General features: G+C 41.7%; 1 long non-coding RNA gene across 5 annotated transcripts; it reads left to right on the top strand.

Annotated features, from left to right (window-relative positions):
- The first annotated feature begins 45,866 nt into the window (after positions 1-45,866).
- Positions 45,867-64,651, top strand: LOC308651421. 5 transcript variants are annotated; one of them, XR_014022547.1, is made up of 7 exons: positions 45,867-46,276; positions 47,763-47,902; positions 48,006-48,069; positions 49,319-49,486; positions 53,269-53,470; positions 59,300-59,367; positions 60,383-64,651. It is a non-coding gene; the product is annotated as an uncharacterized lncRNA (long non-coding RNA). The 5 variants fall into 5 exon arrangements; XR_014022551.1 differs by adding an exon at positions 57,852-57,930 and having other exon boundaries at positions 48,006-49,486; XR_014022550.1 differs by having other exon boundaries at positions 48,006-49,486.
- Positions 64,652-72,089: the final 7,438 nt, after the last annotated feature.

Here is a 72,089-nt window from a genome sequence, read left to right as displayed (position 1 = left end):
GTTTTGTGGCAACTCCAAGGATGAATCAGAGATGTTTCCTGTCCCGAGAATATGATGGAGTGGAGACACACATATGTGTACACTAGAGAGATAAGGTCAAAGGACACAATGGAAATGAAGCCCCGCACAGATTCCATGGCTCAATTCTCATAACTATGTTTTGAGGCAGATTCTTCCCTTGTCTCTATTTTATACAGAAACAAGTTGAGCACAGAGAAGGGAAATAATTTGTCTATTTCACAAGTAACAAGTGATAAAGGCAAGACCCCACCTGAGCTCAGACTCCAGCATCCACTCCAGGGTGGGGTGGGAGAGGCTGGAGTCCATAAAACAATTGGAAAGCAATTGGGAAGTTGGTACAGAGAGTGGAATTGGGGTTTAATGAAGGATGGGGAAAAAAGAGCAAATCTAAGTCAAGCGGGTGCCCAAGAGCGCCATTATTGATTTCAGTTCCAATTGGAAACAACACAGATATCCACAGAGTCCAGCTTTGGGACAGGAGTCATGTCTGCATTTCATTTCCTCCCTCTGCAAATGAGGACAGTAAGGGAACCTACTGATTGGGGACTTCACCAGGCAGGTGCTTGTTGCAGAGTCTGCACATGGATGCAGTTGGATGTGAGGGGCAGGGGCAGAAGATCCTGTGCTGGACCCTCCAAGTGAAATGGCGCACACAGTAGCACAAGTCCTACCAAGTATTTGAAAATGGAACACTCCTGTCCCCCCAGAATCCATAGGGCATTGGTTCCAGAAGCCCCCGAGGACATTGGTATCTGAGGATGTACATGTTCCTTATGCAAATCATTGTACTATTTGCATATAACCTACACACGTCCTCCTGAATATGCTAAACTACCTTTAAATTATTTATAATACCTCACACAATGTAAATGTTATGTAAATAGTTGTTATACTGTATTCTTTAGAAAATAATGATAGAAAAGTTTATACATGCTCAGTGCAGATACATTTTTTTCACATATTTTTGGTTTGTGTTTGGTTGAATCCATGGATGTAGAACCTGCAGAGACACAAGGCCAACTGTAGGATAAAAGGCTCATGATATCATCCATATTAAAGGAAAAAGCAAGGTAAAATATGATCCAGGATATATGGGCAAAAAAAAATCAGAAAGCAATTTATGGCGAATATTAATGGTAATTTTCCTCTGGCTGATAAAACTGTAAGTGATCGTTGCTTTTTTTGTTCTTTTTCCCCCCAATTTTATTATTATGAAACAGTAGTTTTATAAACCAGATACATCTTCATTTTTTTTTAGGAAAACCAAACCATGGATGTGGTTTAAGTGCAAGCTTATTTTATGGTGCTCACAGGCTTTGCGATTCTATAAGCTGAAGTTATGTGGCCTCCTCAGGTCGAACATTGTATTGGTGCTATTTTCCCAATAGCATGTGCTCATTTCTTGCCTCAGTGTCACATTCTGGAAATTTTCCCAGACATTTTAACCTTTTTCATGGCTAATGTATCTTTTCATTATAATAATAGTACCGGATGATCTGTGATGGTACTACTCTAATTGTTTTGGGATACAACAAACTCTGAAATTAATCAGTATTTTTGTGTTTTTACTACTACTCTGACTTGCCTTTCTTCATCTTTCTCTTTTTCCTTGGACCTCCCTATTCCCTGCAAAGTTGAAATTAAACCAATTAATAACCCCACCACAATGGCCTCAAAGCATTTCAAATGAAAAGCAAAGACAAATATTTCCTCTCTTTCAACCAAAAGCTAGAAATGATCAAGTCCAGCGAGGAAGGCAGGTGGAGAGCTGAGCTGGCAGAAAGCCAGGCCCACGGTACCAACAGTCAGCCATGTTGTGAGGATAAAGGAGAAATTCTCAAAGGAAATTAAAAGTGGCACACACATGATAAGAAAGCAAAACAGCCGTAGACTGAGAGGGAGTGAGTTTTAGTGGTGTAGACAGAAGATCAAGCCAGCCTCCACATCCCTTAAGTCAAAGGGGGAGATCATCCAGGGGGAGACCCTCACTCCCCTCAACTCCAAGAAGGCTGGGAGAGGCAAGGAAACTGCAGATGGAAAGTGTGAAGCCAACCGAGGTTGGTTCATAGGTTTAAAGAAAGAGGAGGCTGACTCCCTGACATCACAGTGCAGGTGAGACAGGGACTGCTGGTGCAGAGGCTGCAGCAGGTTACCCAGGAGGTCCAGCCAGTGACCCAGGAGGTCCCAGCCAGCTACTCAGGAGGTCCCAGCCAGCTACCCAGGAGGTTCAGCCAGTTATCCAGGAGGTCTAGCCAATGACCCAGGAGATCTAGCCAGCTACCCAGGAGGTCCAGCCAGTGACCCAGGAGGTTCAGCCAGCTACCCAGGAGGTCCAGTCAATGACCCAAGAGGTCTAGCCAATGACATAGGAGATCTAGCCAGCTACCCAGGAGGTTCAGCCAGTGACTCAGGAGGTCGAGCCAGTGACCAGAGACCCAGCCAGTTTAACCACGAGGTCTAGCTACCCAGGAGATCCAGCCAGCTATACAGGAGGTTCAGCTAGTGACCCAGGAGGTCTAGCCAATGACCCAGGAGATCTAGCTAGTTACTCAGGAGATCCAGCCAGCTACCCAGGAGATCCAACCTATTACCCAGAGACCCAGCCAGTTACTTAGGAGGTCCAGCCAGCGACTGAGGATGTCTAACTGGCTATCCAGGAAGTCCAGCCAGCTACCTAGGATGTCCAGCCAGTGACCCAGGAGGTCCAGCCAGTGACCCACGAGATCCTGCCAAAACAGTTGATAAGGTGGCTTCAGTGAACTCCTGATTTGCATGCTGTTGAGCCGCCAGCCTTTCATTGGATGAAGGTGGCATGTAGGACTTCCATAGCTGGAGAGGAGAAGTTGGAATCTGGCTTCAAAACCTCAAAGAGCACCAGCTGACTCTGTTGGGGTGCCTGCAACTGGTGACTTAAAGTTGGAGTCAAGGATCAGTTACCATTCCAAAAATCCCAGGGTTCTTAGAAAGTCTCCCGATTCTACTCTTCTTGTGTGCCGTGAAAGGAACAAGAAAGCCCAGTAATAGCACATCTACGTATAACATGATTTATTGAATATGTTAAGCCCACCCTTGAGAACTACTGGGCAAAAATATTCCTTCCTTGGATTGTGAGTTCAAAGCCAGCCTCAGCAACAGCAAGGCGTTAAGTAACTCAGTGAGACCCTGTCTCTAAATAAAATACAAAATAGGCTGGGGATGTGGCTCAGTGGTTGAATGCTCCTGACTTCAATCCCCTTTACCAAAAAAAAAAAAAAAAAATTCATTCCAAAATATTACTGCTTGTTTACAATGCACCTGGTCACCAAAGAACTCTGATGGAGATGTACAATAAGATTAATGTGGTTTTCATTTCTGATTACATAATATCTACTCTGCAGCTCAAGGGTCAAGGAGTAATTTTAACTTTTAAGTCTTATTACTTAGGAAATACATTTCATAAAGGAACAATTGCCATAGATAGTGATTCCCCTGATGGAGGTGGGAAAAGCCAGTTGAAAACCTCCCACAAAGGATTTACCACTCCAGATGCCATTCATGATTTGTGAAAGGAGGTCAAAATGTCACCGTTTTAGCAGGAGTTTGGAAGAGGTTGATTGCAACCCTCATGGACGACTTTGAGGTGTTTAGGACTTGAGTGGAAGAAGCAACTGGTGGAAATAGTAAGAGAATTAGAACTGGAGGTGGAGCCTGAAGGTGTGACTCAACTACTACCATCACGTGGTTAAACTTTAATGGACGAGGAGCTGATTCTTGTGATGATCAATGAAAGCAGTTTCTTGGAAGGGAAGATTCTCCAGGTGAAGTTGCTGCGAATGCTACCGATGTGATGAAAAAAGAATTTAGAATGTTACATAAGCTCAGTAGACACAGCCATACAGGGTTTGTAAGGACTTCCTCTGATTTTTCAAAGCTATCTACTGTGGGTGAAATGCTATCAAACAGCATTGAAGCTACAGAGAAATCTTTCATGTTACATCACGTGTGATTGTTGCTTTATTTTAAGAAATTTCCCACAGCTGCTCCTACTTTAGTAACCACCCCCTGACCACTCAGCAGCTGTCGACATGGACGAAAGAACCTCTAACCAGCAGAGAAGATTATCACCTTCTGAAAGCTCCAATGATCTTTAGCATTGTTTAGCAATAAGGTATTTTTTCCATGTTTTTTATTGGCATGTCATAGTTGTACATAATAGTGGGATTTATTGTTACGTATTCATACACGTACATATTATAACAGTCTAATTTGGCCGATACCCTTCCCCAGCTACTGATCTCCCTTTAGTTTTTATGAGACTGTCCCTGACCCCAGCTTTTCTTTTCCCTTTTCCTTTCCAACTTCCACACATGACAGAAAACATATGCCCCTTAGCCTTCTGAGTTTGACTTTTCACTTAACAGAGAATCTTCTCAAGTTCCATTCATTTTCCTGCAAATGACACAATTTCATTCTTCTTTATGGCTCAATAAAGCTCCACTGTGTGTATATATACCACATTGTATCCATTCATCCATTCACAGATGCCTAGGCTGGTCCCACACTTTGGCTATTGTGAATTGTAGCAATAAAGCTTTCTAAGTTAGGGTTTGTACATTTTTAAAGACAGAATGCTTTTGCACACTCAACAGACTACAGTATAGTACAAACATAACTTTTATATGCACTGGGAAACGGAAAAATTTGTGTGACTAACTTTATCATGATATTCACTTTATTGCAGTGCTTTGGAACCAGCCCCTGATATCTGCGGGGTATGTTTGTGTATCCCACTGTACTCTCACTATGGTTTCTAGCAGGAGTAAGAATTAATTCATAATATAATTGGGGTGCAAGAGCTAGAAGAAATATTACAGTGGTTCTAGCTCGAACTAGCAGTCCTTAGGAATGGAAACTGAGGTGCAGAGAGATTGAGTCATGTGCCCAGATCCCTTGGTGCTGACTGGGGAATGGTGACATTGGAATCCTGGCTCAGGGTCCTGGCTCCTGGCCTGGTGACATTCCCGTCTCCCAGCTCCTCAGGCTGGAGTAAACTCCGGTGTTTATGGTTTTTGTTTGCTCTCACCAATATACTCTCGGGTTATAAGATCCCTGGGTTTTCTAAAGATTCTGTTGAAAAGTGTCTCTTTCTCAACATTTTAATTTGCATAAATATGTATACATATGAATCCTAATCCATGGCTGGGCTCTGAAGGCAGAAGCTTCTTGTCAACAATATTTAAATACCTTCAAGCAATTTCCACTTTCCCTTCAGAAAACAGCAATGCACCAGAAAACTTTTTTGTGGTCTTCTGTGATTCTGATACTCATTAGCTATAACAATTTTCTTTCGAGGGCACTGGAAGGGTTGGCTCTTCATCACAATTTTCAGCACTTTGCCTGGAAGGGCTTTAATAATTATGATGCCAGAATAGTCTCCCCTAGTTCAGTCCATGGCAAAAATCCTCCTGGAGACCATATGTAAGCCTTGAGGAAGGACTCCTGTTCCATCCAATAGGAATGATTTTTGTGATATATAAAATATCACTTTTATTTCATGGAACTCAGAAGACCCCAAGTGGGAAGACATTGCTGTCTTCATTGGTGGACTCCCTGGGACCTCACAGATCATGACCAGCCATGACTTTCCCTCTGGGTCTATGCTGTGATGGTTCTCTTCCCAGGAAATCTGCCCCAAGTTGGAGACACATTATACAGGCAACCCAGGACTTTGCTAACATGCTTTCTTCTGGATCATTGACTGTCTACAAATCTATAGGAATGGCTTCAGAAGAGAGGGCAAGTAAATCAGGTTTCCAATGTCACCCTTTCTCTGTGGGCACCAAGGATCTGCACAGATGAATCAACGTCTCTTGATCTTAGGTTCCTCTTGTATAAAGTGCTGGTTTGAAATAGAACTCCTGTAATATTTCTTCAACCTCCTGCATCCCAATTCTATGAATCAGCTAATTCTTACTCTTGTTAGAAACCATAGTGAGAATACAGTGGGGTACACAGGGCCCTGCAAGCAGCTTAGTAAGAGGTACCTGATCTGTCTTCTAAAGGACTTGCACTGAGTTTGGAAGTTGAAGCTCACATAACCAATCTATAATATAATATATAATATATCTTTATATATTTAATGTCTTAATAAAATGTATCTTTCAAGATTTACTTTATTATTTTCAGACTTTGTGGATAGAACCTACCTTTACAATCTTATATGACCTAGTAGAGACTCTCATTCATGACTTAAAGCACAATACAGTGGCATCACTTCCCTTTTTAGTGGCTAATTCAATTATTCACTTGCCTACCGAGAACCATGGAAGTTAGTTCAGTGAAGATAAAAAAAAAATGGAGGAATCAGACATAAAACATCATTCAGGATTTTCCAGGAAACCTCAACCTTCTGTATGTATATGTGTGTGTGTGTATATATATATATATATATATACACACACACACACACACACACACACACACATGTATGACTGTTACATAAAACATTTTGGGGGCAAGTAAAATTAATTAAGGGAAGCTATTCTAAGTCCCCCTCAACTTTTGTTGTTAGCATGTAAATGTGGACTTACTTGATGAATACCATATATAGGAAGATTGTGACTCCATTCTTCTAGGAGTTGAAAAAGGTAGTTTCATAGGAGCCCTGCAGGCATGGCTTGGGGCTGGAGATGAAGCCCCTGTGTTGTCATACTTTAAAAACTGCACATTATTGACAGGGAATGTAGAGCACTCCTATAATGTGCATTTCAGATGAACATCAGAAAGGTTTTTGAGTGTTGGTATGTCTCATGCAATATTTGGAACATACTTATACCAAAGCATAGTTTATTATTGATCTGAAATTTCAGTGTAGCTGGGTATCTTGACAACCCAAACCAATGACTGTATTACATGAGCAAAAAATTAAGCAATCACATACCAGGAAATTAGTTTAGGCAATGTCTTACTCAGAGGCAAGTCATCTGAGCCACCCCACTTGCAAGAGGTGACTTCTGCTCCTTCTTGCTTCACTGCTGAGTCACTAACAGGCCCCATAGCTTTGCAGGATTAGGGGTGGTGTATGTGTGTGAGTGTGTGTGAAATGTGTGTATGTTTGTGTGTGCACCCATGTCTAAAGGCAGGAAGGATGGAACATGAAAAAGGAAGGCAGGGCTCAGATTCCAGGATTATTCTTAGTCAAGTGGGAGAACAAAAAGACCACGATGATGACTGTCTGCATTTCATCCGAACAATTAAGCTCACGACACTGGTTGATTGGCTGATTGATGGGATCATTCACTCATTCAATGATCATTGAGAATTAGGCTCTATACAGTGGTGGAGAAGTACACTGCATAGGGTGCCTCTGTGGAGAAAGTGCCTGGTATACTGAGCAGGTTGAAGCAGTAGAGGGTGGCTGGTTAGGGACGTGGCATTGAGCAGAGAACTAGTGGGTGAGGACAGTGAGAAGCAGGGAGTTCTGCAGCTCTCCTAAAACACCACTAATGAAAAAAATTATTCTCATGAACAAAATATCAAATTTTGACATAAAGGCCCAGTGCTGTGCTAAACCATATTGGAGCCCGAGGCAAAAAAAAAAAAAAAAAAAAAAGGGATTTCTCTTGTCTTTTAAAATTTTGATAGTTTGTCTGTCATGGGCTTTTGCACATTTTTTTTAACATATTGCATTAAAATGTTGTTCACCTGATGGTTGGAATTTTGTGCTGGATGTGTTGCCTCAGTCCCCCTCACCCAAATGTACCTCCTGCAAAACAGAGTCCCATATGTCCCATATGTCACCTTTGGGGGCACCCTGTCCTTTTAAGAACACTTCCCCTTCCCTATTTTTTAGTGGCAGCAGTGAGTGGATTGTGGGGTGGAGGCAGCAGCAGAGGTGTCATGTGTATGGGGCTAGGACACAGCAGACAGAAAGCACAGGGATGCTCATTCATTAATTCACGCAGGTGTTCATTCATGTTTTCAAGTGTTTCCTGGTGCAAGGCATTGATCAGTCAGGATCTGGTTCAGGGTCCAGTCAAAAGGTCTTCGTGCTTGGTATCATCATTTTCCCTTTCAGAGGTGGAGGGTCTGGACTCCACCACCTTTCTCAGCCACTGTGCAATGACAGACAAATGCCCTCACAGCTTTCTGCCCTCCTGTCTTCCTTCCCTTTCAGGCCTTGGTGGGCAGAAGCAGAAGAACCACACACCCACTAGGTTGCTGCTCTCCCTGGTCAGAGCACTGCTTTCCTGACACCCTGGGGACATCCTTCTGTCCTGGCTTCCAAGAGGGCTCCAGGAGGCAGCCTGCAGCCGGCACCCTGGTAGAGGTCACAGGTAGCTGAGTGGAATCAGGACTGAGATGCAGTGAGAGTTATACGCTCTGCATCAGTGGGGCTGGGAGCAGGCTCCTGGGGACCAGAGTCAGTGGCATGCTCTCACACTACTGAAAGCCAGATAAGGTGCCTTGTGTGTATGCAGGAGCCTGCAGTTGCTTAGCACCTTAACAAGGAGAAACAAAGCCTTAAACCCAGGGCCTGGCTTCCTGCTGAAGTAGGGAAGTGAGAGAGGAAAATGGGAGACAGGATCAAGTGTGGAGTTCAGGGCTGGATTGCCCCAGAAAGAGCTGGGCTTGTTCCAAGCCCCAAATTTGAAAGGGGGATGGAAAGAAGGCTCTCTCCCTCCTGAGACTGGGGAACACATGTTCTCTGATTCAAAGGGCAGAGCTGAAGCACACAGCTCATGTGTTATTCATGAGCCATCCTACTTCTAGGTTTGAGGGACAGTTATTTATAGCATATAATCCTTTTTACAAAATGACACTACCTAGGCTGCAGGCTGAATTACATTTAAGGCAAGTGTCCTGAACCGGGTGGAAATCCTATTGATGATTCAGAACATATATAATGTGTGCTTGAAAATGAGTATGTATAACTCGTATTTTTGTCACATGTCTTCACAATAGAACGGGTTTTCGACAGCCAGCCCCAGTGGTGAGCTATGTCTGAGAATGGAATGGCATGGCGTCTATTCATATCTATTTTAAAACAGCAGGAAAAAAGCCCTCAAGACTTATCCTCACACCAGGCAGCGGTTGCAGGATGCAAACCGCCTGGGGAGGGTCCATTGTCTTGGCAGTGTTCCATCTTGAATGTCTTCACGTTTCCCAGTTCTTGTGTCCAGTAGACAACCTGTTCACAATTAATGACACACCAGGTATGTTTGGGTCAGCCAGGACAAATTGCTTCCCACGATGCACAGCCTCCTCCCTCCCATACAAAATTATTCATTCAAACATGACATTCATTCAGAAGGGACCAAAGTTAGGACACAGCAGGTGAAGAGCTTGAGTCAGGGCTGGCAGAAGACCCAGGGGCTAGTGGTAGGGGCAGAGCTGAGATCCAATCAGTCCACTCTCATCCAAAGAGACAACCCAGAGCAGTGGGCAGAAGTGGGCACCGGGGACGGTGGTGGTGGTGGGGTTAAAAAGTGGATTCTGTGTCTAGAATACACATAACACTGGTTTGTTTTGTTTTGTTTAACACTAGAGAGGGCCATCTTTTCCTTGTAGACAGCCTCTTCTCAGGGAGGGTAGTAATATTCCACTTTTAAAATAGAAAATGACCATCAAACCATTATCATTTTATTTAGAGAATTAAGGAGAAGTGGATCAATCCAGCCAATATCTATAACCTTAGCACAGGTTAGAATGAATGCCTCGACCCAGGATTTCTAACATTAATACTTTGAGAAAAAGGAGCAGCCAGGTGTGCCTCTCAGGTGTCTGGCAAGAGGCATTCAGGCCTTCTGAACTCCCTTAGCTTGCAGTAGCAGCCTGTCTACACCAGAGCAGGTGTAGGGGTGAAAGAAGCTTTCTTTTCACCCTTCAAAGTTTTGATCATCTAAGTCTATAAAATAAACAGAATGGACAGACTAACAGGAGAAAAGGCCTATACGTTTGTTAAGTCACAGGAGTCTGAAACTCAAAAAAAGGTCAGATGACTGAAGCTCAAGTACCTTCTTTGTTGTGGAGAGTGAATGCCGGTGGGCAATTTTAGAGGAAGAGTAAATGTGTTTTAGGGAAGATAATGAGCCTGGAACAGACGGGAAAAGTTTGCCTGGGCTCTGGGTATGGTGTCAAAAAAACTGTCCCCACACCCCCACTTTGAGTTAATCTTCTAAAGGATCTGGTAGGTAGAGAAACTTCATGCACTTTGGGAGGGAAAGCAGGGGGAGAGGTGGGGTGGGTGGGGTGGTTAGGAGAAGGTCAGAGAGACCTTGCTCCCCCTTTAGTTTAAGCATTTGACATGTCGGGGTGTCCTGCTGTGGGGTGTCATTTTCTGAGAGACAACATAAGCATCGAGATGAGAAGTTAGCCTGAGTTGGCTCTGGACTCTGGTCTCCAGCATAATCACAGACCTCTTAGGAAGCTCCTGTTGCAGAGAAAGAGACTCAAGGGCACACGCTGCTTTAGCCTAAAGGCAAATCTTGGTCTTAGCTTAGAAAGATTGCTTACAAATGAATTTCCTGCTCAGCCCATTCATGGTTTTCCTCCCAGAAGCAGCTTCAGTAGGAGCGTCTAGCCCTTTTGGATCATCTATCATTTCCGTCTCTGGGTACATCTTCACCTGGGGGCCTTCAGCAACCCAAGTGGGTGTGTAGTCACTGCCTGTAGTCCATGCACAGGATGGACAATATAGCCCCCAAAGGACATGTGGCGCTGAGCACAGTGGCTCTAGCAGTGACGGTTCACATGGACCTAGAACTTGTCTGCTGGCCCTGCACGGGGGCTGAGTGGGAAGTGAGGACTGGCAGGTAATTAGAGTTCCTCCTTGGAGCAAAGCAGACACAATAATTAAAAAATGGAGCTGGCCCCAGGAACAACCAGAGAGGGCATCATTTCTGTGTCTGGTCATCTTGAGGTCCCCATGTTCCTCTTCCATCTCTAATCTTTTGTCTCAAGAGAGCTCTTTCATTTTTTTCCCTTCCTTTTATTTTTTCTTGGGGGGAGGGCAGGGTGAAGGGAAAATGGATTCACTATATAGACCTTGTATTGTATAGTGATATGTTGAAAACATAGTTAAGCTTCATTCTTTTTTCCACTTCAGAAAATGAGAAAGAACTCTTGGAAGTGTTCAATCTTAGGAGGCTGTGAGATTGGTCCTTGTGTAGGTTGCAGGGAAGGGGTGAATGTGTGTCTGGGTCAGGCTGTAATGCAACCCTATGTCCAGAGGACCTGCAGGAGATGAGAGACGTCATTAATCACCTCTCAGTTATAGTTGACTTATATAAAAAACTAGGGTGTAAGGAGAGGAATATTAAATTTAAGACATGTCCCGGCCTCATACCCAGTCATGGTGGGTACTGTGAACAACCAGGGAGATCTGGGAAATAGGAAAGGAGGAATGACTCCCAGTTTGCTTTATCTGGGACCAGGATTCAGGGACAGGCTCATTGAGATCAAGTGTCCTTTGGGGGTTTTGAAGTCTAGAAGTCCTGAGGGTTTATTTTCCTTTCTGATCTGCACATTTGCATCAAGATGTTAACCTGACATAATCTAATATTCGGTAGTGCTTAAAATCTGGCAAAACCTGAGAACACAGCCAACCCCGTGCTGTTTGTTGGTGTTCCAGGTGCGATCGGGCGAGGAGAGAACGGTCACTAGGTGGCGCCATCTTCCTCGGAATGGAAACCGCGGCTCCCTGCTATTGCACCGATGGATTTAACTGGAATGAAATTTTCTAGATTTCAAGGAAACCATCCTTTCTAATAATAATGAGATGGTAATTAGTAGGGGAAATGGCATAAAATTATTTCACCATTTAGGAAAACCATGATTCTAAACTACAGAAAAACGTCTTCTTAAAAGTTCATTCGGCAGGCGTGTGACAATTTCTGGGCTTCTGTTCCTGCTTTGCTTGGTGGCCATGCTTAATGAGAACTTCTCCTTCTTCCCTGACTAGCTTTGACCCTGGTTCTGACACGCCTGTGGTCAGAGGGCCACAGTCTTGTCTGCTGTACACACTCCACCGACTGTCCCAGGCTTGCACACCGTTTGCACAGGGTCAATAAGGAAATCCTACACGGAGCGGAAGGAAAGCTCAGAGGTCCAGTCATAGAGCATGACAGGCAGGCGATCTGGGAACACTTGGCAGGTGTGGGAGGGAGGCTGGACATCCCTCAGTCACTTCTCATACAACCTACCTCTATTTTATTGATGAGGCTTCGAGTAATTGTGGAACTTTTCAAAGCCAAGTTCAAAGTGGGTTTCAAAATGTAGGACTGTTTGGCTCTCAGACCCTTGTTCTTTGCGTCATACTAGAAGTTCCCTGTGTTTGCCCTTCAGTGATTATTAGAGATGCAGAAAGGACTGGTGGGCAGGAATAAGAAGGGCTATTTCTTAGGATACCCCCCAAAACAATGGAGAAAAGAAAAAAGACCAGAGGTCTCTTCAGGACTCAGCGCCAGGGCTGCAGAGGAGGGCGGAATCCACACTGAGGATGGAATGAGACTACTGAGACTTTGCCAAGTAGGATGTTTTCTGGAACAATCAGGATAAAATAAAAATGAGTTTGGGACAAATGGCAGTGCAATGACAGGAAAGTGGAGGCTTCTCTCACCAGCAGGGGAGTAAAAATAGATGGGGGCTGGGCTTCCCTCTGCTATTGTTTCCAAGTTCCGCCTCCTGAAGCTTTGTATCACTTCCTACACCAGACTCCGCCTCCCGCTCCTTCTGCTTCTGCCTATGCCCTTCTCCCCAAGCAGAAATGATTGTTTAGAGCAGACCAGGACAGGGACCCACCTTTTCAGTTACCAGCTGCAATTGAGCTGCTTCCAATCAGTCCAAAGTTAGAGACACCTAATCCTGGGCTGGGAGAATTGCTAGCAGAGGTTGCTCATGCAATTTGCTAAGTAATTTCCAATTAAGGACCATTAGAAATAGCTGTCGCCTGACTTTCACGTTGTGGAATCCACAGTGACTCGGCACAATAAGTGGGGATTTTTTTTTCTGCAGCTTTAATTTGTAATTTGGCACTTGCTACAGAGTCACCATATTACTAGGAATTGCAGCCCAGCATCATCAAAGGAAGCATTATTTTGTGTTTAGTAGAGCACTAAATTGGTGATAGATAGTTGTGATTCTGGTAGTGAATCCCAGTTACCATGGCAATGATATTATGCCATATTAGGTTATCCTGGGTGTTTCTGGGAGCAACCAGGTCTCCGTAAAGTCACCATTCACTTTGGAGAACCTAATAGCCCACGATTATGCACACTGAATCAAATCAGGCACATTAGGGCTATGGTACTGAGGATGCATCTGACTCTTATTATGCCAATTTGCTGCATGTTCATGAAGCATTTGCATTAAAGTAAAATAGACAGTGAACTGCAAAAACTGCTGCACGTATATTCTACGAATTTGTCTATTCACGTTATAAGTACTTGTAAGAGCTCCAAGTTCCGTGTACTTAGCCACGGACCTCAGGAAGCTGCATGTGAGTCTTGGCATGCAGGCACACATGTGTGCAGACACACACACACTCCAGTATGTGCACACACACATGCACATGCATACACAGATTTCTGTCAGAAAGAGATTTACAATGAGCAGCCCTTACTCTGTAAGCTATGTCTGCATGCATATCAGAAAAAGAAATGCAGCAGCACACTGGCTGTCTCCAAAGGGTTTAAAGGGCTAACAGGCTGCCACCTAATCAAGGACTTTCTCCTCCACAGGGCTCTGTTTCTGTTGATTCATTTACTCATCCTGGCTTCCTTTGAAAATGATGGAGGCTTAGACTGAAGGGTACTTGAAACATATATGTATGCATGTATGTGGTGTGTGCATTTATGTAGGTATGCTGTGTGTGTTTGCGTACCTATGCATGTATATATGTATGTGGTGTGTGTGTGTAGGTATGGTGAGTGTAAATCTCTGAATGCATGCGTGTGGTGTGTATGTGCGAACACGTGTGGTTCAGGCTGTGAACATGTATATCTGTGTTACACCATATGTGAATATCTGAGCTGTGTGTGTTATAGATGAAATGGAGAGATAGGAGGAAGAGATAGGCAACAGAGAGAGGGTAGGAGGAGGCGATGAGACAAGGAGAGGGGCTGACTGGGTGTGTATCACAGTGACACCAAGAAGACCCACGCGTCCCTTGTCAAATTCCATCACATGCTCTGAATCCCATTTTTTGCACCAAATAGCTCAGAAATGTTTCCTGGCTGACTTCCCATCAGTTGCAGCTTCACTGAGCAGAAAGAACTCCCAGGACATTGAATTTTGAATGGATTGGACAAGGCTGGTTTTTGACAATGAGTCTCCAGTCGTAGTCTTGTTGGGAAAGCATCCCAGGTGACCTTTCCAACCAGCTCTGGGCTCCCTCTGTGGGGCTTTCTGCAGGGCCTTCTGCCAGGGCCAGTCTGATAATTATCTCCTGGAAGCCTTCAGTAAATACCATCACCTACAGAAGCCAAAGGAAGTAAGCTTTTTTTTCTCTTAGCCAACTTTAAACATCAGTGACCCATGGAACATGATGGTCTTTGGAGCATACAGCACGTAGCAGACAGCACTCTCTGGTAGTTTAACAAGTATGTATTTTCTGTTATAAACAGTCGAAGCTAGAAACAGGGTAACAGATTTTGTGACTTCACAGATATTCATTGACCTCCACACCCTGACACCATTAAGTGAATCAATCAAAATATAAATGATTTTTATCCACAGTAGCTGCCTAGCCTCAAGAAGCTGAAAGCATATCTAAACTGCTTACAGGTGACAGTGTTTCATAATGAGAACTGGCATCTTGTACAGTTAATAAACTAAGGGGGGAATATGAAAAAATGAAAGCTGAAGAGATGAAATAATTTCCTGTGATGGTAGAATACTATGCCTAGGGATGATATTTCGAGTGAAAATAGAGCACGGCATCTCAGGTATGGACAGCACTCAACGCCAAACATTCCGACACTCAGACTCATCAAACTGTAGCCTTCATGTCTGTCTCACTGTTCCCCAGGAAGCCAGCCGCCTTGTGTGGGCTCCCTGTGCTGGCTCTAGTTTGCTGCTGGTCCCACAATTTTTCACCTTTTTCCAACTAAGACATTTTCTGGAGAGTGATAAATTTTGATCCCTCTAACTTTGTGGTATTCTTTCTTGCAGATCAAAAATGTTCAAGCCAGGAGGTAGCTGGAAGCTCCTCTAGGCCCTCCATTTGGAGAAAGCAGAGGAGGTGAGGTTCCTTGGGGATCATACGTCTCCCTAGGACTCAGGTCTCGTGCTTCCTAAGCTTAATGTTTTAGGGAGAGAATTAGAGATGCCCTAGGATTTACAAAATCCTCCTCAAATAATGCTTATGGACACAGCTCCTGGTTAATCCTCTTTCTTTGTCTAATTAGGTTTTATATTCAAACACATTTGTTATTCCTTTCTTTTAAGTCCATAAATTAAAGCTGTACCCTCTCTTTATTTGGGTGAGGTCATCACCTGCACGGAACTTGATGTAAGTGAGATGATCATTGGCTTCATCCTGCCATTCAGACATGGTACTTCGCCATTACTGACAATTTTGCCATTACTGCAGGGCACAAGTTCTTTGTTTATTTTAGCAAATTTTCTTAATAGCCTTAATCTGCTGTCAAGTCGATAATGTGTTCCTCGACTTTCATGATAAATAAAATCATTTATTGAAAGAAGCCTGATGAAGTGTTGTTCTCTAAGTACTTAGGGACTAGAATTATTTTTAACCTTTCTATCTTGTGTGTTGAGATGCCCAGAACTGAGTTATCTTCTACCCCTGGGGTTTCAAAGCTTTTATATTAGCAGACCTAGTTCTTATATGCTCTCCTCTTGAAAAGACAGACTTTTAACTTCAGACATATTGGGTGCTACAGAACTAACCTCAGATGTACCAAGAGGTGACAAATTTCCCGTGGCCAACTGTGATAGGCGCCGGAAGTCTGTTTGCAAATATGTTTCTGTCCTTGTCTCAGGAGCCAGACATTCCCATTGGCTGGTTCATTCCTTTGAACCCAAACTGTCAGTCTTCAAAAGCACCATGGCAGACGTGAATTCTTCAATACCAGTAGCCCACTGGGTCAGGGATTAGGCTCCTTTGCTCTCTAAGGAGGTCAGAGGAAGTCTATGGCTTAGAGGTCAGAGTAAGGAACTTCCTGTCTGTCAATGTGTGACTTGAAAACCAAGGAAAAGCCCAGCACATCAAACCAAGGAGCCCTAAGTCATGTGAAAAGATGGCTCTAAATCAAAAGGCATTGGTGAAGGTGTGTGGGACAGAGGTCACCACAGGTACAAGGATTCAAAGCCAAGGAGAAGCAGAGGCTGTGAGCAGCTGGGTGATTGCTTGAAAGGTCTGCTGCTGTGGTGCCCCAGGTGGTCAGCCTCCCTGACTCTGATGCGGTAGGATAGGGAGGGTAAGGACTGGTCCAGGACCCACAGTCTCAGGAGGGACTTGGAGACATCACCAATCCAGGTAAGGCCTTAGGTGGGTGGGAGGAGGGGGAGTCCCGGCCACCAGAGCTGGCTTTATGCTTTTTCACTAGGTCCCATCCCGTCACTGTGTACGGGATGCATCCAATGAGCATAGGCGAATCCAGGAGCAACTGCATAGGACGTCCCAGAAGCCTGGTACCTGAGTCCTGCCTCTCGGAAGTGATCTCTGACAAGATGCTGATGGCACCAGGTAAAGGCAGCTGAGCGCTCACAGCCTCTCTGTCGATGGGCTCTGACAGCTTCTAGCTTAATGGGTGCACACCAAGGGCATGACAGTTTCTCAGGCTGATTGACTTTCTTATATTCTTATTGCTAAATTATTATTCCAATTAATGTTTGTCAATATTTCAGCCTCAGTTGACTGGCATCCAGCAGTTCCTGAGCCCACAGAGTCTATGATCATGCTGGAGTTCTGGTCTATTGATGGATGCTTATTAGTAAGAAGTCATTTCTCCCTAGAAAGCAAATGCCAGAAGGGGACAGCCATTTTATTTGTGCTATAGAAACTTATCTGAAATCAAGTGAAGAGATTAAAAGTCAGATTTTTGTAAAAAGTTGAGAATAGGCAGCCTCTTAAAAAAAATGTACTGAACATATGCCAGGCCCAGAGAGGAGGAGGGCATGGTGCTGTCCATCTGGCATGGACAGAGGAGCAGTGCTCCCTTCTGTGCAGAAGGCTCTCCCCTCAGGGGAGGAGGGCCCTGGCCTTGCAATGCCAGCACAGAGGAGGGAGGAGAGACCTAAGTGTTGTCAGGACAATGGGCTTAAGATGCAGAGAGACTCATTCACTATTTCTTTCCTTCCCTCCCTCCCTCTTTCTTTCCTGTCTTACCTCCTTGTGCTGGGCCTGAAGATCAAGGCTTCAGGGTGCTCAATACTTACTCTCCATAGAGATACAACTTGAACCCAGTTTTCTTATTTTAAATGCAATGATTAATTCAACAACTATACAAAGGTCTCTGCTTTATCAGCCACGTCTCACAAGGAGAGCAAACCCCAGACAACACGGGGCAATTTTTAACCTTAGCAATGTAAAAGGTAGCTTCCTAGTTCATTGTAATGTCAAGCACACTCAATACGTCAAGTGAGAAGTGAGATTACTGAAGTCTGGATGAGAAACATAAGCAGAAAATGTCATTTTTGCCCCTAGACTTGGGGACCACCCAGAATATGTGTTTCTGACCATAGTTTTTTTCTGACAGAAGAAGACTGAGAAAACTGGAAGGAGCTGAGAGATGGTATAGTTTAAAGAATGAGCCGCTCTTGTTCATAAAGTTTGCAGAAGACAGAAACTGTCTTACGCGCTTTGAAGAGACCCCATTTACTTCACTGTATGTGATCACTCAACACTGAGGTCAAGCTCTGAGGCTAGGGATCCAGGAAGCTAAAACCATCGATTTTTCTGGTGTCAGTTCTCAGTGAACCAAGTGTGAAAACATAAGACTGTGGTCCTCTGTGTGGTTTGCACAGCCACGTATAGTGCAGAGCATATCAGAGTGTGTTCCCCCAATCATGAGAATGAAGAGCAAGAGCACAGAAATCCACAGTTTAGAAAAGCACTCTTGGGGTCATGTCTTTGTTCCACTATGAAATCTGTGTTGGCACTGGTGTGGCTGTACATGATCTGGCAGATAGTGACATGAGAGTGGGTGATCCTTTCTACAATGGAAAACATTCTTATCCTCAAAGCCGAGGCCACAGGTTCCATCCCCATCTCATCTCTCAGGGGTCTTTATAATGACTGTGTCATGAGTAGAAAAGTGCCTCCTGCAGTGTTTGATGCCTGGGAATGGGTGGAAGAATCCAGAACAGAAATGACGCACCTCCATACTCCGTGACTTCTGAAGTAAAGCAGGGTCTAACTTCTGAACTTCATGTAGAGGAGACAAGGCTGTACCAAGGCAGTCACAGTGGAAATGAGGTGACTCAAACCTGGCAGGGTAGAGACAGGAGCCCTGCAGACACCCCGTCCCTGAGGACGAGTCTGACCTGAACTGCAGGGCCCAGGCTCAGCACTTCTTGGTTTGAAATAGTAGTTTCCTACACTAGGTCTCTCCAGGGCTTCTGGTCAGCCACAGACAGACTCAGTAAATGTTCATTCCATCTTCTTCTTCTCTTTGCATTTCCTGTCCCCTCCCCATCTGAACTGAGTGTTCCTGGTCCCCTCTAGAGTAGGCTGGCCCTCCCTGTGCCTTATTGCTGGTGCACAGCCCACTGTGGCTGCTGTTGCCGCCAATTGTACCTATCATCTCTCTCCCGATCACTGTTGTTGTCTTGAACTGTGATTTTCAAATGGAGGGTCAGGACACATTAGGCTCATGAAATCACTTTAGGGGTTCTCTGTGTGCTCTGAAGAAGAAAGAGGGAGAGAAGCAAGAGAAGGAAAAAAGGGAGAGAAGAATAAGTTTGGAAGGAAGGGAGGGAGGAAGAAATAGAAGAATTGGAATAGAAATATTTAAGTGCAATCCACAAGATAAAGGATAGTCTTATGAACTTTTATTTAGTTGTGTGTATGAGTGTATTTCCTGGATCATCATACAAAATTTAATCTAAGAGGGCTTGCTAGCTATTAATGCAATACAATGCATTTCAAGCAATATGCATGAGCTTCAACAGCTGGATATTTTCCCCTGAAAATAAGAAGGAATTAAATCACAAATTGCATAAAAACCTATGCAAAATATATAAAGATTTGTATTATTTGAGTCACTTTAACAATACCAAACAAATTTTTTTCTATCAACTAAGTTCCTTCCTTTCATTTCTATCTTTAAAAAAAAATTTAGTACCTAAGAAGAGCAGTGCTTTTAATAGTAAAAACAGGTTCACATCTGTACTCATCCAGAGAGCATTTTCCTAGTTAGGCAGCACACAGGCATCTGCAGTTTCTATTCTAAATAAGATGAAGTGGACAATATAGCAGAGGGAAGGGAAGGCAAGGCAGGCTCTGGAGGGAGCAAATATTGGATTCAATTTCCTCTGTTATGTTTCGTGACTCTGAGCTGCTGCGTCGGTGAATGAATGACCTTTTAGCTTTATACTCTGTTTTCCCTTTACTAGGTTAAATTGTATTTTTTCAGTATATTCATTCCAATGATGTGCTGTAAATCTATTCTTACTTTAAGAAAGATCTCATTTCACCATATATTTGCCTGACACAAGCCTATGATTAGGGCAGTTTGCAAAGATTTGTTCTGCCTGATTTTTTTCTCCCACCCTGTAAGAAAGTCGCAATCTGGAGAATAGTTAATGGAGCCTGTGACTCAGCTCATCTTTTGCTGTGGTTTGTTCTGTAATCGGCGAGGGTGTCTCTGGTTGTTTTCATAGAAACCAAGAAGAGTCCTGGAAAAAGTGACAAGGGTAGGTGTGGCACTCCAACTCAGAGACATACCAACTCAAGTTTGAGTTGAGGAATGTTGTAGTTTAACAGTTGCTTGGGTTGGAAGTCATTTTCACTTCCCACAGACTTAGCACTGAGTTCAAAAATTAAGTTCTAGTGGGAGGAATAAATGTTTTCTTACACAATTCTTTGATTCAATTTGTTGTTCCATCTCTGTATAGATGAGCCCCAGAGTAAAATACTTTACCAAACAAAGGGAAAAATAAGGCCTGCAATTACAGTTCTGAGATCAGTAAAGGACATTGCTTCACAGTGGACACTAGCAGATGATGATGACAGCTGACATTTATTTGATTGAACGATTCAATGCAAGCTCTCTGATAGGACACCTGGCTTAAGTGAGTTGAAGTTGAATATGTTAGGCCCGAGACATCTCTGAAATATAAATATTTTGTAAGGTGAGATTCAACTTCACGGATTTGTCCTTCATTACTTTTAGTCATATGGAGAACAGACTGTCTTGTGACATTCATGAATCAGGTCAATGCACTGAAAACTCAAGCAATAGAATTCAGCAAAACAGGTTACTTCTTAGAGGCCAAGTTACGTCTGCTGTGATAAGTCTGAAAAACTACTTTCATTTACTGGATTTAATTTTCCAAAACTAAACCATGATGTTTAATAATTTTTAAATGTTTCTTATAGAAATTTAGTTAGATTTAGTTAGAATATGCAAGTGAATCTTTTTTTTTAAATTCATTGTTATTTTCACTTAAGAACTTCTTGCAGGAGCCTGTCAGTACCAGCTGTAACTAGTAGGACACACAGGGTGACCCATGACAATTGAATGATGGGTGAATCTTCTGAAACGACTAAAGTAATGATTCTATTATTATAGATCTAAGGGCATTCCTAGTTGCAAATATTTGATTATAAGAGCTTACAGTTGAATGGACTCGAGGCTGGGGGCTTTTGGGTATAGTAACCCACTTAATGTCAATTATTTGTGTTATAAATATCACATATGCACATTCATATTAAAACAGAACATTTGATTCTCATGTGCTCTGTGATTGCAATGCTTCGTTACCATCTTTACTGCCCTAATGAAGGGTTTTGTGCCCCCCTTCTGGCTTGAGCCCCGTGTGCCCACTGTAGTGTCATTTTCCCCTTAAAACTGGGTAAGAGCAAAGGCTCAAATGCTGAGGCAACAGTGGCAGAGAATGTTGACCCGAGCTGGTAAGAATACCTGTGTGCAGGAAATAATAATAGCAAAGATTTGTATTAATTCCGTGCCTCACAGAGTTGTAAAGTTTACAAGTATTTCTGCTTCGTTTGCTTTGTACAAAAATCCTATGAGAAGAGCAGGCAAATATCCCCACTTTCCAGATGAGGAAACAGATGCTTGGAGGAGTCCGGGCTTTACCAAGAGCGCAGAGATGGGGCCTGGGCTTGTTCTGAAGCATCCGGCGATGGGTCCTATCTCTAGTACTGTCCCACACCAACAAGCCACCCCATGTCTCTGAATGACACAAATGATCTCGTAATCAGGCAGCACAACACTGTAGCACAGCCAAGCAACCAAAAATCAGACGAGCAATTCAGTAGTGTGTTTTAACTTCACTTAGCTCTTCTGGTTCTGATGCTGGTGAGTGGATACCATTAGGAGGCACTTGGGAAGGAAACACACACAAAGCACCATTATTCCCTCCCAAGCCTATTGCATCCTCATTCTCTGACGCTCTTAAAGCTTCTACAACCACCTTCGTATTCTGCTTCCGGACAAGGCATCTTTCCTGGGTTTTCTTTTTTTATTCCAGGAGGAGTTCTCTCTCTAGAACTGTCTCAGGGCCTTGTCTGTGGTCTCCACAGGCTTCCCTTGCTCCTTCTCCCATTCTCAAACCACCAGGGGCATAGTGAGTCTTCAAAACAGGTGGTTACACAGTATTCATTTGGAAGCTTTGGAAGCAGTTAGTGATTGCCCAATTCTGCCAAATCTGAAACAGGAGTGGCTGGCTCAGAGCATGATGAAGTTCAATCTGTTCTGCTGAATGCACAGTCCACTGAGCAGTGATGTCACCAACTGAAATGGTTTCTAAAGTTTGGAGCTGCCAACATGTTTCCCCTTCTATTTTTAGATAATGTGGCCTCCCAGTCCATTGGCTGTTAGCATCTGCAATGCCAATCCTTCTTCCCAAAGATAGAAGGCACCTGTTTGGACAGCAATATCCATAGCACAGCATAAAATCGACTATGGTATGTATCAATGGTCAAAACTCCCCAATGCCCCTCAGGGCGTTGTGTGTCCTGGCTTGATAAAAGTTACCTGCAATAATCTCATTTGCCAACTGCAGGTTTGTTTATCTTAGTTCTCACTAGGGGATTAGATGTCATCTTTAATGGTATCAGTTAAAGTTTTGTTTTGTCAAAATTTAAGTTGGTTTAAATTCTGGACTTTTGATTTTAATAGATACATACAGAAGTTCACACAATGAATCACTTCAAATCCTAAATGGCAGGTTTCATGAGTATGAATTAAATTGATCTTAATGCCCCGCTAGAATTCAAGTCTTGCATTTCTTCTAAGTAATGAACACCTATTTGTCAACCCATATTTTCCTTTGTCTATGCCTATGTGCAGTTAAGTCAAAGAAAAATATGCAAAATTGAAAATAAATTTAGATTCTCAATTATAAGTGAAAGCAACATAAAAAGGATAATGTATCATCAAATTTCCTTTCTACCCCTCTCTGTGTTAGAAATCTCAGTTCATGTAGCCAAGTTATGACTCCTGCCTACTCTGGTTTTGGTGGTTCCGATTTTATAATGTAGGTGTTCAAATAGTCTAAAAATTATCTAGATGGAAAATGCACATTTTTTCCTTTTTATATGTTCACTTCAATTCTATTTGTGCTCAGCAAACCTGACTCTTCAAATACTTTAAATTATTATTGAAATTCTGTCTTCAAATCTCTCTTCAAACATAATCCTTCTGTCCATTTGCAATGAAAGACACTTACCTGCCCTCAGGTGAAACAGAGTCAGTCCCCGTTTGTTAATTTTAACAGATTAGGAAAGACTCATCCAGAACACAAGAGTGAAGAAATATTTTCCATTCCTACAAGAACATGTATAAACCTTTCATTCAAAGTGGCGATATCTAAAATAATAAAGTGAAGTAGTGATGTTTTGACATGCATAGTGATCTTTCAGACAGAAAAAAAAGTTTACCACCATGACAACTTGGCTAACAATATCTGTATTCTTTTTAAAAAGTTATTTTAAAGGCAGTTATTTATCTATTTTCTTTTTTTTTTTGTATTAGCTTATAACTAGGGATAATATCTTTATTGGCTTTGACCCACCTGATAGAGAAGACTTTTAATTCCTTATTTGAAGATTTGCTGGTATTAGGGAAATGAAAATCACAACTACACTGAAATTTCATCTAACATTAGTCAGAACAGTAGTCATCAAGAATGCAAACAAATGGGGCTGGGGATGTGGCTCAAGCGGTAGCGCGCTCGCCTGGCATGCGTGCGGCCCGGGTTCGATCCTCAGCACCACATACAAACAAAGATGTTGTGTCCGCCGAGAATTAAAAAATAAAATAAATATTAAAAATTCTCTCTCTCTCTCTCTCTCTCTCTCTCTCTCTCTCTCTCTCTCTCTCTCTCTCTCTCTCTCTCTCACTCTCTCTTTAAAAAAAAAAAAAGAATGCAAACAATAATATATGCTGGAGAGGATGTGGAGAAAAAGGGTCACTTTTACATTGTTGATGGGATTGTAAATGAGCACAACCACTATGGAAATCAGTACAGAGCTTCCTCAAAAGTCTAGGCATGGAACCACCACATGCCCAGTACCCTCCTCCTCAGTATTTATCCTAGAGAATTAAAATCACGTACCCATGTTTATAGCAGCACAATTCACAATAGCCAAACAAAGGAACCAGCCTATGCGTTCATCGTTAGAAGATGTATAAAGAATATGTGGCATATATGCACAATGAAGTTTTATTCTTCCATAAAGAAAAATGAAATTATGTCACTTTCAGGAAAATGGACAGAACCTGACAACATTATATTAAGTAAAATAAGCCAAATGACCCGAGAGTCAAGGGCCATATGTTTTTTATCATATGTGGAAGCCAGAGAGGAAAAAGGAAAAGGAAGGTGAGGTTGGGTTCTCCTGAGAATTAAAAGGAGATTAGCAGAAGAAAGGGACCAGGAGGTGGGAAGAGGAGAGGGAGAGGGAAACTGTGGGGGAGTGAAATTGGCCAAATCATATTGTTACATTATTTGCATGTACAAATATGTAACAACAAATCCCACCATAATGTATTACTATAATGCACCAATAAAAAGGTGGGAAAAAAATTTCTGACCTATTTCCTTATGAAAACAGTATTTTGCCAGGGAGCCAGAGTGAATCTAGTGTATGTATGAATCTATTATCTATTATTTAATGTAGGTATATATGTATATGTGTATCTATTTCCTATCTACCTCTCCATCCTTCCATGGTGGCTTGCTTATTCATTTATTTATTTTTAATTATAGATGGACACAATATGTTTATTTTATTTATTTATATTTATGTTTTGCTGAGGATCGAACCCAGGCTCACTCGTGCCAGGCAAGTGCTCAGCCACTGAGCCACAACCCCAGACCCTCCACCCTTCCATCCTTTGTCCATCTGTCTAACATTGTTCTCTTCATCTGCCGCAGTCTGTCTGGGCACAAATCACCAAGCCACCACAAAGCACTTGTATGTTCAAACAGGAAACTTTATTGCCTGAACTCCAACAGCACTCCATGCACACTCCCCGGGAACTCTCCCGAATGCCACCCACGCGGTCCCTCTCTGGCACACCACACCAACAGGAACTCCTTTCACCGGAACTTCACCAACCAATGCGAACTCCCTGCCACCCCCCGCCCCCCAGGTGGACAGCAGGGGTCTATATACAATTGAGTCAATCCAGCATCATCTTAATGGCTCGCCTCTCCACCATTACTTCTGGCAAAATGCCAGGGGCCATTCCGACTCGCTTTGGCTCTCAACATTCATTTCTCCATGTACCCAGCTCTCTGAGGTTTTCATGCTACAGAGCATTTTGTTTATCTCTTAATTTATGAACAGGACCTAAAAATGAAAAAACAGAAGTGCTGAAGGTTAGTTAGCCAAAATTAGAATCAAGGTATCTGAACTCAATTATCTCACTTTTCATCAAGTCCGATGAAATAATTTGAGCACTTCTGCTCTTCTAAAGAAAACAAAAATTTGATTTTCAACAAGCAACATTAAATGATGAAGCTCATAAGTCCTCTTTCTGTATTAAAAAAGTATATTTGGAATGGTGAAGCAACCATCTACTCTTAGCTGCACACATCCAGAAAATTTAGTTTAAAAATGTTAAAAGAATGGCATCCTTGCTAGGCACGGTGACACATGCGTGTAATCCCAATGGCTCTGGAGGCTGAGGCAGGAGGATCACAAGTTCAAAGCCAGACTCAACAATTTAGTGAGGCACTTAGCAACTCAGAGAGACCCTATCTCTAAATAAAAGACAAAAAAGGGCAGAGGATGTGGCCCAGTGGTTAAGTGCCCCTGGGTTAAATCCAGTACCACAAAAAACAAACAAACAAACAAACAAACAAACAAACAAAAAAACAGTATCCTTTAGCTGTCTAAAGTAAAAATTAAATAGTTCTTCGCATGGTGCTGAAGAACTTTCAAACAGGAAGTACCTTTTATTTACTGTCTCAGTAAATGTGTATCCTGGGCTTAGGTCCAAGTCTCACGTGTTCTGAACGGGGTCCCTCCTTTGTCTTTGGGGACACAGGCATAGTTTAGGGAGGCTTTCCCTGGGGGAGCAGGCCATCATTTCCTCAGGCCTATGGTGCTGTGGGCTTCCTGAGCTCTGCTCCTGAGAGACTTTCTTCCTGTGGGCCACAATTACTGCCTATTCATTGCTGGTTACATAGAATAATATTTTTTACTTTTTGTCATCTGGAGTTACTTGTATTATTTTTAAAAACCAGCAAAATACTTAATAATTTTTGTTCTTCAGGAGCAATTTCCATCATATTGTACTCTCCCTGACTTTTAAAAATGATTTTTGCAACATTTTGGTTTGCCTATTGATTGGCGGCAAGAGTCAACAAATACACATACCTCCCACAACATGAGATTAGAGGAATACTTGGCTTACTTAAACAAAGGATACAAGATATTTACAAAAGAGTCCTGACTCTGTGGACAAAACAGATGCCTCCCAGTTCCAGTGGCCAGGGGATTCGGAGGGGAGACACTCAGAATTGCCATTTCCCCTGTCTGTAAAAGGTGCAGTTATGTCAGATGGAAGCTCAATGCTGTGGCAAAAATGCCCTTGGATGCACAAGCCTTGCTGGAACATTCAGGAAACAAAAAAACCAACACAATGTATTTGCTTCTGTTTAGGGGAATGCTCATAAATCTGTGTTTCTTTGCTTTCTTTCTTTCTTTTTTTTTTAAGATGGACACACAATATCTTTACTTTTTATTTTATTTATTTTTATATGGTGCTGAGGATAGAACCCAGTGTCTCACGTGTGTGAGGCAAGCTTTCTACCGCTGAACTACAACCCCACCCCCTCTTTGCTTTCTTAAACTGATTCTTGGGTAAGGGCACAGAGGGAAAAGGCCTATTCTAGGACAAGGAGAATTGGAAGCTACTGTCTACAGCTGTCCATCTCCACTAACTCAACCCCTGCCTTGGATTTGCTGTTCATTTTGGTGAGGTGTCCTGGGAAACAAATCTATTCCCTTGATTCAAAATGGTTTTCCTTAAAATATACTCAATATAGATGGTGTTTCCTCTAAACTTTTATGGTTTTTATTTAAAACCCAGTTTATAATGCTTTTTTTAAAAAAAAATAAATTAAGATAGACATGAACACAGAATTGGGATCCTGGGCATCCTGTGGTGGTGGTATCCAGTTGAAGCAGATGGTGTGTAGACTGTCTTCCCCGGCCCAGCCTTTACTTTGACTTGGATTTATGATTCGGCCATAGCCTCAGATTCAATGGAACAGCTGGTTTCAGCAGACACATACTTCATTTACACAACATATGCCTTTTGTGTTCAGAATAGATGGAGCCCACAGACATCTAGAACATGTCAGAGACTTCTGACTACACTGAAATCAGCAGGGTACTGAAGAACTTTCAAAGAGGAAGTACCTTTTATTTATGCTCACAGTAAATGTCTATTGTGGGCCTAGGTCCAAGTCTCACATGATTGCCATGTTCTGAATGGAGTCCCTCCTTTGTCTTTGGGGACCCAGGCATAGTTTAGGGAGGCTATGACCTAGGGGAGCAGGCCACCACGCCTCAGGCCCAAGGTGCTGTGGGATTCCTGGGCTCTTGTTCCTGAGAAACTTTCTCCCTCTGGGCCACAAGTACTCAGGAGAGTAGCCACAGTGACGACAGGTATCTCACCTGGGAGCTGACAGCAGCAGGCATTGGCTCCTCCACAAGAGAGAATGATTGAGCCGTCTGGCTTTCATTTCTGGTCTCTTTGGAAGCATCTGAAGCAAGTGATAATTTTTTTAACCATCATTTATGCTATTCTCAAAGCTAAAGTGTGTGTGTGTGTGTGTGTGTGTGTGTGTGTGTTTGTGTGTGTAAGAAATGCCTAATCTTTCCCCTCTTCTTCAATTTCTTCTTTAATCAATACACTCTCTGTTTGCAAAGTGGTTTGTACTTCCATTTCTTTCTGACAACTTTTGGAGAGAAATGAAAATATCCTTCACCAAAATCCAGGTAAGAAAAGAGAGGCTTCACCTCAGACTTTCAGGGTTCCCAGGGGCTGAGGGTGATTTTCATTTTTGATAACTCTCAACCCCAAATTTTTCTAGGCATCCCGTTACTATGGTTACTCCTTGTCTGGTGGCAGAGAGAGATGTGAGAGGACATTTTAATTTCTGTTCCACCTCATTTTCCATATTAACAAAGGATGGGTAAAGGGATAATATCTCTAACTCGATGAGTCCTTCTGGGCATCAGGGTTCTGCCTTCAAATTTGAAATTCTGGGAAGAGAGTTAACACCTTCTCAGAGGGGTTGAAATTTGTCCTGTTAAATCACATCTTCTGGAGGCAGAAATGGAAGGGATAGGAGAGATTCCACCTGCAGTACAGATTTTGAGAGAATAATGTTAAAATTAAATGCATACAGGAAAAGAGCTCAATGAAACTGTGAAACATCTGTAAAGCAAAATTATATGGCTGGGCAGAAGAGCACCTCCCTGACCACCCTGGAATCACCTCCTGCTGGTGTCCAGGTGAACCGAGTCTACAATGTTCATTGTTGTTTGCTGATCTTTATTCCTCCCACATGTTGAGCCTTCCAAGGAGAAGACATGTGGACATTTGCAGACATACTTTTTCTCATTCAATCTCAGTCCTGAAAAATGTTAAAGGAAGGACAGAGCCAAAGACCCACGCAAGTGGGAGACAGCAGAGTGGACTCCCAGTTCTTCCCAGGATGGAGATGCAGCCACGTGGGGTCAACTTACTCTTCTCAACTGCATGTTCCACTCCTGAATTTGATTTGCGTTCCAGAGAGAACAGGTAAAATATGCCCTCTTGGACATGCTGAGGAGGTAACTGAGGTCAACCAGCTTATTTGATAGATAAGAATGAGTGAGAACAGAAGGGCAAAGGGAGTCCCGAGATTAGTAGGGTGAACCAGTAAGTGTGAGGCCCACATTGAGCATTGTGGACACAGTTCTGTGCTCATCCCTCCAATATGCAGCATGCTCGCTTGTGGAAAATGTCCTGGAAAATTCTGTCAGAGTGCTAGAAATTTCACAGAAAGCCTGCTCAGCTGAGCTTACTGGTCCTGTTATAAGTTATGGGTCTTGAGTGGACCATACATTTGCACTAAAAAGACTCTATTTCCTATATAATCCATGCCTTGGCCCTAACTGGCTATAAAATTAATTCATATTCTTATTCTTTATCATTTGATAGGACTAAGAGGCTGCTGGAAAAATGTAGGCACAGGACAGGCAGGGGTTAGAGATGTACATTTCTCTCCCAATTATAGTGTCTCTAGGGACTTTAGGGAAGGCATCTGAGAAGAAGCTGGCATGGATTGGTTATGAGACCTCCAGCCATGCTTGAGAACTCCCCTCTGCCCAGACACTGACTGTACCATGGGCAAATCAGGCTTCAGCTTATAAGTCTGTTGATAAAAAGTAACATAACTTGTGCAGGGAAACACATGGGATCTTAGTAAGAATATTGTCCCTCTTCCCTTTTCTTTGATCTCAAGTTCTGTTTCACCTTCTAATTCCTGTGAATTCTCTGCTCCAATTCAGGAATTCATGGAGATCTACCCTAACTTTTCCTTGCTAAGTTTGCTTTTAGCAATTGCATTAAAAAAAAAAATCTGACTATAGAAGACTTCCTAGATAATGGGAAATGACAAAAGAGTTGAGCTTTATCAAGAGTGTGATATTCTCTGGGATTTTAATGGAGTCCCGAGGACCTATTTTATTGAGCACTAGCAAAATGGCTATGTTCTTAGCCAAGACAAAATGAACCAATTCAATCCCAAGCCATACAGCCTGTTATTAAGAGCCTCAAATAACATTTATCATTTGCTGAGCTGCCTGCATGATATAGTCTTCAGTAAGTAGGCGGAAGGAGTCACAGGGGGCTCTTAGACAAGTAATGGGCTTCTCTCTTCTCCAAACCCACCCTCAGAAAGGCACAGGGCCAGGGAAGCACTGCATATTTTCATGGTGGGCTTATCTTTTCTCCCCATCATCCCAGGCCAATGAGAGGAGAAAAGTCAAAATTAAAATGCTCATTCACTATCCCTGATGCTTTCTGTATGTTCCCATCTACCCTCTCAACAGTACTGCAAAACAGATATCAAGTTTTAAACAAGGGATTCACGTGTAGGCTCACAAGGCAGTCCACGCACTCTTGAATACCACCATGAACTGCACTCTTATATTACTAAAAATGAACTATAATAATAACAGAGGGAGAGATTAGCCCTGTCTAGGTTTTGGTGTCTCTGCATTTCTCAGCATAAAGTAAAACTGACTTTGAGCACAGCTGGCCAGCTGTGGCCAGCCCCTCTGCCTCCTTCTCTGCCCATGCCTTCCAAGGGACTCCCAAGCACACCTCTGCTTTCAACTCATTGTGGCCACGCTCCCAGAATGGTGCTTGATGCTCCTGCTTCATTTCGCCAATCCTAAAGTAGCTGCAGTGGGCTGCCTTAGACAAGGCACCTGTAATCCAGAGCGTCTGTGCGTTATTCACGGATCACCTGGATGCCCAGCGGTTAAAATCTAGAATCTTGAGTAGCCCTTCCAGCACTGGTTGTCTCTCACAGTCAGGATGAAACACAGAAAGATGTGAGAAGGAAAGCCAAACCCACCCATGACCCTGTAGCACAAAACCTTCCACCCTCATGATGTTCTTCCTGTCCAGATGTTTTCCACAGAGATTGCATAGGTGTGCATGCATGCATATTTAAATGTCATTTGATTTATACTGTACTCCATGCTTACGTTGTGCCCAGGTCTTCCACTTTAATATGAAATCCTGAGGCTTTTCTGCAGTTGTTCACTGAGCAGTTGTCATCAGCCCCCTTTTTTGGGGCTGGAGAAAACTTCAACTCAGGGAGGTCCAATAACTGGTCCTAGTGTCAAGAAGGAAAGCCAGCGATGGGGCTGTGGGTCAGTGGTAGAGTTCTTGCCTCGCACACATGAGGCACCGGGTTCGATCCTCAGCACCACATAAAAATAAATAAATATTATAAAGATCGTATCCATTTGTTTACTTCCTGAAAGACCTGACAGTGCTTCTGCTTCACAACTTGTTTCTGTTCCCGCTTCCTTGCTGTGTCCTGTAAAACATTCATTTTTCTTCCAATCCAATCCCCTCTGAGTGATATGGGTCTGGGAGTACCAGGCCAATACATGGGACAAGATGCATTTTTGTTTTTCATTATCAGTGGGAAAGGGAGCCCCCGTACAGAGAAGATGTCAGATTTATGTTTAAATAATTAAATATTCATTATTGATTCACATAATGAAGGTATTTGAGCAACTTCTTTGTGCTCTGTAGTCACCTTGACAATAGGGTGTGCAAATAGGTAAGGAGATAGGCCTGTTGGTAAACTAATGAAATAATTTTCAAAAACTGTGGCAAAATAGAAGCAACATGAAATTTACCAATTAAATAATTTTAAAGTGTACATTCAGGGGTATTAAATATATCTATATTGTTGTACTACCATCCATATCCAGAACTTTTTCATCTTCCAAATATGAAACTCTATCCCTATTATATATTATATATAAATAAGGATTCCCTATTCTCTCCTCCTTGCAATTCGTGGGATCCACCATCTGCCTTCTGGCTCTGAGTTTGACTATTCAAGGTACCCCATATGAGTGAAATCATAAAGTCTTTTTCTTGATAAATGAGAATATCTAAGTCCATAATTATGACTGTGTTAGAGATGGAAGTGCAAATTGCAATATATGCATGAGATAGGACTTATAAAACAGAACAGAGCACTGAGGAAATGTTATTTAAATGGACCCCTGGAGGAAGGGGTGACAAGAGGCTGTGATGAAGATTATTCCAGCATATTTATTTATTATATTCCACAGTATTTATTTCTGTCATCACTTTAGATGAGGAGGATACTGTTACCATCCTCATTTTTCTGATAAGGTAGCTGAGGCCTGAGAGCTTGAATCCCTGGCAAAGATGTCCCATTCAGTGTGAAGCAGGGCTGGGTATGAAAGCCAAGTTTACCTGCAAATATTATGCTCTTGACCAGATGGTTTACGGGCGGGCTCCCTTTTGGCCTGCCTGAATTGAATTCCAAATTAGAGAATGTTTGGGTGTTTTCTGTCTTTGTGAAAAGTATTTTAATACTGAAGAATGCTATTCATGCAACATGGTGACCTGGGGAAGTGACTTATTTCTCTTTGCTTAGTTTTCATCCAAACCCAAACAACAGGATGGAGGTCTCTTGAGAAGATTGGCAGGGAAGCAAAAATCCCAAGAGAGGCAAACCCGCAAATTTAAAAGTGCTATTCTTTTTTAAACAAAAGATAGATAAACTCACAGTGCACATTTAAAAAGGTTAAATCCTATATAACCAGGCCAATATTTGTTTAACTACACTAAGTGAAAGATAATTTGGCTGAGGGACCAGGGAGAGATCTTTTATTTGATCTTATTTTACACAAACCTTTCTGCACACAAAGAGGGTGAGAAGGTTCCAGAACCTTATCACAACCATCATTTGATGTCTGCTCAGGGGATCATTCATCTTCACTCCAAATGTCATTTCTTAGATGCTGACTTCAGGGCTCATGGTGATAACTCAAGTTTATCCATATCAGATGCACTCAGCTGTGGACACAATACCAGGAGACCTGCTTAGGTAGAAATTCTGTCTGCTCAAGCAAAAGTTTGCAAATAGAAAATATGCAGATCAGAATGCTCTGCAGCGGAAAGGTTAAAGAGAGCTTATTTATAATTATCTGAAAAGAGAAGCGGCAACCGAAGGAATTTTTAATTTTTTTTCTTTGAGGTACTGGAAATTTAACCTGGGACCTTGCACATACTAAACAAGCACTCTACCACTGAGCTATATTCCCAGGTCTTTTATTTTATTTTGATACCAGTTCTTGCTAAATTACCAGGCTGACCCTGAACTTGTGATCCTCTTGCCTCATCCTACCGAATGCCTGGGATTACAGGCTTGTGCCACTGCGCCCACCTGGCAGAAGGAGCTATCTTATATCTGTTTATTTTTGCTTTGGCTGAATACAAAACCACACAAATAGTTTCCAGCTGTGAGTAGTTGGTCTTTGTCAAGTGGGTAACTCACGTGCATTTTAAAGGATAAAATGAAATAGAGCTCCACTGATCAGAATGATCAATTAGCTCACCTCTTGCTGGCTCCGTTGCTTTCCATATTTAGAAGCAAGAGCTAAATCTCAAGGAAAATAGGTCATGTCATGGGCTTTTCTAAAAAATCCACTTTGAATATGTATCCATAGGTTGTTTTTTTTCTCAACTTCTATTTTATATCTAAAGGTCGATGAGATTTATAATTGGAATGATGACCTAAGGTATTGAATAGTCTGAAATGATTAAGGGATGTTGGGGTAGCTCACTTACTTCTGTTTATTGAAAGAGAGAATCTCATGTTAAGAACTTCACAAATCTGTGGGAACATTCAGTGATGCTTATTTACGAAAGACCATTACTCTCCAGAATACTTGGCTCTGTTGATTTTACAGGAAATCAAAGTACAAGAGACAAGGCAGAATTTTGGTGCATGACACAGCTTTGGAAGCACCTGAGCTTACTCCATTGGAATAAGGAGGAAGGGAAGAAAGAAGAGGAGGAAGAACAATAAAGTACCGCAAGGAGTCTTTGGCAGGCAGGAGCGTGAGGTTGCAATGCAATAGCAGGCACATCTGTTTTGTCTGTGTGCAGGACTCAATCACCTCAGGGGTGTCGATTATGCAATGTCATGCCTATTACAAAACCCATGTCAGAAACAGGTCAGAGTAGTTAATGGCTTTGCTAGATAGATATCTGAGTTCAAATCTTAATTACATCAACTGCTCCTTGGGTGAACTTGGCAAGTTACTGAAACCAAGGTACTGTTCAAAATGTGCTTGATGCAGGGACCTGGCTCTTAGTACATGCATCACAGATGCTAATTCCTAGGGAAGAGATATATGAAGTTGAATAGAATAAGGAACAAGTGATTTGTCCTGTGCTTACTGGTTATTCTACAGTATGCTTTCTTCTTGCTCCTTAGTAAAAGAACTTTTGAGTTTATAGTTTGGCATTTCCCAACCCTCATTGTTGTTGGACCAAACCTAATTAATGAGCAGGTTTCTTTAAAAGAGAGACTTAAAGCTTTCCCCTGCTCCTCCTTCCTGGCTGCATGGTAGAAGTCTGGATGGTGCTTGAGCACCACTTTTTGAGTATGAGAGAAAAGACCAGGAATGACAGGGTAGCAAGACTAAAGAAATGGGGACTCCAGTGCCCAGAGAGCCATCATTCTGGCCCTGACTTACTACCTCTGGACCCATTAGCTGTGCAAAGGAAAATAGCTTTTCTATTTTACAGAAGACTTTGTTCTTTTGTTTTATTTTTATTTATTTATTTATTTAGTTTGCTACATTCAGCTGAACCAAATCCTAACTAGTCTTCAAGATCTCTGAATTTTCTAGCTGAAGTAACTTCAGAGACTGGGAGAGCAGATGCAACTGGCTAGGTGAGGTTAGAGTCAGGGAGAAGGTGGGCAGGTGGTGGCAGAGAGGGCTTTCTGCCCTGGTGGATGCACTCCTGGAGCCCCTGGTGCCTTGTTCCCTGCACATTTCTTTCACTTTGGGTCTGTTCTAGATCCCAGGCTATTTAGGAGATAACTGGTCTTACTTTGAGCAAAGAAATTAACTGTTCAAAAGAAGCAGCAAAACAAAGATGTGTCTCTAAGATTTGAAAATTTACCCAGAACTCAGACTTTTTAGGAGCCTGTTTGTTCATGGTGGGAGAAAAAAAAATTCCTTGATTGAAATTCTTTAGATTTCCAAGGATTTATTATTATTATTTCATCTGTATCAGTCGTTCTCAAACTTGGTTGAACATTTCCCTTTTGCTCAGGGTGCTCTTAAGACTTCTGAAGCCCAGGCAGTTCCCTAGACCAATTAGATGGGGAGCAAAGTGGCATTGGGGGAGCACTTGCAACAGTGGTTTGTAGAGGACCCCTGTTGATCTCACTGTGAGGCAGGTTGGGGAAGCAGTGACATTAGTCCTTAGTGCTCCGTGTGGCCCTGGGATGGCACCTCTGAGAGTCTGCTGGAAACAGAATCTCAGATTCCATGCCAGGTTTACTGCAGTTGAATTTGCATTTTTCATGGGATCCTCTTAACTATTTTTGTTTGTACAATAATATGTAAGAAGCTCCATCTTTTTTTTTTAAGAGACAGAGAAGAGAAGAGAGAGAGAGAGAGAGGGAGAGAGAGAGAGAATTTTTTAATATATATTTTTCAGTTTTCGGTGGACACAACATCTTCACTTTTATTTTATGTGGTACTGAGGATCAAACCCCAGCGCCCCGTGCATGCCAGGCAAGCGCGTTACCGCTTGAGCCACATCCCCAGCCCCAAGAGAAGCTCCATCTTGATGGCATTTGTGCTGCCAATCCTATACCTATATGGGCAGCCAGGATGACTTCTATGAGCTGGGAGATTATTCACCAAATACCCAACACAGCCAAGAATTTGAAAGGGCTTCATGCCAAAGTATTGAGTTACCTTTGGAGCCACGACCTGCCAGGCTGGCCAAGCAACAATGTCACTGACCTGCTCTCAGAACTTGTCTCTTTCTGACCATCGATGACCCCTTTAACCTTCTTCTCTGCTGTAACAATATGAGTTAGGCTGCTTTGCCACCTGTACCATGGCCATGCCTTGGCAGTAGAGGGATTCTAGAGATTGGTGCTAGACTACCCTAATCCCAGCAACAATCACAGGTTGCAGAAAATAGCTGGTTGGATTATACTGTTATTAGGTCATCTGAGCACAAGCCTGAAGGCTACATATTGTGGGACTGGGAAAACAGTGTTGCTACTGAAAACACAGGAGTCTTATAAATAAGAGAACCAGGGGAAGAAGTAGATAACAGAAGGAATTGGCTGAAGCCACATGGGTACCCAATTCCAAGGTAGGAGAACTCTCGAAGGGGCAGACTGGTGAAGAACATTTACCTTGACCTTCTTCTATGCTAATCTGGTTGGTGTTTGATACACACATAAGCTCTACATGATTTTAAAGCAGCACAGACTACCCTCTCAGTAACATGGCAAACCAAAGGAAAGATGTGATCTTCTAAAGAAAACATAGGGAGGACTCCTGGACTGAAGAGAGACCTGGTCCACCCACGCCATACTGCACATGAAGGGAAGCAGGGAATGGGGGCAGGAATGTTAATGCAGAGGTAGAGAAGAATGAACCAGCACTAGGCAGTCCTTTCTTCCCACACACCGGAAACCAAGGACCTGCCACAGGAGTGGCTTTGTGTGAAGCCAACACACAGATAAGACATGGTAAGACAAGATGGAAGTTTCTAGACAAGAAGGGTCCTGGGACGCACTCTGGGCACTTCTCTGCCAGGTCTTGCAGATGCCCAGGGCATACATTGCTAACTCACTTTCTGTGAGTGATGGTGTATGTCCAGCATCTGTTTTTCTGGATGCTTCCATAGTCTGCTCCTGAGAGGGGGGCAGTTCTTAAAGCATCAGCCTGTGAGTGACATTACAAACAGCAGCCCTGGGAGGTGCCTGGTCCTGTCGGGGCAGACAATTGTGTCTGTGCCTGGCAGCATGAATGGACCCCAGACGTGAGAGGGGGACTGACTGTCAGGGCAGAAGCACCTTCCAGCCCTTCATCCCAGGAAATCTGCATCAAGAGCTTTCCCAGGGCTGGAGACTTTCAGGGCTGTTTTTCTCCATCGCTTCCAGCAAAGGCAGGCCCTGGTGCACTGTGGACTCCATCCTGGTAATCACCATGCCATTGATTGACTCCCCTGACTTTCAACTTGCCAAAGTTTTTGTCTCTGTTTGTTTTTCAGCTCTGTTCCTCCCAAACCTGGAAGTTATTTGGTCCCAGTGACCATTTATTGTGTTGCCTTTCGGGGAGGAGAGAGTGACTTTTGCCCTCCTTTTGCAGCTTGTCAATTTTTTTTTCCTTCCTGTTTTGCAACTTGTGGCTGCTACACATGACCCAGAAGTGACTCACTGAGGTGGGGGGACCACCTCCCTCCGACCCTCTAGACTAATTGCTCCTTCTGGCAACTCAGAGTTTTATAAACCAGGGCCCCCTAAGAAAGGGTTCTTTTTAGGGAATCACAGAACAATAACAGGATACAGCCCTGGCCTTTCTCAGAACCCTTTCTTTGTTTGCTATTTCAACCTTTCGTCCCCTTCACAGCTTTTCCCCACAGAACCAGCCTTTTTGCTTTAGTTCTCCACCATAAGGCCCACTCCGCTTTCTGGGCAGAACAAAAACGGAAGTTGATGTAAGTCAAGGTGTCCAAAATATTTGTTTCATACAATATTTACTCTGGCTAGTGCATCCCTGGTGTGTGGCTGGTAGATTCCACTGCACAGTGTCCTTAGTGTCATTACTACACTTGGAGTTACCTATTTGGGGATGTTCTGCACATCTCAGGGAGCCAGGATCATTGGCTCCCAGGGTGAAAGAGGCATAGCCTGAGTGGACTGAGGGGATGTGTCTGGGGGCATGACTGTTCCCCAGCCTTAAGCACCCCTTCTTCTCACACTTAAGCTAGCGTCAGTACTCAGTGCAGGCCTGGCCTTATGTGGAGAAGACTAAGGGACTTGGTAGCACAGCTGGATGTTTTCTATGCTATAGTCTCTCTTTTTCTGTAGCCTAAGAATTCCTAAAAATCCCTGTTCATAGGAATTCATCTTTGGAAGGAAGTGTTGCTTACTTCCGGGATCTGTTGTTTTTAAAGCTTAAAAAAATTATAATGTAATAGATTTAGAAAATCAAATTTAATAGAGTTAAAAGTGAAAAGCAACACAATTCAATTCTTCAGTTTCTTAGTGTCTTTTTCTTCTGATATCCTGCCAAGCTATTGTAAATAGTCACTCATTGATTGAACGGTATTTATTAAACTCCCACTAGAGGTTAAGAACTGTTGTAATTATTGGGGATGCAGTGGATGAACTTATCCCTCTGTGATAAGTTTCCCTAGAAATGGTGGTGGCTCTGGCTACCAGAGATGACCCAATAAGATGATGAATATACCTCGAGTTGTGGGGTAGATTGGGAGGCAGTGACTGATGGGGGAAGATGCATGGTGGTCCTGGTAGGGCAGACATAGGTTGCTTCTCTGAACACAGAAGTGTTCTTCATGTTTTGTATATATATCTGGAGATGATATGTGTACACACACACACACACACACACACACACATACACACACATATTTAATATTTTTAAAAGGTTTTAACCAAAAATGCAAAATACAATCACATTTTTGAAAGACTTTCTTCACTTAAAAATATATATCTCAAGATTTTTCTAAAAGTTAAAAATAGAACTGCCATCTAATGCAGCCACTCCCCTTCTGGGTATATCCCCCTTGAAATCAGGATCTCAGAGATATCTGCCACCACATTCACAGCAGCATTATTCACAACAGCCAAGAGCAGAGACAACCTGAGTATCCATCAATGGATGAATGGATAGACACAGTGTGGACTATCCGCACGATGGGATGTTATTCAACCTTAGAAAGGATGGGATTTTTTAAAGAAATCAGCTTTCACGCGCTGTATGGATTGGCTTGGCCATTACTTTGTTCTCATTTTTCAATCTTTCCTTTATGACCTTGGTAGACCACCAAGGAAAAATGGTTGGTAGGGATCTCTTCCCAATTGGTTTGTCCAGTTACCTTTCCAATTTATGAGTTGCATTTCCTTAAGGGACCTCTGATAGCTAGCAACAAATTAATTACTCTCATTCTTTATTCCGATATGTATCACTGTTTGTGCCTGTTATTTGGTATTTGATTTGCATTTTGTTTTTCCCCAACAGAAAAGTCTCTGCAAGAAAAGAATTACATCTTACATTCAAAAGTCCCCTGGTGCCTAATAGTATGTTTAGCACATGAGTAAATGCTCAATAAATATTCATTGATTGCTTAAAACTTCAATGCAGTATAGGCTAAAGAGTCTCAGAAAACCATTTTGTGAGTCTTTCCTTCAGTATGGCCTTCCACTTCACTTCCAGTTGAATGAGGATATGGTATGCATCAAAGAAGACAGGATTTCACTGTGAATGCTAAAGGCATAAGGGTTTTAATCTGTGTAAGAACTCAGAACTGCCAATCTCTTCACTTCCCATCAGACCACCAAAACCTTAGATCAGTATTCCAAGCTGCCTCTGCCTACCTGGGAGGGGTCCATGGATGCAGAACACTTCCTCTCAGGCAGGGAGAGTTCTATAGGACTTTATCCCCTGAATAGCTTAGTGCTATATACAAATTTATGTAAGCCAGTACATTACTGCTATGGGATGGATGTTTCTGTGTGCTTCCTGCCCTCATTCGTATGTTCAAATCTTAACACTTGATGATTGTGCTTAGGAGCTGAGGCTTTCAGGAGGCAATTAGCTCTCAAGAGTGGAACTCTCAGGAGTGAGATTGGTGCCCTTATAAAAGAAGATCTAGAGAGAACTTTGGCCGTCTTTTTGTCACATGAGGAAGAAAAAGGTGGATGTCTACAACTCAGAAGGGAAGTCTCTCCAGAAACCAAATACCTGGCATTTTGATCTTGGACTTCCCAGTTTCCAAAACTGTGATAAATAAGTGGTTGTTGTTTATAAGTCCCTGGTTAATGATATCTTGTTGCTGCAGCCTCAATGAACTAAGATAATTACCAAAGCAATATGATGCAATCCTTTTCAATGACAATCAAAACTAATTCATCCTACTACTAAATTCTCAATAACACCTCCAGCATGTCAGCATCAATGCCGAGGAGCAGGACGACATCCCCACCCAGTGCCAGGTGACCTTGGGGCAAACCACCCTGGGAAGCAGTAAGAGGGAGCTTCCAACAAAGTAAAGGTTCAGGTAGAAACTGCTGTTAGAAGCTCAAGTACCCTCTTGCAGCTTTTCAAACAGAATTGACAACAACGTAAAGTGGATGAAATACAACACACACACACACACACACACACACACACAATCACACAACACTCAGACTGCACAGACCATAAGCAGGGAGTTGACATCTGAGAGCTGGAGGAGGGGGGATAGGGAGGATTCTAGAGTTTGGATCTTAATGTTCCCCAGAGGTCCATGTGTTGAAGGCTTGGTTCTGGCTCATGGTGTTATTGAAACGTGGTGGACCCTGAGGGGGTGAGGCCAGTGGAAGGAAGTTGGGCCATTGGGGGTATACTTTTGGAGATCACTGAGACCCCAGCCCCTCCTTTTCCTCTCATTCACTTCCTGGTGGCCACAGGTGAACAGCATTGCTCCCTTCTCTACTCCCCACTGTGATGCGCTTCCTTGTCACAGGGCCAAAAGCTATGGGGCCAACCAACCTTGGACTAGAACTCTTAAAACTGTGAATCTAAGTATACCTTTCCTCCTTCAGGTATTTGTTACAGTAACGGAAAGCTCACTAATGCAGAGGTGTTCAATCTAAAGCAAAGAGGAGAGCTTATAAATTACTATTTAAAAGACCACATTTTTTAACATATCTGTTTGTCCCCTATCACAGGGGAATTGACACATTTACATCAGCCCTTCTTCTCCCCAGCTCTCTGTCTGACCCTTCTGTTTCTCTGTCAACCCTCCCCTTTCAGATGGGATTGCTACTTTCTTCTCACTCTGTTGAACTACCCCAGACAGACCGCAAGCTCCTCCTGTCAAACTCTGCTGCCCACTCAAGTTCACCTACCCATACCCCACCAGAAACAGCACGATCAAAGGCCCTCCACTGAAACTCCTCCTGGCAGTAAAACACCAATATGGATTGCTTGTTCTGTGCCAGGCCATCTGCTCATCGTATTCCACCTGCATCGTCCTCAGAGGTAGATACTCAGATTGTTATTCTTGCCCCCTTCCCCAAACAATGAAATCAAGGCTCATGGACTTTAAGTCTCTAAAACCTGGTCTATTGCTTGTGAGTTTATCTCTGAGTCTGTCTGCTGCCTTATTCATTAGATGGCACCATCCAGCACCCAGCACAAGCCTGTGTAGAAGAAGCTTAACCCACACTGCATCAACGGATGAGCTAAATGTTCTAACCTGAGAGGAAACACTATTCTGTGCATATTATGAGGATTCTTGTGTTTTTTTTTCATGTGACAAAGAACTCAGATAAAACAGATGTTTCAGTATCACAATGTCATGATTTTTTAAATCAACACCTACACCTTCACATTATCAATCATGTGCTTCAGCAGATCTCATGCATCTTTTTTTGAGACCTGAAAGTTAAAACTCCTAAAAAAAAAAAAAAAAAAAAAAGAGGACAGCCCTCAATACTGTACCCGTTGCAACTGTTGGACCTCAGTCCAAACTATACCCTTGACCACAGACAAGATTTGTGCCTATGCTTGCATCTGAGGACTTTCATCCTAGTTCAAGTTTAAAGTGAACCTTTTGGCTTTGTTTACTGAACTTTCTCCATTTTTTCTGTTTTCTGATGAAATTTCACCTTAGCTCTGAAGCTGCATGTGACCACTGCTCTTCAGGGATACATGATGGGAGGTCAGAGAGGAATTGCAATTCCCAGTTTTCTCCTCAATTGACTCTCCAAATCTCTTATAAATTATGAATCTGTCAAATCACTGGGCTGTGACAACATCCCCAGAGGATCAACTAGGAATCCTCCCAGCACTAAAAAGTTGTTCTAGAATTGACACTTGGTCTCTTGCTGTGTTCATCTCAGTTTGATTCAGTTCTCCCCCAGAGAACCTCCCTCACCCATCTCCACACCTACTAGTTGTCAACTTGGTAGATTTACTTGGTGAATTTCCAACTCAGATACCCTGAAACCCTAGTTTTCTGCACAAAAGTTAAGGATATTGATATTCTTTTTATAAAACTATCACAAAAAAATCCAACATGATAGACAGAAAACACCATCAAAATGTACTGTCTTTCATAAATTGTAAAAACTGGGAATTATCATTATTTTTATGGAGGCCTGAGAAGTATGTGGAAGTGAAAGATGTGGCTTTTCTCCAACAGCAAGAAGTGGACCAGAAGTGCCTGTGTTTGTAGGTGTGTGTTCATCTTTGGTTTTCATAGATTTGAACTGGGGGTGTGCAGAAAATGGTACCTGCTGAGTCAGAAGTGTGCCAAGAACAAGAGCTGAAGCTCTATGGGATTTTCCTAGTGCTAACAATATTTACTTTCTGTGGCCATTTGAGAGATGAAAATATAGACACATAAACAAAAATCGATTTCCCTAAGTTGATCTTTTCTTCTCTGTGTTTAGTGGCTTCACTTGAATTCTGATATTAGCAGTTGGAAATACTTAAGTGAAGGGTAATAAAATAAAAATAAAACACTTTTTTTTTTTTGCAGAGGAAAACTGTAGGACTTTTAGGTAATGGAGTTGAAATTCACCATATGTACTACCAACTTGACAAGTTGGAGGAATAGGTATGTATGTAGGGGATGACCAGGGGTCCTTTTAAATGGTTCATGCCTCCTCTTTATCAATCTGCACATAGCTGTTTGGGAAGTCCCTGCCATATTTGGCCATGACTTAAAAGGGAATCCATGTATACTGGTGCTGATTTCACTAAGTATTTATTAATTTCTAAATCAACATTCTTAGCATGCTTCAATGCTTAGGGTGCAGGGTGTTGGAAAACATTCTAATTTTGTAAAAATGTCATGCATTTAAGATGTTTCTCCAAGATCTTGAGAAGTCTCTGAAGTGGCATGCATTCTTCCTTATCAGTCAAATTTCTATTTCCAGTCATTCTTCTTGTACAAATTAACTGCAATTCTAGAGGAGAGGGTTGTAGATGTGACTGGTACTGTCCTCCACCTCAAAGTTCTGTCCCTCCTGGGATTTATAAAGCTGAGGTCTCCCAGCCTCTTCCATAGCTCATGGTACCACATGGCTCATGCTGGATGATGTGCTGTGGCTGGAAGTCTGGTCTGTCACCCAAGCGCTTGAAGTCATTTTTTGCTTGTAAGGATCCAGTGGCTGACAATATCTGTGACCAATGTGTTGTTCCTCGAACAGGATATCGAATGAGTTGTCTCTGGGCTACCAGAGACACTGTGGAGTGTGCATGGCAAGGCTGTACTGACAGTATCTGAAACAAGCAGTCAACACGTGGTAGACGGGCCTGAAACTACTGCAGGAGATTGGTAAATACATATCACATGTAAAATTTTAGAATAGGGAAAAATCTATCCTGCTTATATTAGAGGACTAACAATGATGTATATGAAACAGACATGGACAAATTCATCCATGAGGAAGGAGGTGGGGGTGACACAAAACAAGGATTAGAACTAATGAAATCCTAAGACTTCTAAGTGAGACAAAAGATTTTCTTGGCTTACCTGGTGCGAACAACATTTAATCCATGCTGTGTTTCTCTCTTTTCTAGTGTTAAATCTTTTTTATTTCAGTAATGCATTGTGTCTTTGTGCCATCTGTTTGACCTTGAGAGTGTAAGAATTGAAGATTTTTCCTTCCTTTTCTAAAGAGAGGGCTTAAACTTTGTGTTCTGATGTTTTGTAAAAGCAGAAACATTCCAATTGTATTAAAATCTACTTTAAAGGCAATTTGGTGAGGTGGGGTATGATATTTCTGGTCTAAATCCCTGGGCTGGGTGTTGTTTCTCAGAACAGCTACATATTCCTGAATTACTGATAGAATCACATATAATTTATGCTGTTGGTTACTGTGTTAAGTCCAATCTGGTCCTTCACCATGAAGCTCGGACTTCATGCTGACCCACAGCATGCCACCTTACGTGAATTCCATATGACCTCTATATTCAGCAATGGTGGGTGGTATAGAGCAAGTGAGTGGCCATATGCAATTAGTAATTCAATACATTAATGTACCGACCCCAGGGAACTTGGGAGATAGTTTGATATGAAATGTGTCAAAATTCATACTTTCCAATCTGTGCAATAGCTGTCACATACTGGGCAGCAAATCTATGCATGTGGACTGAATTAATCTTGTCTAACTTTTCAAAGCACCTAAATATATATATATATATATATATATATATAGTTTTCTTTTTAGATAAACACAGAAGTTCTCTTTGACCATTTGGGCTGATATTAAAAAGTGCCAAAGTCTTGGGTGGCTTATGCACAACAGGCATGTAGTTCTCCCAGTTCTAGAGGCTTGAAATCTAAGAAAAAAGAACCAGTGGGTTTGTTATCTGGCAAAGACCCACTTCCTGGTTCTGTGTCCTCACATGATAGGAGAAAGAAGGCACTAATCTCATTCATGAGGACTCCAGCTCATGACTTGATCACCCCCAAAGCCCCGTCTCCTAATACCATCACCTTGGTAGTTAGGGTTTCAACATAGGGGGCTCAAACATTTAATCTATGGCATGCACCATAAAAAATGGCAGAAATGACCCTAGATATGACCTAATAAATACATTTGTTGATGGTCTGTCACTACCAATTAAATCTCTTAGTTGAACCTATAGTCTCTCAAGTGGAGCTTACTGCACGGTGTCTATCTTATCCAGAATAAACTTATGGCTTCCTTCCTGGGTTTTCTCTTTTGGGGACTAGAATTCCATTCAGTTTGGAAATTCTTGCATGCATTATTTTACTGTGACATAATTTATTCCATGGAATCACAGTTCTAACTGAATCATTCTTATGACAAATTTCTGGTGTCACATCAACCCATTCAAAGAACTCATGAGCAATTGTGACTTAAACACAGAGAAATTGGCCTTGCAGGGCTCAGATTGCTCATCCTTTCACAGGATAGACTAGTAACCTCGGTTCATTGTCTAGATAATCTCAGTTGATAGATTTTTTTTTCAACCTTCTTGTTGAATTGGGTTAGTTCATGGGTAATTAGATCTGGGGGGAGGGCTATCAATGTTCCAAGACAGTTTTTAAAAAACTGAATCAACTGGGAAATGGTTTCATATAGATGTGATCTTCTTCAGAATAAATAGAATAACATCTTAGGCAAAGTAGACAAACTTTGTGGCACAAAGCGTTAGGATACTGGCTTTCTGAAAAACATCTGTGTAGCTCGGTCTCCTGTTCCACAGCTATATCTCCACACAATTGTTCTGCTAATTTTCAGTTTTTGTCAGCAGGTTTGAAGGAGGCTTGCTTTGTAAGTCATAACCCCATTATCATGCAACCTTCAGCCTTGTAGCTTTTTGCATCTGCAAAGTTAGGAGGCACCCAGGCTGCTCATTTCAATACAGAAAAACTATGTAGATGGGTTGATGGGTCAGAAGCCCCACACAGCCACAATTAGATAAAACAATTTGCATTTCAATTGCAGGAAATGGAACATTGCCATTCATCATAGGGCCAGTTTTATTTATTTGGTGTTTTAAGGACTTATTCATGAGGGTACACTGGGAACGCTTTCAACAATGAAAAATTATGGAAGATATTTAATAGCATTGGGGAAATGAGCCCTGTTTTAGTGGAGGTTTGCTTACTTGCCAGTTATAAGAACAATTTTGACTAATTTAGAACTGACTTCATTCATAGAATTCTTCTTTTTTCTATTTGAAGCAGTAATACCCAACCTGGCTTCAAAATGAAGATTTATATTCACAACTTTATTATATGGCAAATGTTATAAAGTTGGTATTGGCTTATTCAAAAGACTGTATAATTTGATTCAATGGCTACTCTCTAGCTGAACAGATACCTTTCTTATTTCTTAATTAGGATATTGAAAATTCTAAACATCTTTCATTCAAAGACTATTTTTTCCCCTCCCTTTTAAGTCAGTGGGATTTTTACCAACACTCTGCAAGCCTCTGTCTTTGATGGACAGATTTGTTTTCAAAACTGTTTCTTACATGGTGACTTCGTGCAGTCTGATTAAGAAATTTAAACATTGCTTACTGAGTTAACCTTTGGAAGGGAACATCTCATTTTAATGAGACCCTTGGGAGACATGAAGATCATATTGCCTAACTTCAGATTTTATGGTATGCTTCACGCTAAAAATAGCACAGAGCACAGGCCACAGTTATTTTCTAATGTAACGAGGAGATCACAGTGTGATGTCCTTTAAAAATGACAAAGCTCCATTAGTTAAAGGAAAATCTGCCTTTCTCCTTAAATAGTTCTGTCCTGTGATTACATGAACAGTGTCCCCCTGGGACATTTCTCCCAATTTCCTGCTTTTGCTGGAGCTACGTTTGAGTCTTTTTTTTTCTTACTTTCTCTACTTGCGGTTTAGAAGGCAGACTCCAGGAAAGAAAGAACGGAGCCCATCTTCATCAGCTTGGAGCCAGCAAGCAAGTATTTGGAGAAATTAGGCTAATTAAGTTAATAGAAGGGGTAAAAGTGCAGGGTCTTTCATTTGCATAAAAGCAGAGGTTTGGCATGCTTTATGCATTACTTATGTTACCAGTCTCAGGAGCACAATTATGATATGCATGGATTAAATATTCAGGGGTGAGTAAGGATAGAGCTCTGGTGAGGACTCGGCAAACAGACTTTAAACCCATCAGGTTTTTTCATCTAGCTGTGTGATGCTCTCCAGATTCTGGCTTTAGAGATGCTTTAATCCACTTGAAGGAGGAAGGAGAAGGACCCAGCTAAATCCCAAGGTATTTAAATTAGTCAAGTGGCATATCACATTACTTAAGTGGAGTGAATTTTTTTCCCTTGGTAATTCTTTCATGCATAAGTGACACTTCTTACCACCAGTAATTTTGCAGCTTATGGAAAATACAGAGAGGAATCAATCAACAAAGCCTTACTCACATATGAATTATAATGTAAATCAGATGATTTTCTGTTTCAGTCATTTGTTGTTACATCTCACATAGATTTTACTGATTGCCAAAGATTTTGTGAATAGAAAATGAACTGTTATTGGCACTTTTTAATGGGGAGGCTGGTGAATTCTGGTGAGTTAAGGCAGGAACAGTAGCTGTGTCATTTGCAGTGGTGGTGAGGAGATTTCCTATACTATAGGTTTTTATGGTCACTGAGACACAGGCTGTGGAAATAAAGGGAGAAAGAAAGGTACAAACCATAAAGGACACTTTTGCATGAAAACAAACAATTGATAAGAGACCAGAATCGATCAGAAGGATTATTCGAATACAACTGATATTGCTTTGACCTTCTACTTTATTGCTTATTGTCAAAATGGGGTTGACAGCCCATACCCTTCCGTTATTTTAATATTGTCACAGAAGCACACTGTTTGAACAATATCTATTCTGTTCACATTAACAGCTTAAGTATTAGATGTTAGGCTGAGAGGAAATGAAAGTGAAGTCTTATGAATAATTAATGTACTTTCTTAGCCTAATGTGTATATGATATCCAAAGGATAGTTACAAGCATAATATTTGCTTGTAATAAATTCTTATTTAAAAGAATTATTGTTAAAAATCGACCCGAGAGACATAACTCATTTAAAGAATATTGCTATTAAAAACTGTGTTATGAAATAAAGCTCTTCCGTAAGCCCTCTCTCTACTTACATTTTGATCATCTGGACCTGTTTCCGTCTCTCCATCTTTTCCTCTCCTTCCCACACATGCATGCACACCAGCACGAGAAATATTAATTTCTGAGGAAAACCCAACCATTTCTGCAAGCTAAACTGAAACTAGATAGAGATGATAAAAGCTTACTGATATAAAGTTCCTATAAAATCTTTATTTCAAGTTGCCCTTGGTAAAGAGGTAATCACAACGTGCTAAGAGTCTTCCAGTTCTTCATTGATTTAAATCTCTTTTTTAGGTTTCTTAATGCTAAACAAATTTTGGTAATACTATGATGCATTTCCTGTACATTTATCTGTGGATATTTCCCAAGTACACTTGTGTCATTATTTTCTCTCTCTTTCTCTTTTGTTCTAATTAGTTTTACACCATCAGTAGAATGCACTTTGACATGATTTTTGGACATCTCAGGACTCTTTAGATAAGAACATACAAGACTCCTATGGAAAAGTTACACAAAAGGATTACATTCTTTTGTATCTCCCAAGTTCTTAGTTTGAAGCATTCATTTTCTCAATTCCCTTTATGACAGCACTTGACTGTACCGTGTGCCTTTTATTTCCAATGAACACAGAGGACAAAATGGCAGAGGGTGAATCAATGGATGAGCCCCTGATTGCTACAACATATGCAACATTTCACTGGCTGTATGAATCTCTCGATCCAAAACTGGCCTGGTCCTGAAAGGAACAATATTTATCATATTCTATCTTGGTATGGTGCCTTTTTTTTGCCAATGATCTTTTTATTGTTCTTATTTTATCTTAGTTTTATAATGGCCAGCTAACAATAGGATTTTGTTGTTCCTAATTCACAGATGAAATCTGAATGCTAAGAGGCTACCTGACATCACAGCAGGAGTCCTTGGCAGGGATCTGAATGTGAGTAGAGAAGAAGACAGAGGAGGACAGGGCTGAGTGTAAGTGGTAAAGGGCAATACAATGAAGGGGTGCTGGATGGTATAAGCAATGAATGGAATGAACGAGAATTAAATAACCAGGCACATGATAATGAAGAGTATGCATTGGGACTTCCCACTGCCACTTCCATGAGGCATGCTTCCTGAAGAGGATGGGACAACTCTCTTCCATACTTTACCTCTCCCTCCAGTGGGCTCCTCACCTGTGGTGGGCCAAGGGCCCCATAGAGCAGACTCTGCTTAGAACCCATCACTCACTCTCTGCTCTGAAGCCACCAGGACCAGCCAGCCTCAAGAATCCCCCTGATGATGTTCAATCCCCTACCAGAGCTCTTACCCTGTATGCTTCCCTTCTGCAGGGCTTTTTACTGTGCCTCATGAAACTCTTGGCTATCAACACCCTATCCCTTAGCCTCAATCTTTTCTTGAAATGTTTAATACATCTGCAAAGAACAGTGAGTAGCAGCCGCTAGTGAGGCAGGAGGAAGCTGGGAGGTGTGGAGTCTTCAGCACCTGCTGAAGAAAGGGCTGGGAGGGAGGATGGACTGGTCAGGCATGTGCCGTGCTGCTAAGAAGTCAGGGAAGGGGAGGACTCCACCTGAACTCTTGGGTTTTACCACATGGATGCCACCTGCCAGCCTGGTGAATGGTAATTGTCTTCATAGACCTGTATGGGTAAAAGCAACCAGAGTGGCTTCTGAAAGCATGGAAGTAAAGGAATAGAGAGGACATGCATACACAGCTTTTGGGGTACACGTTAGTCAGTGGAAATAGCACTATCTTTGCTGCTGTGGTTAGGATGCTGTCTGAGTGTGTGCCCCAAGGGACCATGGGTTAGAGTCTTAGTCTTTTGCTTTCTGGTGCTGAGAGGTGGTGAGACTTTAAGAGCCTAGAGAGAAGCCCTAAGGGAACTGCCCATGGAAGGGATGGAGGCAGATTTCCTGGGACCCCGAGCTATCTCAAGAGCAAGTTGTTGTAAGAATGAGCCTGATCCTGAGTCCCTCTCTGGCTTCTTGCTTCCAGGTGTGATTTCCACTCCCATGTGTGCTCCTGCCCCACCCTTGTGACACCATCCACTGTTAGTTTTGGGGGATGACTACTCATCTGTCCAAGAATAATTGAGGCATTAGCTGGTGTTGTGTAAATACAGTGATTTTAAAGACATAGTGGAACATTATACCATGTTTTTTTTTTCTTTTTTATGCTACCAGGATTGATTCAATATAAAGAGAAAAGTGAGTTATGTAGAAGACAAACAAGGAATGTTCTTAAAGCAGTGACAAGAAAAAGGATCCAGGCTGGGCATCAAGGGACTTACTCAGATGAGCACCGGGGTATTCCTCCCTAGGGACCCCCCAGAAGGGGCAAGCCAGCCATTGGTGGGTCCTAAAGGAGCCTTGGGGAGTTCTGTTCTGATTGGTCTACATTATTCCCTACAGAGATGAGGGGTCTGACAAGGGAAACGAGGGTCACAGAGGAATGGGATAGTAATGAAAAGGAATGAAAAGAGGTGGGTTGCCCTTGGCTTCTCAATAACAGTATTTGACTTTTTAATGGATGTCAAGTTTAATGGACATAACTTTCTCTAACCTCAAACATGTCCTACCTCCAACCCTCCTCATTTCTGTAAATAACATCATTATTTGCCTTTTGTTTAAAACACAAACTTGAAAATACTTCTGGATTTCTTCCTCTGAGGCAGTGGGGAGCAGCAGGACTTACAATTCCTAGACCTTTTGTACCTGACTTGGCCTCATCCCTCTGCCCAGTCCCAGCCTTCTCTTCCCTCTTCTCTCCCAACTGCTGATATTGCTGTCTTCCCAGAGCAAACAAAGTGCCTCTTCAAAAAAACAAAAAGACTCCCATCTTCAGAATCCCTCCCTACTTCCCCATCATATTGGGACAACCCAAATTCCTTCCAGTGAAGGCCCAGAGCCACTCTGCCTCTTCACCTTTGACCCCTCTCTCCTCACCCATGGGGCTTCAGAAATTTGGAACTCACCAGAGTCTCTTACTAATTCTACTATTAAAACAATTTGATGTACACAGTCCCATAAGCTAGAAATGCAGACAGCTCCTGTGAATTCCTTTCTACACCGTCCTTACCTAGCTCCACCACAAGCACTTGTGCATGATGCTGATACGGGTGCCCAGAGGGATTGTTTTTGTCTTATTCCAGATTTGAAGGACAGATTTCGGCATTCAGCAGAAGGTATATTTTGCTGGAGTTTTTGCATTTTGTCTTTGTTCTGTTTTGTTTTGTGTCTGCCCTGAATTGGATTTAGGATATGCCCTTTCATTGCAAGCCGTGAATTGATTCTGTGTTTCAGAGGTGGAGGTTCCTTGTCTATGGAGAGAGCAATCCTTTCTGATCTCAGCTTTATGGGGAGAGGATTTCCTGTAGAAGCCCCCACTTCTGCACGGGTCTTCCAACTTTGAAGTATTCATGAAATCTCACTTCACTTTTGCTTGATTAAGCGGGTGCCCTCAGGACCCAAGCTGTTGTATGCCTGGCTAAACCCTCTGTATTACAGGCTTACATTCCACTCCGATAATTGCCCTCTGTTTTGTTAGCTAGTCAATAAATTTTAAATACCCTTCTTTAGAGTTCAGTTAGTATCTTTCAAAGAAAAAGATGACCTGAATGACTTGGTGTTCCTAATAATTAGAAATGGAACTCTCTGTTTAGCTTCTAATATGGAACTGCTGTTATTTCCTTCTCCACTCCTTAAAAAAAAAAAATAGTGCAAATTGATAGCTTTAAAAAAAAAACACCTTTTTTTTCATATTTCATAATGGTGGTCCAAGAAAAGGTCCAACTAGATGTGTGTGTGTCTGTGAATGTGATCCATTTCTTTATGTAAGTTTCATTGTACAGCTATGTTCTTCTGACTAAGAAATAAAACAGGCATCTCTAACTGAACTGAAATCTGGGAAGCATTTTTTTAAAAAGAAAAAAAAAATAGTCAAGTAAACTTTTCCTAGTATGTTTAACTAAAAGTAACCACTTTTCTAGAAAAATAACATGAAGCAATGTTTATGTACTTCCAAGAAAACCTGTATGACACTAAAAGTAGTTGCCTCCTTCAAGATCATCCCTTTAGATGTGGACTCTCTCTTTTCTTTTAAAAAGGTATGAAGTAGAGTTGTTTTTTTCAAAAACAGCAAAAAGTTAGATTTGGTTAAGTACGATGAATACGGAATGTTCCATTAACATCTTGGCTGTTATGGATAACCGTGTGCATACACGCACATGACTGAAGAAATGTCCTTACTTTAAGCCTCTTGCTGAACTGGAGGCAAGTCTAAATGGAGGTCCACTAGATATTCAGAGAGTGTTCACTTCCTCAGACTTCATCAGATCGACTCCAGGACAAAGAAAACATTATCAGGTGAACCCAATTATTCCTGCTCTGCTAAGCACATCTACATCATCCAGGGAAGAGTAAGGAAAAGGCAAAAAAAATTATTTAATTTTAGAGAAAAAAATATACAAATAAGCAAATTCCAGGAGAAATTTTATATTTATAGGCAAAAAGAGAAATAAAGGACCTCAACCTCAATCTCAAACTTTTTACAAAAATTAACTAAAAATGGATCATAGATTTAAATGTGAAACATAAAACTATATTTCAAAAATAACTTCAGAAAAGCTCTTCATGTAATCACATCAGATGCCACTGCAGGGCACCTGGGGAAGGGAATGCAGGGCTTTTCTTCATACACATCTATAACTATTTTGAAGTAAGAACTTTGAACATGTAAGCTCATTTCTTTCTTCCTTCTTCTGCACCCCACAGGTCGAATTAGGTTACATATTCTTTGCTATTTGGGACACACGTACATACACACACACATACCACAAACCTAATGCATCTCACTGTACATCATTCATCATTTGTATGTTGACTTGAATTTCTTTTTTTTGGAGGGGTGTTCTGGAGATTGAACTCAGGGACACTTGACCACTGAGCCACATCCTCAGCCCTAATTTGCATTTTATTTAGAGGCAGGGTCTCACTGAGTTGCTTAGCGTCTTTTTGTTGCTGAGGCTGGCTTTGAACTCAAGATCCTTCTGCCTCAGCCTCCTGAGCTGCTGGGATTACAGGCGCGTGCCACTGTGCCTAGCTGGTTGATTTGAGTTTTAAAACAGCTTTGTGCATGGGCACACGAGTATCTCTGTAGTAGACACAGCTCATCCATTTTGAAAATTCACAGTGCAGTTGAGGAAATAATGCGCAACAGTAGAAGAACAATTCCAAAATACTGCTCAACATTGGAGCCCGTTTTGTGGCTTTTCACCTGCGCATCATACAGATCATTTCTCTTGACCCCTTGTCAGAGGGTCAGAGCCCATTTACCTGAGTGAGCAAGAACTCATTTACTGAGCTCTATCTGCCACTGAGAATGATTAGAATCCTTTGGACTCCCTGAGGAGAGAATATTTGAGACCTTTGTATTCTTTGTGACAACAGCAGCCAGAGTGTTTCAGTAAAATCTTGCTTCCTTCAAGGCCACCCACACTTATTGTATTTAAAAGTCCGAAGAAAGGGCTGAGAGATTTATCATCTATGGGCTCATAATAGTTTATGGGGTCAGTTTGGCTCTGGTGTTTATTTTCCTTTGGAGTACATGGAAGGTGCTGATTCATTTTGGAAAGAAAAAGATCCACTGGCAAATTTACATTCCATTTTTTCACTGATATGATGAGGCAGTCACTTTTAATATGGACCTAATGGAGAGTGTTTTTAAGCCTCATCACATGGAAATTGAGAATATGGCTTTAGCGATAAATGTAAATGTATAGCAGCTTCATTGAGAAATACCTCTGAACTTGCTGGCTACCTCATCCTTTGGTTTCTTTACAGCACAAAGATGTCATAGTTTGCATGACATAGCAAGTGTTGTCTTTATTTATTATATCATTAGTGGTGAACATCTTATAAGGCCAATGCTTTATTCTCTTAGTATCGCACAAATAGGCATGAAAGGTGGTGGCCTGAAGAGGTGGTTTTCCTGATCTGTGATGCTCTGATTGTGGAGCCAAACTCACATAGTGGAAAATGGAACATTTTATGAAGTTCATACATTTTCAAAATTGCTCCCACATGATGCTTTCATTTTGTGTTAGGCCTGGAATGATGGCTTCTATCTGTTCCAGAAAACTTCAATATTGCCTCAAGTGAAAAGGAAAAGCTCATATTTCAAGGACACTGATGGCAAAGCATTCACATTCTACCAGGGAATGGACGCCAGTTCCTTTTATGGGGAGAAAGAGTGATGTGCGAGGTCTGGTCACCCGTCTCTCCACCAGTCTTCATGGTTTGCAGATCAGCTGGCCTGGCTCTGCAACAGGATGCAGGGTAATGTCTCCCAGTGAGCTAGTGGATATCAACACTCTTTCTCTTTCTGTGCGTAAATGCCTTCTTTAGTGGATAAAGCCATTAGTTGACAATAGTATTGACACTTTTATGAGATTGTTTTTGGAAAAGACTAGCATGTAATTTTAAATTCAACATATGGTAGTGGTCAAATTGCGGTTCTACTGTGTAAAATGCTTGAATAATAACCGACTGCATTCTCTTGGCCAGTACACAGAGAGACACTTGATTAATTTCACCAGTATCCCTTAATCTCCCTCTTTGGCTCCCATCCCATATTGCAAGGGTTGATAAATCTTACATCCCCTGAAGATTATTACAGTTTCTAATAGTGTTATGACATTAGCAGGAAGCTAGGCTCAATGGCACAAAATACATTCACCAAATGAAATCACATAAATAATTTAGTTTTCACCATTTAACTTTTATGGGATATTTTTTTGTTGTTGTTTCTGTTGTTTATGGGGCATAATAAGAACTGTTGGATTGCTATGCAGTAAATAAAGGGGAAACATTTTGACACCAAAAACTTCAGTGTTGTCCCTGCCTTTCACCAGGAGCAATCCTCAAGGATCTAATTTCAGTCTAAGGTCATGCATATGTATATAAGTCATAATATCACAGAGGCAAAGATATGCTAAAACTGTTCTCTATTTTTTAAAAAATAAAGTTAGCTAATCATATCCCTTTCTTGTCAAAAAATATTTTCCTATTATAAGACTAGGGTAAATTTTACATATCTTTGTCTTTAACTAACTTGTGCCAACTTAAGAATTTATCTTTGACCCAATAATTTCATCCTTTTGAAATATAGAGATGTTTGCACCAATGATCAAAATATTTATTGCAACCTAATTAGCAATATTAGAACCCATAAAGCTTCCTAAATAGTCCAAAAAAGAGATCAGAATTAAATGCATTATAAAACATCTGATTAGGGACAAGCTAACCCTTAAAATCTATACTTTTAAGAATATATTATATTATGGGAAAAATTCTTGTCATATAATAACACATGAAAACAAAGAAGAAATCTAAACTGCAAATTCAGTGTCAGGATAACTATGGAAAAATGTACCCAAAGGATAAAAAACATCAAAATGTACTCAAAGAAAAATAATGCAGAAAATAGACACCAAAATCTCAAGAATTTATTTTAAAGGTGATTAGATAGCTGATGATTTTTATTTCATTTATTTTTATTTCTGAATTTTCAGAGCTATAGGGAACCTGCATATTTTGTGACAAAAAAGCAAACAAAGCTATTATCTTTTGCCTTCCTGCACTCTATGATTCCTTTGAATGTAACTGCTTGTCTTAGTCTCTTTTGTGTTGCTATAACAAAATCCTGGAGGCTGCATACTCTATAAGGAAAAGAAGTTTATTTAAGCTCATGTTTTGAAGACTGGAAACTCTAAGCTTAGGCAGCCACATCTGGCCAGGGCCCTGTGCTGCCTGCATCATGATATGACAGGTGACTCACATGTGGGAAAGAGATATGTGTGTGTGAGGAAGAGACCAAACACACAGGGGGGCCTCACTTGGTAATAACTCACTCTCAAAGTAGCCACTCACCTCTGAGGAGATGTATTAATCTCTCTTGAAAGAAGTGTCCCAATAACTAAACACCTCCCACTGGGTCCCAACCCTTAAAGGTCCCACTACCTCTCAGTACCAGTACTGGGGATCAGGCCTCCAGTGCGTGAGCCTCTGGGGACAAAGCCATCTTAACATGGCGCCACTTCAGCAAACACTCCTAGGTCACTCCACAAGATTCATTGGCTGCTGTGGCTCCTCAGCTGGCCCTAAGGTCATGTTTGGGACCTAAGCTGTAGGGGGTCACATGTTGATCCCATCCCTAGTGGAGAGTAGGTAAATAGAATAAAGGTACAGCTAGGCTTTCTTGGAGGTAGAACTGCAGTTGGCTCTGATTATTCTTCTGCTACAAATGCAAACCATTTGTCACATACCTGAAAAAAATACTATTTTTCTTTTTTTTAAAAAAGCAGTTGACAGAAGCATTGAGCAGCAGATACAGAAAATTCCCGTATATGATCTCTCTCCTGCGTGCTCATTTGGTTTATAATTTTCCAAGTGTAATTTAGCTCAATGCACACCAAATCAATGGGGGAAATGCTCATTTTATTTTAACTGCTCCAGTGCAGTGTCTAAAAGCAAACACAAGAGAGCTGATTTTGTTTATAAAGGCTGCACACGGCGTTTCTGCCCTCGCCCACCAGCAGTGAGCTGGAGAGCAGGTCCTGCAGTCCCTTGTCCACGGAGATGTGCTGCAGCCCGTGTGTCATGTCAGAGCTGAAAAGCCAACCTGGGACCTCCTTTCACTGAGAAGCAGTATGTCACATGGCAAAAGGGGTTGCTTTCAGAAGAGCTAAATGTCACCATAAATATTTATAAGGGACCTGGTATTGCTGTGCTGGAGGGCAGTTTATTTTTATAAAAATCACAAATAGAACTGAAAAAACAATATATTACAGCTATGTGTGTGCATGAATATATGTTCGTGAATATGTATGTGCGTGGGTGTAGACATATATGTACATATGTTAAACCTGTGGATTTGATACGTGTAAGAACTATAACTGGCTGCTTTTTGCTTTTTCTTGGCCACATACATTTATATGTTTTTTAAACTTGACCTTTATTGGCATTCATCCTGCCCGTAGTCCTTGTGACATACCATGCATGAATTCCAGTGTATGCTTTTCTTTATGTTGGCCCAGAAGCCCAAATCGTGCATGATGCATATTTGCTGGGTGTGCAATGGCTCCTTCAAGTACCATGTCTGATTAGGATGGAAGCTAGGATTCTCCTCATGCTTTTAGGTAGAAATGGACTGATGGAGACATGGACTTGTGCAGAACAGCTGTGTTCAACTTGCTGGTGAGACCAGTTGTTATGAGGTTGGTTGTGGATATCACAAGCAATTTGTAACTGCTACTAGTAAACATAAGCCCTTTTACTGTTTGTTCACTGAACACACTATTAAAGCAGTTTCGATCAAACTGTATTTAGTGATGGCATCCGCCCCTGGTGTTCTGCTGTGATTTGGGGTATGATTAAGACTGGAGGAGCTTTAAAGGTTTGCTAATACGTGCACACTGCAGCATTAACAAGGATCTCCTCCTTCCCCCTCCTGTGTCTCCTTCCTCCACCAAAGTCCTCCACTGTTGAGGCTATTTTCTTGAACACCACTGACCAGCAGTGTCAAATCCAGTGGACAGCTCTAAGTCTCTGTGGTGCTTGACACACCTTCTCCCACCTGTGTCGGGGATGTAAAGCTTCCCTGGTTTTCTCCATCAGCTGTGCCTTCTTGACACTTCTTACTAGATTGTCCTAACTTGTGTGCTCTGAAACCTTGGCTTGCCCATGGTGCAGGATGGAGGGCACATTCCTTAAAATCTATGCAATTTCTTTCCACATTTGCCTCCAGCTCACCTTCTTCTCTGAATAGCACACAGTGTTCCAGCTGTCTATTGGATAGCTTAACTTTGTTGTCCCTACTAGTGGTCCGAACTCTCAGTCTCTCCTCCCCTCAGGAAAACTGGACTCTTGCTGTCCCCAAGTTCATTATGAGCAACTCCATCCTTGTCCTGGCAGAATCCTTGGAGCAGAGTGAAAATGGACAGCCCTCCCTGGCTACAAGTTGAATAGTGTCCTTGCAAAATTAAAAATGTCCCAGTATTTCAGAATGTGGTTGTATTTGGAAATAGAGCCACTAAAGGTAAAACGAGGTTGTAGAGGTGGCCCTAACCCAATATGGTTCATATCCTTATAAGAGGATCAGGACAGAGACATGCTCAGAGGGACCACCATGTGAGGAAATAGTGAGAAACAGCCATCTACAAGCCAGGGAGATGGTCCTCAGAGGAAACCTAGCCTGTTGACATCTGATCTCAGACTTCCAACCCCCCAAACAGAGGGAGAATAAACTTCTGTTTAAACTCTTGGTCTGATATATTATGGCAAACTAATACAAGCCTCTTGTTTAAAAATGAATCATTATTTCAAGCTGACACAGGACAGCACTGAAACATGCTCAGGATGCATGTGCTTCCTGAGTTTCTCACACTTAAGGCCAACTGCTATGGTTTAGATATGAGATGTCCTCCAAAAACTCATGTGTGAGACAGTGCAAGAAAGCTTAGAGGTGAGATGATTGTGTTATGATTGCCTTAACCCAATCAGTTCATTAATCCACTTGCATGGATTAACTGGGTAATAACTGAAGGCAGGTGGGATATGGCCGGAAGAGGAGGGTCCCTGGGGTGGTGCCTTTAGGATGTGAGCAGAGCTTTCTCTGCATTCCCATCCCCATTGCCTGAGCTGCTTTACTCTTCCACAGTCTTTCCCCATGATGTTTTGCCTCACCTTGGGCCCAAAGCAATGGAGTTTGCCATCTGTGGACCAAGACCTCTGAAACTGTGAGCCCCCAAATAAGCATTTCCTCTTCTATATTGTTATTGTCTGATCTTTTGGTCACACTGGTGAAAAAAGATGACTAAAACACCAGCCCTGCCTCCATGTCTGCCTGGCTGTCCAAATCCCATCTCCCTGCCTTCAGAAACACCAAGAACAGGACTCTGCTCCTGCCGAACCACCATTTTGGTCCAAGATGGAGTCTCTCTTTTCTATTTCTTACCCATATCCCTGCCTCCTTCTGCCTGCTAGGTTCTGCTTTCCACTTGATAGTCAGTGCAATCCTTCATTATTTTTCAGATCCCTTTCTTTTCTCTTCTTCAACCCCTCAGTGCCTTCCATCTTACTCAGAATAAAACACAAAGTCCTCATGATGCTCTGCAAGCAAGTGTATTCCTCCAGCCACACCTTGACCTACTGCTTACAGGGCTCCCACTTCTACCGCCCTTGGGTGTGGCAGGTGCTGTCCCCTCTGGGGCCTTTTACGTAGGCTGCTGCTCTATCTCATACCCACAGCTCTGAGTTCTCACTTCTTCAATGTCACCCTGACTTCCCTCTACAAAATATCCCCAAAGCCACCCTGGTCACCCTCCTTCTCCTGCTCTTCTCCCTATCGTTTTCCTATTATTTTCCCCTGGCACGTATCCCACTTGACATTTGATATATCTATTTGCTTGTTACCTGACTTCCTGTAATGGAAGTTAGCTTCCTAGTGGTTGGGATTTTTACAACGCCTTCTTTATTCCATCTCCCAGGCTTAGAAACTTGCCTGGAATTTAGAAAGCACACCATAAACATTCACTCAATGTTAACTGAATCTGGGTCTATCTTGCAGTCAATATGCTTCGGTCTAAAATGAACAAGCATTTAAAAAAGATGAGCTGTCATCGTGGGTATTTGCCATTGTTGCTGCTTTCTTCCCTTTAACACAATGGGGGTTTCTAGAGGCCTGTGGTGATGCACCATGGGTACGTGTGTGTGCATCCCTGCTACTTCCTTGCTTTTGCCCAGGTGCCCTTCCAACAGCTATGTAAGCTCTACTTCCTGTTTCAAACCTCTTCTTCCTTAAAAGGCCAGTTTCTCTGAAAAAACCCTGACAGCCATGTAGTCTGAGCAGAAGTGAGAGCAATTTCACTTAGCCCAGCCTGGAGGACACACAGGCTCTAGGGTGCAGAGTTCTGAGCTGGACATCTTCTGTGAAATCCTGGTTCTCTGTTAAACCTCTATCATAAAGAATACATCAGTGAGCTTTTTAATGGGCCACTGGGATTGTCAAAAAAATCAAACTCCAAATAGCACAGATTTTAATTCCAGGATGACTTATGAATTACTTTGGACAAATGACCTCATTAAAATTTTTTTTTCTCATAACAGATTAAAACTACCTGCTTTTCCTTCGAAGACTTACAAGCTATTATTATTGCTAAATGAAGAGAAATATGGTATATACTTTTATTTCATATTCATTAGGAAAGAAACAATTATTATTCAGATAGAGAATATGAATCACTAGTTCAATCATTTTAATGTCTATTACTTTGAGGATTTAGTAGATGGACTGTCAAGTATATAAGATCCTCCTAATCTAAACTCTCTCAAAAGAGCCATATAATCTTAACAATATTGGAATATGATTTAAAAATTATCATAGAAACATTTAAAATCATTGTCTCATACGTCTTCACCAGGACTTCAATAAAGTAGATGGTGCAGATCTTATGTGGTCCCATTTTAGAGATGAGAAAATTGAGATTCCAGAAAGATGTTTTGAACAAGTTTGAACAGAACTAAATCCCAGCCTGATGTCTTACCATGGTTCCAAGGAACTTCTAAAACCAATAGAATGTGTGAACACATCAAATCTAAATGCCATTATTAATTTTTGAACTAGTGGTGTGAGTGTGAGCATACACACGCAGGTGCATGTGTTGACTGCAACAGGGGACGGACAGGTTATATTTAAGGAATGTTGTGACGGATGAATGGAGTTTTACATGCTTCCCAGGTAAATGCTGGATTGTGTCTCTATGCAATTAACCAACAGTATGAACACTGTAAGCAATAGTGACATAAATAACAGTTCCTGCTTTTCTACTCTGTAATCTGAGCACAGAGACAGTCCTCAGTGTGCTCTCCTCCACACACAGTGGCCTCTGTGCTTCCTATTGAAGAGGTGTAAATAGGGTGAGTCCAGGAGCATTTTCACACTTGAGGGTTGAGAGGCAGAGAGTGGAGATGTTCTAGCTGGAGAGGAGACCTTTGCAAATGATTGTTCCATTGCAAAATGCTGCCTGAGAAACATGTTCTGTCACTGTCACGCTTTATATTCTTTCTTTCCAGTTTAGAAACCCATTTCCACAGCAGACAAGCAACTGAATGAGAGTAGTGAGAAAATTAGTCAGCAAAATCTGGAATCGAGTGTCTTCTAACTTAAAAATTCTTTTCCTTTACTCCTAGGTTCTGGCAGAGAGTAATCATTATTTCCCATAAAACAACTGACTCAGCCATCTAGTTTGTATGCTGGGGAGAAAAGGGATTTAAGAAGAAACAGCTGTGATGTGTTCTCAAAAGCTTTATTCACTGGAGATGTATCTGTGATAGATACATGAAGATACTGCAGAAGAAACTCACAGTCTTGATCTCCCAAATATGTTCTGTGAGGTGTTTCCATTTCACAAAAGAGCAGCAAGAAATAGATATAGAAGTTTCCATTTGCTTGGGCACTCATTGTAGATGTGAACTAGAACAGGTTGCTAATTTGTCAGGGTATCTGAGGACTCTGCCTCTCTGGGCTGGAAGAGGCTCAAGTCATCCCTCGCCCGAGGCAGTCTGTGAAGTATCTTTCTAATAATAGCTGCCCTCTCTCCATAATGAAGGAAAGACTCATTTATACTATTAAGTAGGAAGAAACGCTGGCCAGGCAAGGTTGGGGGATGGAGGGGCTGGGCTGTCATGGGCTATGCTCAGCTCCTTGGCTCTGGGCTGAATTCTCCTGACTCCCCAGCAAGCGTGCTTGAGTGGGACAGGTGATTCTGTCACTCAAGATGCCCATATGCAGGTGCCTGAGAGAAGGCTGTGACCCAAGTAAACTGGAACTCCCAGGCCAGGCACTTCAGAAAGCTTATTGGTACCTCCTGGCGATACCCAGGCAGCCAGGAGGGCCAGCCTAGACCAAGTGACCCCCAATATGTCCGCTTTCCTGGGACAAAGTGAAGGGCAGTAAATAGAGAGATGGCATTTTCATGCAATCTTGCTGTGTTTATTTTCTCTTTTGGGCATTGTGAATGAGAATAGGGAGAGAGAGAGCACTTTCCTAACCATGATTAAAAAAAAATCAATAAAAAAGGTAATTTTTTAAAGGTAACATTTTTCTTGCTGTATTGAATTAGAATGGATAGAAATTCAGAGGTGTTCCTGAAAGTCAAAAGCAGGGCCAGGGAGGCAAAACTCCAGTCTGCTTGCAAAAGACAAGCCTCAACTGGCTTTCAAATACATATTTTTATATATTGTCCTTTTAAATTTGCTGCAGGATAATTCTCTGAATCCTTAACTAGCTCAGAGTTCCTACTAACAAATCAGATTTTCTACTGTAAAAGATGACCAAAGAGGTTTAAAAGAAGAAAAGAAAAATGAAGAAAGAATTCAAAGCAAAGGACAACTCGACCCGCACCATGTCCTTTGTCAAAGCAGTAACATTGAGGCTATTGAAACACAAGGCAGTAAGTGTCCCTTGTCACTTATAGGAACCTGTGGACTTCAGTTCATAGAACAGTGCATACGCAGGGACATTCTGTCTCAAAAATGGTGCATCCAACAGTTGGAAATTTTTGTTTGGATCATCCAAAGGGGACACATTTATTGTTATTTTGTGAAAAAAAAAGAAAGAGAAAAAAGGAAGGAATGAATAAGAAAAGGAACTGTGAAAGGAGACAACTTCATAAAAACAGCCATCTCCAGAAAGGCACTGTTGCCAAGCAGCTGAGAGAATCTTATTATCAATTCTGGGATTTAAAGATGTCCAGAGGGTCAGACTCAATGGACAGTGTCCTTCTGACAGTTTCATGTTAGACGGCTGGACCAGGAGCTTTTAAAAGACTCCAAAGGCACATGGAAGCCTTGTGCAGCAGCAGGGGCCTCGGTCTCGCTTTTCCTGGGAATATTACCACAATCCTACATTTTCAAGCAAGCAGGGTTTTTTTGTTTTGTTTTGTTTTGTTTTAAGAAGGCAGAAGCATTTGTTCTGCTATTTGGGTTTTAATCTTCAGTTAACAAAGTGACTGTGGCAGTACGTTCATTTGATTCCAGATGTGCCCACTGGGGACACCCAATAGTGAACAGCAAGGATGTACTTTCTTGAGGCCTAACACAAACCAAGACAGAGGAAAGGAAATGCTTCCTGGTACAGCTTTGAGAGAGCATTTCTTTGCCATTCGGTAAAGATTGTGCCTTCCATATTTTCAGAACCACAAACGGACATTCCTTAAACCCAGATGCCTGGTGTGGGCATCTCATCTAGAGTGCGACAGGCATCTTCAGGTGGAGAAGGCTGACCACACCTCCTCTGAAGCAGTGGAATGCATTAGACTCCCGTTTCATTTACCATGTGCTCATTTGACACTAGATATACCTGAGATAACACTGGATATGGCCAGCAGGATGTAGTCAGGAGAACAAGATGTAAATCACAAACCTTGGTGCCATTCACAATAGACTCAAAGAATAAATATTTGTGCGATATCAGAAACCTCAAGAATACATCTAATCTTTCCACACTGAGTCTCTCAGAAAGGAATCTGAAAGAAATAGCAATGAGATGTGCCTATAACAAGAACTCCTTTTTATCTCAAGGTCCTTTATGGGCATTAATTATGACAACTGTCCTGTGTGACATGAAAAAAATATGTTCACTTGAGAAAGCTGGCAAGCAAGAAAGTAAGTAAATTTTCCTTAACTTAAAATAAGAAAGAGATGTCAGGGGTTTGGGTGCCTTTGAGATGCATCTGCCATCTGGGATATTTGAGATGTGATGATTGACATCCAATAAAGAATGCCTGGTAAGGGAGACAAGAGCATCCTAGGATGTTGTATGAAAGCTCTGGTCATCTCTGAAACCCCACTGTCCTATAAAGCCCCACATTCTTCAAGCCCATTCTTCCTCCAAACACCACTGAGGACAACTGAGGGGGTGACCCTGAGTTCCTTTTTTGTGAACACGGCAAATCAGAGAGACACAGTGGTGATACTTCTCCATCATGCCTTCCTGAGGAGAGTTCCTTGCTGACTTTGAGCAGAGTTGTGTCTTGGTCTGCCTGGCTCTTGTGGCTACTTCTCCAACTTTAATAGACATGTGCATTCCCTGGGAATTCATGAAAATGCATATCCTGAGGCTGTTGGTTGCAGCTGGACTGAGATTCTGCGTTTCTTTCATGTTCCTGGATAAAGCTTGGCATGGGGAGGTTAGGTTGATATCAGATTTGAAGGCTTCTGAGGATGATGATAGTCTTGCTTGGGGACCATGTTGAAAACTACAAAGTGAAACCTTTTGTGATCTGGCAGAGTGAAAACCCCAGACCTTCAAGCTTATCACTAAGCACAGCTGTCTACAGAAGCAAGAGAAGACAGGGATGACCCAGCTCTTCTTCCTGCTTGGCACCCTAATTGCCAGATAAATGAGGAACTCTTTTGAGAATTAACATACATTTCAAGATTTTTGCTGGTTGATAATGCTCCTGCACATCCTTCTTTTATTGATGTTCTTAATCCCAACATCAAAGTGGTGGTTCTCCCTCCAAATACCACCTCTTTGATTCAACAAATGAATCCAGGATTTATTGTAGGTTTTAAGGTCTACTATGTTCAGGACCTTTTCCCAGGCTACTATTGCAACCGAGAAGGTGCTGAGAAGACAGTAGTGCAATCTGTGAAGAATTACAACATCTCTGACTGGATCAGGAACTTTGATTGGGCTTGGGGTGATGTCATCGAATGGCATCAGGAACAAGACATTTGAGAGGTTTGTGAATGACATCAATGGATTACAGAGGATGAGGAGGTTGCAACAATCTGCCAGGCTGTGGTTGAGCTGGAAAACAACCTCAAGCTGGGTGTGGATGAAGATGAGCCTGAGGAGCATCTGGAGGTGGTTCCTGAGAACTGACTGACTAGTCATTGAAACTGGAGCAAGGTTGGCTGGAGAGGCAAAGAGGAAAGGAAAGTGCAGGAGGTGAAAAAGAAGAACCCCCAAGAAAAGTCACAGTGAGACATTTAGCAGAAGATTTTGCAGACCTACCCAAGCTCACGAAGAAGCTTGAAAACATGGATCTCACCACAGAAACATTTTTATTAGGCAAGAATATTCATGGTACATTATCTGCAAATAAGAAAATCTGTGATGTTAAAAAAAACGAAACAGAGCAAGCAAATCATCATGAGGATATTTTTGAAAAGAGTGACACGTTCCCAAGAAGGCCCTCAGGCAGGTCCTTCAGAAGGTGTTGCAGAAGGAGGCATGGCTATCATAGGAGGCGACAGTTCCATGTGTCTTGTCACCCCTGGAGACCTTCCAGGGGGACAAGAAGTGAAGGAGAAAGAAGACAGTGACATTGCTGATCCTGACCCTGGTTAGGCCAGGCGAATGTGTGTGTTTGTGTCTTATTTTTTTTTAATAAAAAAGTTTAAAAATTTACAAAATAATTATGAAAAAGTCTTATAGAATAAGAAATAAAGAAAAATGTTTGTACAGCTATACAATGTGTTTGTATTTTAAGCTAAAGACAAGAGTCTTAAAAATAAAAGCAAAGTTTATAAAGTAAAAAAGTTACATCCAGGTAAATTTACCTGATTGTTGAAGAAATAGTTAAAAATTTCTAATGGCCTAAGTGCTCCGTGTTTCCGCAGTCGGTGGCTGTGTGCAGAGGCGGCCTAGTCCTTCACACCATTCACTTACTAACTCACCCAGAACAACTTCCTGTCCAGTCAGCTCTGCTCAGGCTAAGTACCCTATACAGTGTGCCGTTTTTAATCTTTTATCTTGTATTCTTACTGTACCTTTTCTATGTTTACATATGTCTAGATACCCAAATGCCATTTTCACAATGCCCCCATTATCAGTAACTTGCTGTACAGGTTTGTAGCCCAGGAATGACAGGTTGTCTGTCTAGGTTTGTAGAGGTACACACTATGATGTTTGTATGGTAGTGAAATCACTTCATCCCATATTCCTCAGAATGTACCTCTACCATTGAGCTACACATGACTGTACTTGAAATTGTGAAGAAAAATATTTACTTACTCATGATAATGCACATTTTCATTACTGGTTTATCTCCTATGTATGTTAGCAAGGCAGAACTGACAGATTGCATGGCAGCGGGGGGATTTAAGAGGGATACATCCTCATTGGGTAAAATAGGAATACAATCTAAAGTAAAGTAATACAATCCAAAAGCAATAAGCCAAGACTTAGGGCTGTGAGCCTGGTACTTAGAATCACAGAGATAGTTTCAGCAGAAGCAATGAAAGAGTAAAGAAGCCATTAGCCCTCCAAAACAGAATTGGAAGGAGAAGTAGTGAGGGTGCCTGTTTTTTATTTTAAATCTTTTGATAATATTTGGTTTTTAAATTATGTGCATTTTTTTTGTGATGCTAGGGATTGAACCCAGGACCTTATGCATGCAAGGCAAGTACTCTACCAACCGAACTATATCCCCAGCCCAAATTTATGCACATTTTTTACATGTGGATGGATAAAGGAAGAGGGAGAGGAGAAAGGAAAAAGAAAAAGAGAAAATAACAAACTCAGATTTGAGGATTTTTGGGGGGTGGCTAAAGTGAGAAAGGACCCTTGTCAGTGGGCATTTAGGCTGCATTTCTGCCTAGGAAAGCACAAAATGGAAGGGAAAAAAAATTACATTTCTCTAACTCCATAGATGGCTTTTGTGGTCTTGCACTCTGAATATCTTTAGTCCTTAGAAAACTTGTTGAGCTGGATGTGCTATCCCATTGCCTAGATCAGAAGACTGACATTTGTAGAGGTCGATTGAACTTCTAGAGACTTAGAAAACAAACTTGCACTTGTCCAGAGGCTGAGCAATGCTTCCCAGTGGAGCAAAGGGGTCGGGCTGCTTCCAACCTCAACCTCATTTTCCTGCCACTGAAACTGAAGTTTCCATGAACAACATAATTTTTGTATATTTTCTCCAACAAGCCCAGATTCAAATTCAGCTACATTCTTCCTCATGTCACTAAATTCTTGCTAAAATTTAAAAATGCAGAGCCTGAGGTGGTGGGGAGCCTACTGTGGAGGAGGCAAGAACAGGTACTGGTCTGGCCAGGCAAAGATAGGGACGGCTTGAAATGCTGCTTGACATAAGAGGCTCCCAGGAGGAAAACTGAGGAACAGGTAGGACACACACGACCTCATTTTTGAAGGTAGAAAGGCCTATTTCTCATTTCTGCTTAAAAACCCAGTCCTATTTGGGGACAAAGACAGGAGTGGCAGCTACTTCTACTTTGGTTTGCGGTTCCATGTGTCACTCCTAGACCACTGTTGGCTCCACTAATTCCAGTTACAGGTTGCAAAGTGATTTTTAAAGTTTTCTGAATCATATTAGCTATCTCCCTACACCGCTTATTTTTAGTATTTACGTTCAGCAATTATATTTCACTTTCTGCAGCTCCCTATTTAGGAGAAAGGGGATCAAATATTGTCTAGATAAGACAAATTTCAGAGGTAGTGGAGAAATTCAAGTATGACACTTGGTGGAATTTAACTTCCAGGAATCAAGTGTTGGCCATAAGGCACCCACTAGAAGGCTGCTCACACTTAGGAAATTAATCATCAATGCCATCATAATTAAATCATAATAAAGATTTGCCTAAAAAATGATGCATATTGTCCAACATGCTATCCTTTATTTTCCTTTATGATGTGGGAAAGAATTGGGAAGAATTTTCTCTTTGCAAAAGCAAACAGTAAAGATGGCTTTTTGAGGAAGAAACATACTTGATAATATGCTAACAACACAGTTGCAAAAATGAAAAGTTACCAGACCAATTCCAACACCAACTGTCTGATAATAAAGAGCCATTGCACAATCTCCAGGGTGACGAGCTGTTGCAGAGTGGACTGGAGGAGAGAGATCAAGGTCAAGTGGCTTGAGCACAGCAGGACTCTTGCTGACCAGCTGCAGCCATGTGGGGCTCTGGTGCTGCTTATGAGGAAACAACACGTCTAGAAGCAGAAATGATTCAGCAGGATCTGCCTACATCAGTGCGTGCAGTACGTGTCTCCTCCTTTCTGTACTTTTTTTTTTTTTAACTTTTCAGTTAGACCATAATGAGATGCTGAGCTTGCAAGATCACTCTTCTACTTTTCCAACCAAGATTGCATTCCTATAGAAGTGCGGCTAGGATATAAAATGTTTGGATATGTGTTGGAAAGTATAGATTTAACCTTCTTCTACAGAAGATTTGAGGTAGATCATAATACTGCAACCCAGTAGGTGAAAAGATCAGACATGAAGTTTGAAAAGCAGAGATTTCCATGCTTCTAGGAGTCTGGATAAATTTGACTTCTCCCTTAGCCAAGAACCAAGAAAAACATGATCAGCTTTAGGGAGAATGATGAGAAATCTGCACAGGAATTTGTGAAGCTCTGAATTCTAGAAGGCACTGGCCAAATGGGACAGTGTTTCTGTTGAGGGATAGACAAGAAGGGGCAAAGGGGGGGCTCCCTGTCCTTCCTCTGGCTGAATAATTCAGAGTGTAGAAAAACCTTTGCTCTGATCTGCTCCATTTGCTTCTAATTCTGCATGTCTGGGTTTTGTTTGGGTGGTTTGTGCTTCTTGGTGTTGCCTCATGAGCCCTGGATGATGCGATAGAGATGAGCAAACCTGGAAGGAAGGAGCATTAGAGGCTAACTCTTTGCCGTCCAACGCCTTTGCATACTAGGCTGATTGCTCATGCAATGTTGGGCTGGAAATCAGCATATCTTACACAGGGTCTTTCATTTTATTAGTAGCAAAGAGTGGATCTGAACTCAGGGCCCCCATGTGGGAACAGATTGCTCTTCACCCACACTCCTCCCCTATGATACAAAGTCATAACCAGGGCTGACACTTGAATAGCACTTACCCTATGCCAGATGCTGTTGTAAGCCCTTTTCTCATTCAGTTCTTATAACCCGTTTTATAGAAAAGGAAACCGAGACTGAGAGAGGTTACATACCCTCTTATACCTTGCTGTAGATAGAAGCAAATGTGGGCTCAGATTTGTGGGAGAGAAAGCAAATGTGTCCTTCTATGGCAGGCACTGAGTGTGACTCTAAAGTGCCTTTCTTCCTCACTCTGCCCATCTTTCCCAGGTGGCTCCCACCTGGGGTTGATATTTTGCATATAGGAGTGGGGCAAGGACGGCCAATCAGGCCTCCCTGGGCTGTAATCAAGAACACAAATGCTCTTGTTCAAAGTCAGCTACAAGTGTTTTTACAACAAGACTAGGATCATTTAATTTTGATGTCATTAAATTAATAAAACTCTAGGGCCTGGCCAGTGACAATCTAATTAAACTTTACAGAATGCAGCCCAATTATGTAACCAAGTGGGCTGACTTTCAGATAGATTAGTTTTTGATACACATCAGCCAGTTAATCACTTGTCTGCCATATCATGTAAACAGGGATTAGACATTTCATCTCACAAAACCCTAGGTACATTCTAGCTCCATGTCAGGGTCTTGTTCAGTGGGCAGAGGTGAGCTCAGTCAGCTGCAAAGATTACTGATTGAATTATGACTGTCACCTGCCCATTTATGACCAGGCTGGAGTTGGGGGTGTGTGCTTGTTCTGGATGCATTAAGTCACACTAACAAATACTCCTTCAGCACTTGCTGTGAGATCCTACCTCTTTCTTAGAGAGGAATTTGGTAATTTTTAACACAATGAAGTTACAACTTTATGGATGCACTTGAATGGATGTTCCCCAGAGAAACTCGTAGGCTGGTGCACACAAATGATTTCACCTGTCATCAACTAATGCTGAAAATGCCTTAAGCATCCACAGAGGAGAATGAATATTTGAGTCCATTTATGCAGTGAAATTTTCAATAGTTAAAATGAGTGAATTAGAATCTAATGTGTCAATGTGGATAAATTACGGAAAAGGGTGAATAAAAAATACAAGATACAGAATGACATTTACAGCATGAAGCCATAGATAGAAAGTTCAATGTACTCTTCATTAATACGTAAACTTACATACAATACAAAGGCATTATTGGGGCTAACTAAATACCAAAACTATGTGATACTGATTATCTTTCAAGAAGAATAAAATAGAAAGTATTGGGGAAGGGTATATAGGAGATTTTAATTATAACTATATTGATTTATTTCTTTAAATAATAAGAAATGAAATAATAAGAACATGATGCAAATTGTTGTTTTTAATGAAACAAGTTTATGAGTATTCATTATGTTATTTTCCTTTTTTATTGTGTGTGTGGTGCTCAAAATAGTTTGCAATATAGAAAGAGCTTCCTGTAAATGAGACACTTGGGGCTTTGGTACAGTCAGATCAATGCCTGCAAGCAAAGTATAAGTAGCAAGGAGAATAAAAAGTGTCCACTAAAGAAGTCCCTATAGCTGGTCCCAGCCATACTAAGGACAGAAAACTGACAGCATGGATCCTGTCTTTGATATGAACAGATTTTATGTGACAACCTTTCTCCTGAGCAAAATTCACTCCAAAAATAACGCACTTGCCTGATTTTTTTTCCTCTATAAATGTGACATCCGTATGAACCATTAGTTCAAAGTAAGTTGTGTGGAACTGGGGACAATTGCAAAATGATAGTGGCCTTGAAAATACAACCTCACTAGGGGGTGCCTGGTTACAAACCTTTTGATTTTATTACTAATTTAAAGCTACTTTGGCTGGCAACATTATAGGAAGGATAAAAACACAGGTGGCTCGGAACACCTGCAGACTTTTGATGGATGGAAATCTTGGCTTGAGCATGTCACCGTCCGCAGCAGGCCACTCCGGTAGGTGCAGCTGATGGCACCTGATCCAGTTTCCAGCTCAGGCCTTTTCCTCTAGCTGTTTAGAAATCGCTTGACACTCCACTTTTAAAATTCACTTCACATGTAGATGAATTTGGCAAAAGTCAGAGAAACAGTCAGTATCCAAGCAAATGGGAATAATTTAAGCCATAGATCATAAGCTCCCAGTGGACAAGAACTCAGCCTTCATCTGTTCTCCAAAATGTTCCATACAGTCCTGGAAACATTCTTTGTTGCTAATTAGCATGACTTGGAAGTTATACTTGGCTCCCATAGGGCCAGAGTTGCTCATGACAGAAAGAATAAGTCAAATCTACTTTCTTCATGTTCCCTGATTCTATCTAGAATATTTAGATACATGTCCTTTACAATATTCTTGTTGCAGTTATTAGTTATTGACAGAGAGCCATTTTTCAAAATACACGGAGGCCAGGACTCTATGAAGAGGTCTTAACACAGAGGTCTAAAGTGATGTTGAGAGTTTTTTCTTTGTTTATTTTTTAAATACCTTTTATATTTATTGAAGTTTGCAGCAAACTTCTTTTGGTTCCCCATGCCTTAGCTCTTCAGTCTACATGTGGTTTCATTTAAGCTGTGCCCATTCTTCCATGTGAGCTCACCTGCAGTGATGCTATCCCAATTAAACACCTGCTATGTGTTCCTCTTTTTGCCGTAGTATCTCCTCTAACGTCATAGGATCTCATTGGTTTTACCCTAGTGCAGACATGAAGTTAGAGGGAATTCACTTCTCTGATGATTGATTTTATGTGTCAACTTGACTGAGGTAAGGGATGCACAGATGGCTAAAATCAGTATTTCTGGGTGTGTCTGTGAGGATGTTTCTGGAAGAGATTATTATTTGAATAAAGAAGATCTGCCTTCATCAATGAAGTTGGGTATAATCCAATCCATTGAGGGTCTAAGTTAAGAAAAAAGATGGAGGAAGGGTAAATTCTCTCTGAACTAAAATATTCATCTTCTATCTTTGAGTTACAGGTTCTAGGGCCTTTGCTTGGAATGGAACTATACCCCTAGTTTTGCCTGAAGACAGTAGACCATGGGACTTCTTGGCTTGCATAATTGTGTGTGTGTGTGTGTGTGTGTGTGTGTGTGTGTGTGTTTGTATGTTCTGTTTTCCCTGGAGAATCCATACTAATAAATATTCCCAGGTGAACGAACCTTCAATCAAACCCATCAGATAAATATCCAAGTCTCCTGTACTTCAGGAAGATGACCCTAGGAAGGAATGTTCTAAATTTAGGAGTGTGTTTGTTTGTTTGTTTTTGTTTGGTACTGGGGATTGAACCCAGGGGCACTCTACCACTGAGCTACTTCTCCAGCCCTTTTTATTTTATTTTGGGACAGGATTTTGCGAGGTGACCAAGGCTGGCCTCAAACTAGTAGTCTGCCTGCCTCAGCCCCCCAGGTGGCTTAGGTATGTCTTTAAAAATATTTGACCTAATTGGGCTGGGGATGTGGCTCAAGCGGTGGCGCGCTCACCTGGCATGCACGGGGGCACTGGGTTCAATCCTCAGCACCACATAAAAATAAAATAAAGATGTTGTGTCCACCGAAAAACTAAAAAATAAATATTTAAAAATTCTCTCTCTCTAAAAAAAAATATTTGACCTAATAGAATTCTATAATAGTATGATATTCTGAATTGATGATAGTTGTGAGTTTTTTAAATTTTTCTGAAAATTGAATATTGTTTCTCCTATTTGTTCTTCTTTCCTATTGACATTCGATTTATACCCATTTGCCTCCTTGTGTTTCATTCTGAACATTTTGTTTTCATCAACCAACCTTCCAGCTCACTGTTAAACTCAACCAGTGAGTTCTTCCTGATTCTACCTAGAATATTTAGATACACATCCATTATAATATTCTCCTTGCAGGTATTAGTGATTGCCAGAGAGCCATTTTTCAAAATACACAGAAGCCATGACTCTATGAAGAGGTCACTAATACAGAGGTCTAAAGAGATGTTAAGTTATTCTTTGTTTATTTTTTAAATACCAGTTATATTTATTGACGTTTATTGTGTCTTTGTAGTTATTGTGGTGAAGTTTATTGTGGTTATTGTGTCTTTTTTTTTAAACT

This window comes from Spermophilus citellus, assembly GCF_964194105.1.
Source record: "Spermophilus citellus genome assembly, chromosome: 6".
Taxonomy (NCBI): Eukaryota; Metazoa; Chordata; class Mammalia; order Rodentia; family Sciuridae; genus Spermophilus; species Spermophilus citellus.
This window is presented reverse-complemented; position numbering and strand designations above follow the sequence as displayed.